The sequence below is a fragment of the Budorcas taxicolor genome, chromosome 4, assembly GCF_023091745.1.
Source record: "Budorcas taxicolor isolate Tak-1 chromosome 4, Takin1.1, whole genome shotgun sequence".
NCBI lineage: Eukaryota > Metazoa > Chordata > Mammalia > Artiodactyla > Bovidae > Budorcas > Budorcas taxicolor.
Window position 1 is genome coordinate 115,033,664 of NC_068913.1, and position 71,370 is coordinate 115,105,033.

The 71,370-nt window shown below is 45.7% G+C and overlaps 3 protein-coding genes across 3 annotated transcripts; 2 read left to right on the forward strand and 1 right to left on the reverse strand.

The window, feature by feature from the left end:
• Positions 1-13,097: 13,097 nt before the first annotated feature.
• On the forward strand, positions 13,098-13,761 carry LOC128046921 (ras-related protein Rab-21-like). The gene is given in 2 exon segments (XM_052639106.1): positions 13,098-13,384; positions 13,386-13,761. Coding segments are annotated over 2 exon segments (663 nt in total).
• A 9,969-nt stretch (positions 13,762-23,730) lies between these two features.
• On the reverse strand, positions 23,731-31,842 carry TMEM176B (transmembrane protein 176B). The gene is made up of 8 exons (XM_052638974.1): positions 31,756-31,842; positions 30,804-30,870; positions 29,136-29,367; positions 26,681-26,791; positions 25,998-26,054; positions 25,537-25,758; positions 24,525-24,644; positions 23,731-24,009 (listed from the first exon to the last, which is right to left on the reverse strand). The coding sequence occupies exons 3-8, from the start codon at positions 29,325-29,327 to the stop codon at positions 23,914-23,916; spliced, it is 798 nt and encodes a 265-aa protein (XP_052494934.1). The 5' UTR covers positions 29,328-29,367; positions 30,804-30,870; positions 31,756-31,842; the 3' UTR covers positions 23,731-23,913.
• Positions 31,843-33,102: 1,260 nt separating this feature from the next.
• On the forward strand, positions 33,103-36,603 carry TMEM176A (transmembrane protein 176A). Its single transcript, XM_052639155.1, has 6 exons — positions 33,103-33,310; positions 33,773-33,883; positions 34,994-35,050; positions 35,214-35,426; positions 35,963-36,073; positions 36,417-36,603. Exons 1-6 carry the CDS (start codon positions 33,116-33,118, stop codon positions 36,456-36,458), a joined length of 729 nt encoding a protein of 242 aa, XP_052495115.1. The 5' UTR covers positions 33,103-33,115; the 3' UTR covers positions 36,459-36,603.
• The last annotated feature ends 34,767 nt before the right edge of the window (positions 36,604-71,370 follow it).

Consider the following 71,370-nt stretch of genomic DNA (forward strand, 5'->3'; position numbering starts at 1 on the left):
ACTGAACTGACCTGAACTGAGAGGACTTAGAAATAAAATTTTTTAAAAAATTTGTAATTTAAAAAATGATAATAGTAAAAATATATCTAGGACTTTCTCTGGAGCTGTTGCAGACAGTGTGGGGTCAGTTCATTTTCCGATAGTTCCTTGATCCGGCTTATACTTCTCAAGATCTATAGGCCCGTTCCAATGTAGTCAGTGCTAACTACAGGGTTTTAATATATTGCACCTGTCACTTCCAAAGCAGTTCCCTCTGTTTATTTTAGCTTCTTCTGTTTGCTGGTCTCTTCAGTGCCTAATTTCCACCCTGACACAAGGGGGCAGTGGTGGTCACTTTTTTAGGCTCACTTGTTCAGTCGTGCTGTGAGGAGGGAGGAACACTGCAAACAAATATCACTGGCTGTGTGGGGAGTGCTCGCAGTGTGTCAGCCCCACTGGGTTTGCCCCCGCTCATGGCGTGGGTACTTTCATGGTCTACACTGCTCAGGCTCTAGGTTGCTCTGCCGGGAACTGTCTGAGGTGGGCCCTGGGTTGCGTGCACTTCCCAGGTCTAAGCCACTCAGGTTCAGGTTCTCAGGTACTCCACAAAGGTGCAGACTCGGTTGGGCCTGCGTTATGTGCCCTTCCCAGGTCCAAGCAGCTCAGGAGACCAGGTTCTTCTCGAGCACAGTCACCCCCAGTTGGGGGAAGCATCTTATCGCCTCCCCTGTCCTAGCCGCTTGGTTTTCTGGGTGTACAAGGGGCGTGACTTCTCAGGTGTGCCCTGTGTCTCTCCTGGGGAGCTGATCTCTGGCTGCGACCCTCCTGGCGGATGTCAACCGTCCAGAATCCCAAGAAGTTTTGGTTAGCAATGAAGCCTCCTTGCAGTTTGGTAGAGGATGCCTCTCTGGGGCCACAGTTGCCCCCTTCTGGCTCTGGCTGCCTTTGTCTGCCTGTCTCCAGCAGGGGATGGGCTGGTCCATAGCCAGCTAGCTCTGCTCAGTCCTTTGTTCTGTGAGCGGGCCTGGCAGTGTCTTAGGTTAGGGGTTTTTGCGGGATGCTATCCCACAGTCTGGGTTGCTATCTCAAGTTACTTCCCTCAGATTGCCCTCAGGACATTCAGGCCCAGTCCTTACCCTAAGCAATGCAGCCCGCACCTCCCTGTCCAGCCCCCGCTTGCTAGTGGCATATGCAAGCATCTGCGCTGCTTCTCCACTGGGAGTTGCCATTAGGCACGTCATCTGTGGGATTTATTTATTTATTTATTTATTTTTCCTCCTGGTTATGTTGCCCTCTGAGATTCCAAGACTCGCCACAGACCCGCTGGTGAGTGTTTCCTGGTGTTTGGAAACTTCTCTCTTTTGTTAAGACTCCCTTCCCGGGACGGATCTCCATCCCTACCTCTTTTGTCTCTCTTCTTATCTTTTATATTTTGTCCTACCTCCTTTTGAAGACAACGGGCTGCCTTTCTGGGTGCCTGATGTCCTCTGCCAGCATTCAGAACTTGTTTTGTGGAATTTGCTCAGCATTCAAATGTTCTTTCAATGAATTTGTGGGGGGAAAAGTGGTCTCCCCATCCTATTCCTCCACCATCTTAGGACCGCCTCATCTTGTCTTTATAAACCTTTCCTTGAAAGCCTGAAAGGAGTTTGGGTCTTTTAATCACAAGCTGCCCCAGTTTCCTTGCTTGGCATCTTGCAGTAAAACTATTCTTTCCTACTTCACCCAAACCCGTGTCTCAAGATTCAGCTCAGTACCCATGTACAGAGACCCAGTTTCAACAACACTATGTTCTTGTATAAAAATATTACACTAGCATAAAAACACACATTCTTCCAAAATTGCTATGTATGTAATTTAATTCAATTGAAATCCCAAAATTTTGAATGTAGAATTAACTAATACTTTCTCAACATTAATATTTATTAACTATTTTCTTTGGATGAAAAATGCCTGCATAATCAAATCAGTCTGGTATTGACATAAAAGACAAATCAGGGGCTTCCCTGGTGGTCCAGTGGCTAAGATACACACTTCCAATACAGGGGGTCTGGATTCAATCTCTGGCCAGGGAACTAGATCCCATAGGCCAAAACAAAGAGTTCATATGCCACACTAAAAGATCCTGCATGCTGCAGCTAAAACCCGGAGGAACCATATAAATAAATATTTTTGTTAAAAAAAGAAAAGACAAACCAGTAAGCAGAATCCCAGTTAATAATGGGATTATTAAGACAAAGGCAGAAAAACAATGATTTATGTAGTAAGTGGTGCTTACTCAAAAGGGTTTCTAACTTGAAGCTGATAAAACTGAGCTCCTACCCCACACTACATAAAAACCCAAGGAAGATTAAATTCTTATCTGTAAATAATAAAATGACAAGAATTGGGTATACTTTCTTAACCAACGCATGAAGCCAGAAGTTATCCAAAATAAGATACCTTTAATATCTTATTATGATATCAAAGTTAAAGACAAAAAAAACAAGATCTGAAAAAAAAATGAAATCTTAAAAATCCATATTATAAAAAAAGCTCACAGAAATCAAGGAAAATGTGCAATAAATGTGTAGATTGTTCAAGAAGAACAACAAATAGCCAATACTTATATGAAAAGACACTCAACTTCACAAATAGTCAAGGAGATAAACATCGAAACAATTTGCACAAATTAAAATGTGTTCTGTATCTACTACTGTGAAGAGTTAATAGCAAGATTAAGAAGGACAAAGGCCATTTTAATGCACTGCGGATAAAATGTAAGCAATTCCAGCCTTTTTCGGAAAGCACTCTGATAATATTTATTGCATTTTTAAATATTTATACTGTTCAGTGAGAAATCCTATTCCAAAGACTCCATCTCACAGAAATAAGAGCTCCAGTTACACAACCCAGGATCGCAGCTTTGTTTCTAGAGACAAAAACACAGGAAGAGAGGTAAAAGTTCATCAGTAGGTTCTTCCCTGGTGGCTCAGAGGTTAAGAATCCACCTGCCAATGCAGGAGACTCGGGTTCAATCCCTGGGTCAGGAAGAGCCCCTGCAGGAGGAAATGGCAGCCTACTCCAGTATCCTTGCCTGGAGAATCCCACAGACAGAGGAGCCCACAGTCCACGGGGTCGCAGAGTTGGACAGAGCTGAGTGACTGAGCATACAGCGCAGCGGCTCCGTGGAAACACTGTGCAGGACGAAAGAGGGCTCCTGGGATGCTTGGGGCTAAATGCACTGACCGCACCAAGTGCCGGAGAGCACATGGAGGACATGGGTGGGATTTAAAATGGCGCCATGGCTTTGGAAAGCACTTGGTTGCTTTCTTAAAAAGTAACCATAGACCATGATCTTTCAGCCATCTCATTCCTAGGTATATACCAAGAGAAAAGGAAGAATGTGTCCATAGAGACCTGTACCTCCTGACTGTTTACAGATGCTTTACCTGTGGTGGTCCAAAACCAGGAACAACCCAAATATCCATCAACAGGTGATCAGATGAAGAAACTGTGGCATATCCACACAATGGAATGTAACCTCTAAATGAAAAGAAATGAGCTACTGATACACAACAACATGGATGAATCTCAAAATCATTAGACTTAGTAAATCAACTAAACTCCAATATAAAATTTAAAATTTAAATAAAGTAAAATTAATTTTTTTGTAAATCAAGTTTACTGAAAATACACCAAAAAACCCTGAATCTAATACATTACAGATCAACTATAAAGGGATAAAGGGAAGTCGCTCAGTCGTGTCCAACTCTTCGCAACCCCGTGGACTGTAGCCTACCAGGTTCCACCACCATGGGATTTTCCAGGCAAGAATACTGGAGTGGGTTGCCATTTCCTTCTCCAGGAGATCTTCCCGACCCAGGGATTGAACCCGGGTCTCCCACATGGTAGGCATTGTAGGCAGATGCTTTACCGTCTGAACCACCAGGGAAGATCCTATAGTGTAAAATAAAAAGTAAAAAAATTTTTTTAAAGTTTACTGAAAACAAAACATAAAACAGCACCTGAAGCTAACACAGCATTGTAAATCAAGTATACTCCAATATAAGATAAAACTTAAATTTAAAAAGTGCTGGGAGCCAGTGTGAGGAACTCCACCCATGGCAAAGGTCATGAGGAAGAAGGCACAGTATACACAAAGGCAGGATCGAGCCTCAGGAAACACCCTGTTCCCGAGCATCTACCCCAAAACCAGAGTCTGCCTACTTTACTGCTTTATGCTCTCACCTATACCTCTGACTTTATGGGGGGCTGTCCCCCACCACCTCTCTCAGAGAAGGAGTCAACCTACAGCTCTGTTCAATAAAAATTCCTGGGCATGACAAGAGTGTTTCAACTTACAAACTCCTCTGAAGGTGCTCTAGCCTGCCTGAACAGGTTCGTCCGGCCACATGTGATTGTTTACAGCCTCCCAACTGTGAGAGGCACGAGATGCTTTAAATTTTCTAAATACAGATTCTTTTGAGAAGTTAGAAATTATTAGTATAGAATCGAATCGCCAGTCTATGTCTGACGCAGGATACAGCATGCTTGGGGCTGGTGCATGGGGATGACCCAAAGAGATGTTATGGGGAGGGAGGTGGGAGGGGAGTTCATGTTTGGGAATTCATGTAAGAATTAAAGATTTTAAAATTTAAAAATAAATTAATTAATTAATTAATTTAATTGCTATCGCTTGCACAAAAAAAAAAAGAAATTATTAGTATAGTGGGTTGGTTAGAAATTATACTGGTGAAGGGTTTTCATTTGTTGGGCCAATATTTGCTGCTAAGTCTCCATATTCCTTGCCTTTATACACATTATTGAATATAACTAGCATATAAGAGAAATAAGTATTACCCTTTGATATTAATCATGATAAAACTTAGGCTAAGTAAATTCCTTTCTTAATTGTAACCCACTACACCCTCACCCTATAGGAATGCAACTTTATCTGGTACCTTTGGAGGGTGGCGCCTAGTTTAAGAAAAAAATCACCCCTGGAAAAAATAAGTTTTCTGGTTGACTGACCGTTATCAGAAAGAAGGGGTCATAAAATGTTAGCAGGCCCCCTGGCCAGAAGATGATGTAAAACCCCTAAGACCTTTTTGTATACATTTATATGAAGCACCTGATTTTGATAAAGGTCAGGACTGCTGACCCCCATGTGACTTTAAAATTTCCATTTGTCTCTATGTGTAACAAAAGGTATATACGCAAACCTGAAAATAAAGAAAATGGATCAGTTTCTGGAAAGACTGATTCCTGTGTTTTGTTCTTTCTTTCCCCTTCTGGCTGAATTCCCATCTGGAGCGTGGGTGCTCGCCAAGCCTGCTAACTTTGCCCTGGCTTCTAAGACCCACGTGAGAGGGAGCCCAAGGCAGGGCACCCTCCGCTATTCAAGTAGGCGTTGGTGGCCTACGTAGGTGGTACAAACCTCTTGTCTCGATGTTTTACTTGTATTCCATGTAAACCAAGTTATTCAGCCTCTTTTTCTCCACTAGTATTTTCCTACTACACTATTTCTTTCTAATCTCCCTCCATATCTTTAATTAAGCAATTAATTCCTAGGACGCTGACTCCATCCCTGCTTCGAATTACCCTGGATCCACCGGGGCTGGACCCTGGTCAAAAAGCAAAATCAGATTTATTGAAAAAAATCATTAGTCTGAGTGAAAGAAGTCAAACAGACAAGATGAATATGGATTGCATGATTCCACTTATACAAAACTCTAGAAAATGTATACTAATCTACATTGACAAAAAGCAAGTCAGGGGTTGCCTGATGATGCAGGGAGAGAAGGCCCAGGAGGGAGAGATTGCCAAGGAGCACAGGGACTCTTTAGGGAGGTAATGCATATTTTCACTACTTTAATCATGTTGTGGGGCTTCCCTGGTGGCTCAGCGGTACAGAATCTGCCTGCAATGCAGGAGACCTGGGTTCAATCCCTTGGTTGGGAAGCTCCCCTGGAGGAGGAAATGGCAACCCGCTCCAGCGTTCTTGCCTGGAGAATCCCATGGACAGACAAGAATGGCAGGCTACAGTCTCTAGAGTCCATGGGGTCGCAAAAAGAGTCAGACATGATTTAGCAACTAAATAACAATCATGGTGTATATATGCCAAAACTCATTGCATCCTTTAAATATGTACAGTTCATTATACATCAATTATACCTCAATAAAGATAAACAAGTACCAAGAAAAATACAAGTGAGCTTCAGTTGTTAAGACACCTGGGAATGGGGAGGTAAGTGAAGATCGATGCTGGCCAAAGGAATAACCAAGAGCTTTAGAAAGAAAAAGAAGAACAATTCTGCACTAAAAATAAAAACAAGTATGAACGTTTCACAATTGAAAATCCCCCAAACTCCCCTCACAAGAAACTTTTTAAAAGCCCCCAACATACCCCAAGATGTTCAGGTTTAATATAGTATCATACTGAGGTGATATCTGTTCATTTCTCTATTGCTAAAGCCTCAATCTGAACCTGCTTAATTACACCATCCAATAATCCTTCTAGTTGGGTACCAGTGATTTCCTCTGACTCTTGGCATCTTCCATAACCAGCCACTAGTCCATGAATGATGAAAAATTCAATACCAGAAATAATCACTAAAAGTTTGCAGATTCTACTTTAACATCCTTCCTGCATTATTTTCTGAAACCAGGTCCTCTGACTGATCAGAAGCTGAGACAACGTGAGTCTCATCTGGTATTAAACACAGCTCTTCACTACAAAAACCAGCAAACACCTTCAGAATAAAACAAATTCTCCAAAGGGAGGAACTATAAGGGGGATATAGATGAAACTAGATCTGATAAAGGTAAATGCTTGTTGAAAGTAGAAAAAGTAGTCTGAGGGATATGGGTGAGGTGTGTTACTCTTGACTATAGCTTTGTGTGCTTGAAAATGTCCTTTGTTGTTGTTGTTGTTCAGTTGCTAAGTCATGTCTGACTCTTTGCGACCCCATGGACTGCAGCTTGCCAGGCTTCCCTGTCCTCCACTATCTTCCAGAGTTTGCACAAGTTCATGTCCATTGAGTTGGTGATGCCATCCAACCATCTCACCCTGTGTTGCCCTCTTCTCCTCCTGCCTTCAATCTTTCCCAGCATCAGGGTCTTTTCCAATGAGTCAGTTCTTCCCATCAGTTGGCCAAAGTATTGGAGCTTCAGCTTCAGCATCAGTCCTTCCAATGAATACTTAGGGTTGATTTCCTTTAGGATTGACTGGTTGGATCTACTTGCAGTCCAAGGGACTCTCAAGAGTCTTATCCAGCACCACAATTCAAAAGCATCAGTTCTTCAGTACTCAGCCTTCTTTCCGGTCCAATTCTTGTATCCATACATGACTACTGAAAAAAGACCATAGTTTTGACTATACAGACCTTTGTCAGCAAGGTGATGTGCTTGCTTTTTAATACGATGTCTAGGTTTGGGATAGCTTTCCTTCCAAGGAGCAAGTGTCTTTTAATTTCATGGCTGTGGTCACCGTCTGCAGTTTGAGAGCCCAAGAAAATAAAATCTGTCACTCCTTCTACTTTTTCGCATTCAATTTGCCATGAAGTGATGGGACCAGATACCATAATCTCAGGTTTTTAATGTATTTTTAGAGTGTGATCCTTAAGTAATGCTCTTTGAAATTATAAATATTTAAAATAAAACAAAATATGTAGATAATAAAGATTAGTCAAAATTGAATGCTTCATTGATATATTGATAATGTTGGTGCACACTAGAGTGATGTGTTTTGAGGACTTATTCATGCATAATTTAAGTACATTCCCTCCAAAGCGTGAATATAAACCAATTCACTCTTAAGGGTGTGATAAATGAGGGGAAGGGTGGCAGTAGAATGTAAAAATCACAGTGGTGCACATGTGACTTCCCCCCTCCTCCCACTACAATATTTATCCCCCCTTCCAAATAACAGCAATGGAGTAAGTACACCTGGGTTCACCCCCTAAAACAACACCCATCCAGGAGGCTTCAAGTTCAGCCCTCTAGGGTCTGGAACTTGGAGACTCCTGGACACCCATTTAAATGTCAGTTACCTTATCCCAGACTCTCAGCCTATTAATTAGAATTCTCTCAAACTGCAAGAGGCTTAAGCAAAAGCTTACCTACTGGGCACATACTCGAATGGTCAAGGAGCAATCTGGCTTCAGACACTGCTGAATTCAGACCTTGAGCAACACCATCAGCAGTGGATTTTTTCCCTCCTCTCAGCTCTGCCTTCCACAGGTTGTCATCAATCTCAAGTCCATGGAGGAGGGGGAGTCTTTGGCAGTTCCAGGAAAACCTCCCATGGGTGCAAGGTGGCTGCTACAGCTCCAACTCTACATCCTTGCAGGTTCAAGTTCAGCAACAAGTTCAAGAGCCTTCTCTGGTAGCCCCCAAGATTTATTCTGATGGGATGGACTTTGGCCATGTGCCCACTCCTGAAACAATCCCCATGGTCTGGGGGAAAAGACCTGCTTCTTAATCTAAGTTTGGGTCACAGGTCATATGCCTAGAACTGAGGATAAAGCCCCACCACGAACACACAGCCAATGAGAAAAAAAGTGGATCCCCGAATGGAAATTTAGGGCTGCTCCTAGAAAACGGGGACTGATGGATGTGGGGACCATCTACTCTTGGGACTGTATGCTAACAGTAGCCCATTGGTTCCAAAAATGGAACAAATGTATTTCAACCAAGAATAGTAGGATAACTCAGAAAGCCTCCAGATGGTTCTCGTGTATATCTTAGTGGAAATGTTCTTCTAATCCCACATTGAGAAACGTTGCCTTACTCAGTTCCCCACAGATATGTCCTGTTGGTCCCAATGCACACAAAACTCTACTCACAGCTGGAAAAAAATAATGCATGCCACTTACTGATTCATCTAACAAATATTTAGAAGTTATCCCCTTATCTCTCTCCAATATCACTCTTGTATACAACAACAAGAGGGTTTGTTTACCATTGCAATTCACTGTTGCTGTTATCATTGCTCAGTCGTTAAGTCACTTTAGACTCTTTGTGACCCCAAGGACTGCAACATGCCAAACTTCCCGGTCCTTCACTATCTCCTGGAATTTGCTCAAACTCATGTCCATTGAGTTGATGATGCCATCCAACCATCCCTGCAATTCATTGTAATACAGACCAAATTGCCCATCAACAAAAGAATGGATGAACAAAATGTGCTGTAGATAGTGGAACACTGTTCATCCTCAAAAAAGGAAGGACATTCTGATATAGGCTACAATATAGGTGAACCTTGAAGACATCATACTAAGTGAAATATGCTGCTGCTGCTGCTGCTGCTGCTGCTGCTGCTGCTGCTGAGTCACTTCAGTCTTGTCCAACTCTGTGGGACCCCATAGATGGCAGCCCACCAGGCTCCGCCGTCCCTGGGATTCTCCAGGCAAGAACACTGGAGTGTGTTGCCATTTCCTTCTCCAATGCATGAAAGTGAAAAGTGAAAGTGAAAGTGAAGTCATGTCTGACTCTTCACAACCCCATGGACTGCAGCCTACCAGGCTCCTCCATCCATGGGATTTTTCCAGGCAAGAGTACTGGAGTGAGGTGCCATTGCCTTCTGCAGGTGAAATATTCTAGACACAAAAGAATAAATATTGCATAATTCCACTTATATAAGGTGCCTCAGTTCAGGTCAATTCAGTTCAGTCGCTCAGTCATGTCCGACTCTTTGTGACCCCATGAACTGCAGCATGCCAGGCCTCCCTGTCCATCACCAACTCCCGGAGTCCACCCATGTCCATCGAGCTGGACAATCTTTCCCTCAATCTTTCCCCGCATCAGGGTCTTTTCAAATGAGTCAGCTCTTCGCATCAGGTGCCTAAAGTATTGGAGTTTCGGCTTCAGCATTAGTCCTTCCAATAAACACCCAAGACTGATCTCCTTTAGAATGGACTGGTTGGATCTCCATGCAGTTCAAGGGACTCTCAAGAGTCTTCTCCAACACCACAGTTCAGAAGCATCAATTCTTCAGCACTCAGCTTTCTTTATAGTCCAACTCTCACATCTGTACATGACCACTGGAAAAACTATCGCTTTGACTAGACAGACCTTTGTTGGCAAAGTAATGTCTCTGCTTTTTAATATGCTCTCTAGGTTGATCATAACTTTCCTTCCAAGGAGTAAGTGTCTTTTAATTTCATGGCAGCAGTCAGCATTTCCAGTGATTTTGGAGCCCAAAAAATAAAGTCTGACACTGTTTCCACTGTTTTGCCATCTATTTCCCATGAAGTGACGGGACTGGATGCCATGATCTTAGTTTTCCGAATGTTGAGCTTTAAGCCAACTTTTTCACTCTCCTCCTTCACTTTCATCAATAGGTTCTTTAGTTCTTCTTCACTTTCTGCCATAAAGGTGGTGTCATCTGCATATCTGAGGTTATTGATATTTCTCCCAGCAATCTTGATTCCAGCTTGTGCTTCCAGCCCAGTGTTTCTCATGATGTACTCTTCATATAAGTTAAATAAGCAGGGTGACAATATACAGCCTTAATGTACTCCTTTTCCAATTTGGAACCAGTCTATTTTTCCATGTCCAGTTCTAACTGTTGCTTCCTGATCTGCATACAGGTTTCTCAAGAGGCAGGTCAGGTGGTCTGGTATTCCCATCTCTCTCAGAATTTTCCACAGTTTATTGTGATCCACACAGTCGAAGGCTTTGGCATAGTCAATAATGCATAAATAGATGTTTTTCTAGAACTCTCTTGCTTTTTCCATGATCAGCCCCAGTGAGTCCAGGGTAATTCAAAGCGGGGACAGAGTCAGCATCCTAGGAATTAATTGCTTAATTAAAGATAAAGAGGGAGATTAAAAAGAAATAGTGTAGTAGGAAAATTAGTAGAGAAAAAGAGGCTGAATAACTTGGTTTACATGGGATACCAATAAAGCTTCGAGACAAGAAGCTTGCACCACCTACGTAGGCCACTGGCGCCCACTTGAATATTGGAGGGTGTCCCGCCTTGTGCTCCCTCTCTCGTGGAACTTAAAAACCAGGGCAAACTTAGCAGGCTTGGCGAGCACCCACACTCCAGATGGGAATTCAGCCAGAAAAATGGAGAACAAGAAAGAACGACACAGGGGAATCAGTCTTTCCAGAAACTGATCCATTTTCTTTATTTTCAGGTTTGCTTATATAGCTTTTGTTACACATAGAGACAAACGGAAATTTCAAAGTTACGCGGGGGTCGGCAGTCCTGACCTTTATCAAAATCAGGTGCTTCATATAAATGTATACAAAAAGGTCTTAGGGGTTTTACATCATCTTCTGGCCATGAGGCCTGCTGACATTTTATGATCCTTTCTTTCGGATAATGGTCAGTCAACCAAAAACTTATTTTCCAGGGGTGATTTTTCTTAAACCAGGCACCACCCTCCTAAGGTACCAGATGAAGTTGCATTCCTATAGGGTGAGGGTATAGTGGGTTACAATTAAGAAAGGAATTTACTTAGCCTAAGGTTAATATGATTAATCTTAAAGGTTAATACTTATTTCTTCTATATACTAGTCATATTCATTATAAAGGCAGGGAATATGGAGATTTAGCAGCAAATATTGGCCCAACAAATGAAAAACCCTTCACCAATATAATTCCTAATCAGCCCACTATACTAATAATTTCCAACTTCCTAAAAGAATCTGCCTTTAGTAAGTCTAAAACATCTCGTGCCTCTCATGGTTGGGAGGCTGTAAACAATCACATGTGGCCAGACAAACCTGTACAGGCAGGCTAGATAAACTTCAGAGGAGTTCGTAAGTTGAAACACTCTTGTCATGCCCAGGAAATTTTATTAACTGGAGCTGTAGGTTAACTCCTTCTCTGAGAGAGGTGAGGGGGGAGAGCCCCCCTGTAAAGTCAGAGGTGTAGGTGCGAGCATAAAACAGTAAAGTGGGCAGACTCTAGTTTTGGGGGTAGATGCTCGGGAACAGGGTGTTTCCTGAGGCTCGATCCCACCTTTGCGTGTGCTGAAGCCTCCTTCCTCATGACCTTTGCCTTGGGCGGAGTTCCTCACGCTGGCTCCCGGCATCTCTGCCTTTTCTAAAACCAGCTTGAACAAGTTCATGGTTCACATATTGCTGAAGCCTGGCATGGAGAATTTTAAGCATTACTTTACTAGCATGTGAGATGAGTGCAATTGTGCGGTAGTTTGAGCATTTTTGGGCATTACCTTTCTTTGGGATTGGAATGAAAACTGACATTTTTCAGTCCTGTGGCCACAGCTGAGTTTTCCAAATTTGCTGGCATATTGAGTGCAGCACTTTCACAGTGTCATCTTTCAGGATTTGATATAGGGTGCCTGCTGCTGCTGCTGCTGCTGCTGCTAAGTCGCTTGAGTCGTGTCCGACTCCATGCGATTCCATAGACGGCAGCCCACCAGTCTCCACCGTCCTTGGGATTCTCCAGGCAAGAACGCTGGGGTGGGTTGCCATTTCCTTCTCCAATGCATGAAAGTGAAAAGTGAAAGGGAATTCACTCTGTTGTGTCCGACTCTTCACGACCCCATGGACTGCAGCCTACCAGGCTCCTCCGTCCATGGGATTTTCCAAGCAAGAGTACTAAGGTGCCTAGAGTAGTCAAATTCATAGAGACTAAAAACAGAATGGTGGTTACTAAGGGCTGGAGAGAGGGGGACATGGGGAGTTAGTATTTAATGGGTACAGAGCTTCCGTTTAGGATAACGAAAATCTCTGGAGATGGATGGTGGTGACGGATGCACAACAATGTGAATGTACTGATGTCAATGAACTTTACACTTTAAAATAGCCAAAATAGTAAATAATAATAATAATTAATTAATAAATAGATGTTATTAAAACAAGACATTATTAGTGAGAGCTGGAAGAGTGAGGAGAAAAAAAACAGCAAAGAGTTCAAATTTGGTGTTTTTCTAACAGAAATAAACTAAATAATGTAGCTAGCTTAAAGAAATAATATGGAGGAGACGCCATTAGAGGGAGGCGGAGAGCGGGCGCTCCTAACCTCTCCCCAGGTTCCTGACGTGGTGCCCGGGGCCCTTCACTATCGGAGGCGGCAGTGGGGACGGCGCCCGGGGCCGGGGGCGCCGGTGCGGAGTGGCTGCGCGGGCCGCGGCTGTGGCGGCGGGGGACGCGACGGGATGGCTGCGGCCGGCGGCGGCGGGGCGGCGGCGGGCCGAGCCCACTCGTTCAAGGTGGTGCTGCTGGGGGAAGGCTGCGTGGGGAAGACGTCGCTGGTGCTGCGCTTCTGCGAGAACAAGTTCAACGACAAGCACATCACCACCCTGCAGGCATCATTCTTAACAAAGAAGTTAAATATTGGTGGGAAGAGAGTAAATCTTGCTATATGGGATACAGCAGGTCAAGAGAGATTCCACGCATTGGGTCCAATTTACTACAGAGATTCAAATGGAGCTATTTTAGTTTATAACAGATGAAGATTCTTTCCAGAAGGTTAAAAACTGGGTGAAAGAATTACGGAAAATGTTGGGAAATGAGATCTGTTTATGTATAGTAGGTAATAAAGTAGACTCGGAGAAGGAGAGACATGTTTCCATTCAAGAAGCAGAATCGTATGCAGAATCTGTGGGAGCAAAACATTATCACACTTCAGCCAAACAGAACAAAGGAATTGAGGAACTCTTTCTTGACCTTTGTAAAAGAATGATAGAAACTGCACAAATGGATGAGAGGGCAAAAGGCAATGGCTCCAGTCAGCCGGGAGCTGCAAGGCGAGGTGTTCAGATCATTGATGATGAACCTCAAGCCCAGAGCGTTGACGGAGGGTGCTGTTCTTCTGGATAACTGTTCACCCCTAAGAAAGTAAAAAAAAAACAAAGTGTGGATCATTGCCCTCAACATGAAGACTGCCATATTCCAAGTCACATTATTTTACCGATGGAGTTACAGAATTAACAGTATTTTAAATTACGTTTATAACTGCAGAGACCTTAAGTGCTAAACCTAGTGGAGTTTGTGACCAGAGAATTGGCATTTTCTACAAATGTTAACAAAGCAATTACCAATGGCCTTTTTACATATTTTTTTCTTTAATAAGAAATAATATGCATGTAGAAAAGACCTACTTAAAGGCTTCATTTATATTCTTTTAAATCAAATCTTTATTTAATAACTTACATATGTTGTTGGAATGGTATACATTTTTGCAGTCCTTTGTATTTTGTGGTAGTTTGAATTGTATCCCTTCTAAATGGCAAAATGTCTTTTGTTTTCTCCTTTTTTTTTTAATTAGCAGATACCTGAAGTACTATTTTTGCAGGGTTTGCACAGGCCCCTAACTGTCTACTACACTTTGATATAATCTTTATACATCCTGTATGCTGAGCTGGTAAAATACAATGTAAATTACATATTAAATATTTTATCTGCTTTTACAAGTGCAAGGTGCAAAAATATATACAATAGTCTCATTGATGACTGTAAAGTGAATTAACATTTGGTGATAATGCCTAAGCTTTTTGACTCTGATATAAAGATCATAGCTCCCCTTCACTTCTGTCTTAACTTGAAAGTGGTGTGTTTAAATTTTCTCATATACTTTACTTGAATTATTGCTGTTGTCATGTTTTTTGCCTCTAAATCCATGTGATGATTGATTGAGCAACAGCATTTGCCTTTGGGTTTGGGGTTGTTTTGTTCTTTTGTGGGGTTTGTTTTTTGGGAGGCAGGGATAAAAGAGATGACTTCTGCCATTTTTGCTTTAGAGTGGTTACCTTAGAAGTATTTGGGTGGAGCATGCTGAGTTTCACTTCTGCAAAGCTTTAGTTTTCTCTTACACTTTATATGAAATGGATTCACTGGTATGAGAAGAGAGGAAGAAGTCCCAGATAGTAGCCACTCACCAAGACTCTTTTATACAGCAGCATGTTAGTGGTAGTTTCTGCTCCGGAGGCAGCAGTTCTAGATCTTTCCTAAGCAAATTGTATTTGTTCATTGCTTGCCAGAGATGAACACGGAAAGTTTTGTTTCATTTTGTAAGCGCTATCCTTCTGAGTTTCTTTGAAGGGAAACATTTCATGTAACGTAGTTATAGCAAACACTGGAAAGATTTATAAAATTATATTCTTGTATACTTTGTAAATGAGTCTCACTAGGTTTTTTTTTTCCTTAAGCATAAGACTAAACTTAAATTTGTTAATTTTAATAAAATCAGGCACAGGAAGAACACAAATTATGTAAATTAATAAAAATTGTTCTTGTTCTAATATATATATTTTTCCATTTCTGTCATACTTGGAAAACTAGTAAATGATATGTCTAAGATAAAAAAAAAAAAAAAAAGAAAGAAATAATATGGAGAAGGAAATGGCAACCCACTCCAGTGTTCTTGCCTGGAGAATCCTAGGGATGGGGGAGCCTGGTGGGCTGCTGTCTATGGGGTCGCAGAGTTAGACACAACTGAAGTGACTTAGCAGAAGCAGCAGCTTAAAGAAATAATATAGATCATCAGTGTCATGACTTAGGAACAAAAGAGCATCAAAAAGGAACAGGAAGATTTGAAAAAGAAGAAAACACCATACCTAGAAAATTTTTAATGAAACTTAAAATTTAATAGAATAGGGAAAGCGGATTATACACAACTGAGACAGAAACTGAGTAACTTGTTGGATAATTGTGAAGAATTTAACCAGCGTGCAACGGGGAGAAAATAAAGAGATGAAAACTGAAAGATACAAACCAGGTTAGGAGATAAGGAAGTTACAGTGAGAGGGTTGAACATGCGGTTAATCAAATTTCAGAAGGAAATATTAGGGAAAATTTCAGAAAGTAGATGTTCAAAGGCATAATTCAGAGAGTTTCCCAGGTTTTACAAACAAGAGTATGACAACATTATATGGCAGCCTAGATGGGAGGGGAGTTTGGGGGAGAATGGATACATGTATATGTATGGCTGAGTCCCTTTGCTGTGCAGCTGAAACTATCACAACGTTGTTAACTGGCTATGGTGGTGGTTTCGTCGCTAAGTCGTGTCTGACTGCTGTGATCCCGTAGACTGTAGCCTGTCAGGCTCCTCTGTCCGTGGGATTCTCCAGGCAAGAATACTGGAGTGAGTTGCCATTTCCTTCTCCAGGGGATCTTCCCAACCCAGAAATCGAACCCAGGTCTCCTGCATTGCAGACAGATGATTTACCAACTGAGCTATGAGGGAAGCCCGAAACGTGTGTATTACCATATGTAAAATAGATGGCCAATGAAAGTTCCATGCATGAAGCAGGGCACTCAAAGCCGGTGCTCTGGGACAACCCAGAGGGATGGGTGGGGAGGGAGGGAGGGGGGTACCGTTCAGGACACATGTACACTCATGGCTGATTCATGTAGATGTATGACAAAAAAACACCACAATATTGTAAAATAATTAGCCTCCAGTTAAAATAAATAATTTTTTTAAAAAAGAAACATTTAAAGAATGTACCTCAAAAAAGAAGAAAAAGGATATCAGGAAGAAAGCCTGAACTAGAAGAAAATGAGGGTTCTTTTTTTGCCTAATAAAAAATCAAGTAAATTTAAACAAACACTGAGTATATATATTTTTTTCATCTAACTTGGGGGGGGGGGGTTAAAGTAAATCAAGATAAAACTAGAATTCAAGATAAGAATATCACCTAACAAAGAGCATTCTAAAGGCAGAGTATTCTTCAGGTAGAAGATAAGGATATTGGTTACCTTTAGAATTTGCTTAGTTAAGTGCTGCTGCTACTGCTGCTCAGTCGCTTCAGTCATGTCTGACTCTGTGCAACCCCATAGACGACAGCCCACCAGGCGCCCCCATCCCAGGGATTCTCCAGGCAAGAACACTGGAGTGGGTTGCCATTTCCTTCTCCATAGTTAAGTGCACATGCTTTAAAAAAAAAAAAAAAAGAAAGAAAGATTTCAAAGAAAACCGCTAGCAAAGCAGAAATCCCCTTGAATGAGGAGTTGGTGGGGAGCTGAAGATGGAAGCAAACTAACCAGTAAATGCTGAAGGAGTTCAGAGTAGCATCTACTGGAGGAAAGGAACACTGGTTCCTAATGTCTGCTTCTTACTTCAGAAAGGAATCTTTTTTTTTTTAACGGAGTTGGTAGTTCGCCATAAAACTTAATTGCAACCATTTTTGTTTGCTTTTCTTCAAATCTGAGGCTCCAGGATCTTGTTTGTGGAGTTTGAGGCAATGCAGCTTTATCCCACCCACTGAAATAGCTCTGAAGGGGCAAGAAATAGTAAATTAACTCTCCTACTGCAGGAAAGCCTTCCTCTCCCTGGCACCTCACAACTGTTTGCTTGGACGTACTTTTCCAGGAAGTCTTTCTCATTGAGCCAGGCAGCTAGTGGAGCAGAAGGTGGGGAAACTCCCAGGTGCTTCCCAAGTTGAGCAAGAATGGACATCACCCACATGACACTGGCAAACAGCCACTGGTCCTCCTCACAGCTGAGAAAATCCCATCCCCTCCCCTGCCTCCTGCTGGAATCACTTGAAGAAATCGCAGTGAGAGGAAGGAGCCACACGCTAGGACAGACGTTCCTAACCCTAACCTTCCTGGTGCAAACGCTTGTCTCCTCTGGGAAGGGACCCTAGCTCTGATGATTGCAGTTTTAAACATGGGGGGAAAATGGGTCTTTTATTTAAGTGCCTTCAGTGGCTTAGCCGTGTCCAACTCTCTGTGACCCCATGGACTGTAGCCCACCAGGCTCCTCTGTCCATGGAATTCTCCAGGCAAAAATACTGGAGAGGGTTGCCATTTCCTATTCCAGGGGATCTTCCTGACTCAGGGGTCGAACCAGTGTCTCCTGCGTTGGCAGGTGGATCTTTACCACTGAGCTGCCTGGGAAGCAAGCCCCTCATATATATATGTGTATGTGTGAGCGCATGCACACGTGCTAAGTTGTTTCAGTCTTGTCCGACTCTGCAACCCTGTGGACTGCAGCCTGCCAGGCTCCCCTGTGCATGAGATTCTCCAGACAAGAATGCTGGAGTGGGCTGCCATGCCCTCCTCCAGGCGATCTTCCCGACCTAGGGATTGAACCCATGTCTCTTATATCTCCTGCATTGGCAGGCAGGTTTTTTACCATTAACAACACCAGGGAAGCATATATACTTATATGTGTGTGTGTGTGTGTGTGTGTATATATACATATATATATATATATATATATATATACATACATACATACATACACACACATATATACAGTTGATTATTAAAGAGCTTTTAAAATACAGAACTCTTTCCGCAAGTAAGGGAACGCTTTGTATTCTAACAAGTGATGTTCAGCTCCAGCTGAAGGGGGTTGGAGGCATCAGAGCCCTCCAGCCTGCACACCAACACTTATATCCCGACAGCCCTGAAGCAAGCTTGGGGTGGATCTAACACCCCATGAAGCAGCTTGGAAACTACTGCCCCTAAACCATCATGAAATGCAGAACTGAGTCTCAGACACCAGGTTGTGGAATCTGGATGCTGGTGCCAAGGTTAAAGGACCAATAGCCAGTGGGGAATCAGGGAGTTGACAAAACACAGTGAAAAGTAGTGATCAGAAAAGAAAAATAGAACTATTTTCTTCCTGTTTACACTCAGAATAGTTAAATCCTTCAGTAAGTACACATTGGCTTGGGACTAATTGCCAGATCGTGGGTCAGGGTTGTGAAGTCAGTTGCGAATATACAGTTTGGTCCCCAAGACTGAGTTGTGCAGACAGACAGATGGCTGCTGGGTTTTCCAAGTAAACAAAAGCAAGGAGAGGGAGGGATGGAACTTGATTTCCTACTGGAAAGAAAAACAAAGATGATGAGACTTCCAAGGCTATTCACAGGGCGAGGAGAGGGAGGGGGGGGGTGTGGGGGGGGGGGGGAAGGATATGGAAGAGAAGAAATGGGGGAGGGGAGGGGGGTCAGATGGAGGAGCAAGCTCCTCCCTCAGAAACTTGGAAACATCAGGGGAAGAAAAAGGAAGCTGCCGGACTCTGACAGTAAGAGATCGATTTGTGCTAGAAAAACAGCAACAAAAGAAACAAACTACGAAGTTGAGGTCTTTACCAGAATGAAATATGAAAACAATTTCTATCTGATCTAGCCATAAAAGGGCTGGTTGAGAAATACTACAGCACAGTGGAAACAGTGTCAGACTTTATTTTTCTGGGCTCCAAAATTACTGCAGATGGTGACTGCAGCCATGAAATTAAAAGACACTTACTCCTTTGAAGAAAAGTTATGAGCAACTTAGATAGCATATTCAAAAGCAGAGACATTACTTTGTGACTAAGGTCCGTCTAGTCAAGGCTATGGTTTTTCCAGTGGTCATGTATGGATGTGAGAGTTGGACTATAAAGAAAGCTGAGTGCCGAAGAATTGATGCTTTTGAAGTGTGGTGTTGGAGAAGACTCTTGAGAGTCCCTTGGACTGCAAGGAGATCCAACCAGTTCATTCTGAAGGAGATCAGCCCTGGGATTTCTTTGGAAAGAATCATGCTAAAGCTGAAACTCCAGTACTTTGGCCACCTCATGCGAAGAGTTGACTCACTGGAAAAGACTCTGATGCTGGGAGGGATTGGGGGCAGGAGGAGAAGGGGACGACAGAGGATGAGATGGCTGAATGGCATCACTAACTCGGACGTGAGTCTGAGTTAACTCTAGGAGTTGGTGATGGATAGGGACGCCTGGTGTGCTGCGATTCATGGGGTTGAAAGAGTCGGACACGACTGAGCGACTGAACTGAACTGAACTGAACTAAGCACCTTAACAGCATCTTCAACCAAGAGAAGAAAGATGCCTTCTCTCATGGGCATCCTTGGTTCTGTCCTGAAGCTCCCACAGTGAGGCCGTGCCTCGCTCATCCCAGCATCTCTGCCCCTGTCAGCACCACGTTGTGAGGCAGGATTGTGCAGTGGGTAGAGGTGGGGGTGCCCAGCCAGTTCTTCTGCTATGAGTCTGCTAAGAGGTATGAATAAAACCTACCTGTCAGATATGTCATCAAGTCACAACCAAAATGCAAGCCCCCTCACTACGCTGGAATCAGAAAAATGTGAGAATCCCTATGCTGTCTTAATTCTCAGACCATGGCATGCCTTTTTACCCCTCAGAAGTGAAACCATGCCCCATAAGGCTGACAGAACTGTTACTCACTCAGTCGTGTCTGACTCTTTGTGACCCCATGGACTGTAACCCGCCAGGCCCCTGTGTCCATGGAATTCTCCAGGCAAGAATACTGGAGTGGCTTGCCATTTCCTTCTCCAGGGGATCTTCCTGACCCAGGGATCGAACCCATATTGCCTGCATTGGCAGGTGGCTTCTTTCACCACTGAGCCCCTGGGAAAGCCCAGGCTGACAGAAACCGGTGATCCACAGAAATCTGGGGCTCATCCTACAGGACAGCAGGTAAGGAAACAACTTATTAAAACCCCCTTCCCTTGAAAGCTGCCTTCACTGACCAAGTTCATCCTAACTGTTTTTGGCCTCTGATGAATGGGTCACTGTAGTAACAATGCTGGTCGCTCAGTCGTGTCCGACTCTTTGTGACCCCACAGACTGTAGCGCACCAGGCTCTTTTGTCCATGGAATTCTTCAGGCAAGAATACTCGAGTGGGTGGCCATTTCCTTCTCCAGGGGATCTTCCCGACCCAGGGATCGAACCCAGGTGCCCTACACGGCAGGACGATTCTTTACCGTCTGAGCCACAAGGGAAGCTTGTAGTAAAAACAGCATAAGTTGTTTTCCAGGACTTGGAGTCAGCCCCTGTCCAGTTCAAGCTGGCTAAGACAGATTGGGACCACCAACCCTAAAACTCAGCCTGCACAGGGGTCCAGTGAATGACCTTTTGACATCAGAAAACTCCACCATCCAGTCATGCTAGTGCCTCCAATTTTGGACATGCATCCCGTGACAAAGCCCATAAATCAGACACGCTGGTACAGAGTGCCAGCTACCTCACCTTTCCCCACTTTGAGTCACCTTTCTCCACACCTAAGACCACCCTGCTTCTCTACCCCACAAAGATTTCAAGCTCCTCGCCTTTGGGAGGCACATTTGAGATTCATTCTCCCAACTCCTCACTTGGCTATCTCATAAATAAATGTCTTCTCTGATGCAAACCTCAGCATCTTGGCATTTGGTGATGCTTGCTGCACATTGGACAAATGAATCCGGTTCCATAACAGAAATGCTTATATCTATATATTTATATTGTACATAGAAAATTTTTAAAGTAAAAAGCTTTTCTGCCGGGAGCCAGCATGAGGAACTCCACCCATGGCAAAGGTCATGAGGAAGGGGGCTTGGCATACGCAAAGGCGTGATCAAGCCTCAGGAAACCCCCTGTTCCTGAGCATCTACCCACAAAACCAGAGTCTGTTTTATGCTCTCACCTACACCTCTGACTTTACGGGGGGCTGTCCCCCATAACCATTTCTCTCGGAGAAGGAATTAACTTGCAGCTCCAGTTAATAAAAATTCCTGGGTGTGACAGGAGTGTTTCAACTTACAAACTCCTCTGAAGGTTCCCTCGCCTGCCTGAGTGGGTTTGTCCGGCCACATATGATTGTTTACAGCCTCCCAACCATGAGAGGCATGAGATGCTTTAAAACTTTCTAAATACAGACTCTTTTGAGAAATTACAAAATTATTAGTATAGTATAGTGGGTTGATTAGCAATTATATTGGTGAAGGGTTTTTTCATTTGTTGTGCCAATAATTACTGCTACTTCCCTGCCCTGGTTGTGACAAGGGTGTCTCAGGTCAAACCTCTCTGCTGACAGACTAGCTTGTGTGACAACCTCTCAACCATTAACAGCACAGAGAGTCTGGAGTATTTGGAAAGTCTTAATTAGCATAGGGCTTTTCTCATTGTTCAGTCAATGATTGCCGCCAGGCCTCCATATCCTTAGGCACCTGGGAATATATTAATCAATGTATTTGGAATATAGAAAAGGAAATATAGTAGTTTTGATGTCAGAAATACTAGACTTTTTGAGTTAATGAATTTTCTCTTTTGTTATAGATCACTGTACTTTGTTATAAATCACTGTGTCCTTGCTATGTAAAAATGTAACCTTATCACTATCTTAAGACTAAATAGATCTTAAGGGGAACATTGGTGAAGGGTTTTCATTTGTTGAGCCAATATTTGCTGCCAAATCTCCATATTCCCTGCCCTTATAATGAATATAACTAGCATATAGGAAAAATAAGTGTTAACCTTTAAGATTAATCATGTTAAACCTTAGACTAAGTAAATTCCTTTCTTGATTGTAACTCCCTACACCCTCACCCTATAGGAATGCAACTTTATTTGGAGGGTGGTGCCTAGTTTAAGAAAAAACACCCTTGGAAAATATAAGTTTTTTGGTTATCAGAAAAAAAGGATCATAAAATGTCAGCAGGCCTCATGGCCAGAAGATGATGTAAAACCCATAAGATCTTTGTATAATTTTATATGAAGCACCTGATTGTGACAAGGGTCAGGTCTGCTGACCCCCACATGACTCTGTATTCATCCCTATGTATAACAAAAAGTATATAAGCAAAACTGAAAAATAAAGAAATGAGATCAGTTTCTGGAAAGACTGATTCCCCCGTGTCCTTTTCTTCCCTTCTGGCTGAATTCCCATCTGGTATGTGGGTACTCACCACGCCTGCTAATTTTGCCTGGGCTTCTAAGATCAGACCGGGGAGGCCTCAGTTCCTCCTCTCCTTCGGGAGAACGGAAAGACACCTGTGGCCTACATAGATGGTGATTGGTATTTCACATAAACCAAGTTACTCAGCCTCCTTTGCTCCACTAATTTTCCTACTACACTGTCCGTTTCTAATCTCTCTCTATATATCTGTAATTAAATGTTTTTTCCTAGGACGCCTACTCCGTCTCCCTTTCGAATTACCCTGGATCCACTGGGGCTGGACCCCAGCACTTATCAGTCATATCATTTACCATGAGAGGCGAATAACAGGTGTATGTGTGTGTGGTGTGTGTGTGTGTAGTGAGGGAACTAACAGTAATTACTGCAAAAAAAGAAGAGAGTAAGAAAGAGATGGAGGAGACAGAGAAAAAGAAAAGAAGGAAGGGAGGGAGGGAGGAAGGAAAGAAAGTAAAAAGACGGAGGGGGAGGAAGAGGAAGGGCAGGAGGAAAGGGAGGGAGGGAGGCAATGATCTCAGTCCATGTCTCACATGGCTCCGTAGAGCCCACAGATCCGTTATAGATGCTTAAAGACAATAGGTAAAAAGATCCTAAGCTTATGATAGCTATTTTCACTTTACATTGAACAGAAGGAAATTGCCAAAAGGAGTTTTTTTTCACTTGGGATATAGAGCAAAACGAAAATTTAGTCTTATTCGGACCCGGTTTCCATATGATACGTCAGTCAGTCAGTTCAGTCACTCAGTCTTGTCTGACTCTTTGCGACCCTATGGACTGCATCACACCAGGCCTCCCTGTCCATCACCAACTCTTGGAGCTCACTCAAACTCATGTCCATTGAGTCAGTGATGCCATCCAGCCATCTCATCCTCTGTCATCCCCTTCTCCTCCCGCCTTCAATCTTTCCCAGCATCAGGGTCTTATTCAAATGAGTCAGTTCTATTCATCAAGTGGCCAAAGTATTGGAGTTTTCACTTCAGCATCAGTCCTTCCAATGAATATTCAGGACTGATTTCCTTTAAGATGGATTGGTTGGATCTCATGCGTAATTCTCATTCAATTTCATGAGTATCGATGCACCAGGTATATTAACAAACAAAGACTACATCTTTTCCACACAAAATCATTCTTTGGGGTTATTTCTGTTTAATCAGCACTAGGGGAAACGTGACAATACCTGTTCGCTGAATGGAAGACCCTGGAGTGGCCACAGTGGGTGAGGGTGGGGAGAAGAAAAGTGAGCACAGGAAGCAAGTCTGTGGGACAGGGTGGTGAGGGGCCCTGGGCGACTTGGAAGGGGCATGCAGGGTCCAGGCAAGGGTCTCTGGCTGCTCACAGTACAATGACAGCCGTGGTCTTCTCCTTGGAGGGGGAGGGGGGCACTGAATTCTCCCCCAGCAGATTCCTCTCTGACCCTTCTTCATCCTGCTGAAAAAAGAAAAACAGGAAGAAAATCAATCCTCGGGAGGCAAAGGATGGGACAGAGTCAGCTCCACTTGGCAATCAGGCAAAGGAAAGAAGGAGGGAAGGAAAAGCTGATGGAAGAAGGGGAGCTAGACAAGATCTAGGCCAGAAAAGAGAGAAAGTGCGGAACTGACAACAAAGAAGCTGGGGAGGCAGATGTTAACCCAGGTCAAAGTGATGGGGTCACCTTCCCCAGACAGCGAAGGGCAGAGCCCAGCACAGGCAAAGGCTGAGTGAGGGGGGCATGACCTCGGCTCAGCCGTGTTCCTGCCCCCCTGTAGTTCCCTAGAGCCACACCAGCCAGACCTGCCCTTTCCCTGCATGATGTGTGTGCTCAGTCGCTTCAGTCGTGTCTGACTCTCTGTGACCCAGTGGACCGGAGCCCACCAGGCTCCTCTGTCTTTGGGATTCTCCAGACAAGAATACTGGAGTGGGCTGCCATTTCCTCCTCCAGGGGATCTTTCTCCCTAACAGCTCACCAGGGCCCGGGAGCTCTGGCCACAGAAGCTTCGAAGACCCATGCCCAGGGAAGCCAAGGACACAATGACCTGCAGAGCACAGATAGCCAGGAGCAGAGCACGGATTCCTAGGAACAAATCCTAAAGATAAAGGAGAAAAAACAGTTACAGTCAGGAGTCAGCTCCTGTGATTCCTCTGTTACTCTCATCTTGCTAGGAGGTATCAGAGTCTGTTCAACTAACTCCTTCTCACCCAGAAGCAGATTGCATTTTCCAACCACAGGGGCAGACAGTCTCCATCCCATTTGCTTGTCTGCAGGGTGACCTTACCACACCCTGTGAAGAGGTGGAGACTATTGCTCAACCCCCTGGAATCTGGAATCAAAGCCTGGGAATGCTTTGATCAACAACATACAATGGAAGTGACACTAGGGCCTGGCAGCTTCCATTGCCTACATCTTAAAATGCTCACAGTGGGATGCTGCCTATTGTAACCCAGTTGCCCAAGCCACACAGAGAAGCCATTGTAGCCTCCCTGGCTGGTACTCCCCAGCTGAGCCCCCTGACATGTGAGTGTGCCATCTTGGCAGTCCAGCCAATCAAACTCCTGGATGACTTCACACCCAACTGACCCATGACTGCAACTGCCTGAGAAAACCCAAGTGAGGACTGCCCATGTAAGCCTAGTCAACCCACAGAATGTGAGACATACTAACCAACTGCAGTGTTAAGTCACTGCATTTGGGGGCCGTGTGTTACCTGGCAGGGGATGAGTGATAGCAGTCACACACCAGGAAAGACAGAAGGGTGGCTCATGATATCCTGTCCCCTCTTTGCTCCTCATCCCCTTTGATTCAGGGAATGATCATGCCCGGAGATCTGAACGGTGTCTTCAATTTAAGTTAAAACCTCCTGAACCAACAAGGTCAGATGAGGTCCACGCTCAGAGGGCCTCCGTGTCTGCCCTCTGGTGCCCCAGTCCCCCAATTTACAGCTATGATGTGTTCTTGGAAGATTGACTCTCCTTTCTCACCATCAGCATTTGCATGTATCTTCTGCAGTTCTCCTCCTCCCACGATGAATAGGAACTTCTTCGCTGGTACCAAGAGGTGGGGGTGACAGGGACTAAGGAATCACACACGGAGCTGATGTCATAGAAGCCATCACCTTCCCAGAGGAAGCTATTCACACAGAAGATGACAGCAGCCACGGCCGTGGCGATGCCAGCCAGAGTGAGCAGACCTGATGCGCAGCCCTAGAAGAGAGAGGTTCAAGAGGCGGTCCCCCTCCATGGATGGCAGAGCCGTGGGGTCCCAGCCTCAAACCAACCTCCTCTTCCCCAGCTTCCTGGCCCAGGATAAAAACCCTTCCTACCCTTCCAGGAAAGATCTTAGGATATTTGAAACCAAAGGAGTGAAGACAGAAAAATAGAGCAGGAAAACAGACATCGTAGGGGGACAGAGGACAAGGTGGGGCAGAGGATGCCTGACTCACCGAGAGTTTGCCCCGGCGCTTCTCGTGGACAATAGCCCCAACGCCTGCTGCAATGGCCTAGGAAGAGAAGACACCAGAAAAGCCCTCCAGTTGACCGTCTCCCATCACACTTCTTCCAACAGGCCCCAGAACAGCCAGTTTGAAGCAGGATCCAAGAGCCATGCAAAAAAACCTAGCAGGCAGACAGGACTCCCTTTACAACTGCCCGACTCTTCCCAGCCACGCCTTCAAGAGGAAAACGGAGGGTGGAAGGGTTTTGCCCACCCCCTAAGGCAGCCTCCTCATCACTGTTGTTCAGTCACTAAGAGGTGTCCGACTCTTTGCGACCCCATGGACTGCAGCAGGCCAGACTTCCCTGTCCTTCACCATCTCCTGAGCTTGCCCAAACTCTTGTCCCATTGAGTCGGTGATGCCATCCAACCATCTCATCCCACCGGCGTCCTCATAACATAAGGCATTTATTTGGTCCCTGGGCCTGTGGTCCCTTCCCCCGATCCCTGACCCAGATCCAAAGGAACTTTCTTTCTCCTTGTCCATGACCACTTGCCTCCCAAGGAGATCACAGCCCTTCCCTCCCATCCAAGTACTAGCCAGGCCTGGCCCTGCTTAACGTCCAAGGTCAGATGAAATCGGGAGTCCTCAGGATGGTATGGCCGCAGACTCATAACCCCTTTCTTACTCACCACAAACCCTGCCCACAAGGCACAGCCCGAGGCACGCAGCCAAATCCAGGGTCCCAAGTAGAGAAGCCCACCGAGGGCACAGCTGATCGCCCCGAGCAACAGCTGGGTCACCTGCAAGAGATGGGGAAAGCCACGCCCCTTCCCATGAGCCTACACGTTCCCGGCGCAGCCACCCAGCTCCCAGCTCCTGGAGAGCACAGCTGATCGCCCCAAGCAACAGCTGGGTCACCTGCAAGAGATGGGGAAAGCCACGCGCCTTGCCATGAGCCCACGCACTCGGGGCGCAGCCCTGGAGATGGCTCCCCTCTCTTGCCCTGCCTTGACTTCTCTGCTTGGATTCTGAAAGTTCTATCCATGAAGCAGTGCATCCTGCTTCTCCCTCACCCCTCTGACTTGACAGCATTTTATCCTTCATTCTTTCCTAAATCCCAGTTTTCCTAAATACCACACCTTGTCATCCCACTTGATGCTTCCTGCTTCTTTTCTCCTCTTTTTCCCATGGGAAGCCCACCATCCTGTCCAGGATGGGCCACAAAGACCTCCTTCCAGAAAGGAGTGTGGTTGGCTGACAGCCTGGGCTTCCCTGGTGGCTTAGACGGTAAGGAATCTGCCGGCAATGCAGGAGACCCAGGTTTAATCCTTGGGTCGGGAAAATCCCCTGGAGAAGGGAATGGCCACCCACTCCAGTATTCTGGCCTGGAGAATCCCATGGACAGAGGAGCCTGGTGGGCTCCAGTCCATGCGGTCACAAAGAGTCAAACACGACTGAGCGACTTGCACACTTCACTAGCTGACAGCCTGCAGTGGTCAGCGTCTTTGGGGTCCCCTCATCTTTCAAGCCGAAGGCACATTCTTTAGGGATAGCTGCCCAGCAAGGACTAAGCAAGGTGGTGGTTCGAGGGCCATTTCCACCTAGAACGGGACTCCTATGGTGGGCAGTCTTTGCTCCCAAGCTCCCTACTGGGCTACTACAGACCTCATCAGGGCTCCATCAAGACCTCCTCTCTCCCCCTGCCCACTCCTGCCCTTTTCACTGCATGATGTTACACCCCAGTAAACCTTTTGCACACCTAGCTCCCCACTGGGTGTCTGTTTCCTGGAGGATCTGACTATCACGGCTTCTTGGACGTCACCACCTACATGGATATCATCAGCTACATGTCCTGCCAGCCTCTCAGATTCATCACATCCAAATGCCAGACCCCATCCCCCACACCGCCAGGGTCTGCCTTGCTGACTTCCAGCGCTCCAGTCTTCTGGTCACTCTCACTCCAAACCTCAGCATCCTCTCAAACTCCTCTCCTCTCTGGTGCCCCAAGTCCACCCACTCCCAAGTGACCCCCCCCCCCCCACCGAAGACTTGGACTCCACTCTCTCCTCCTCATTTTTGCTGTAACCTCGCAGATGCTGACCCTCCATACATCTTACCTGGACACCACCTGGCTGGGAGGCTGCCTGAAACTCAGGTACCTGCCCCGAATCCCTCCATGTCCAATCCTTCCCACCATTGAAGCTGATCCAGGACGAACTCTTCAGCTAGTCACTCAAGGCTCTCAGCAATACTGGTTTATATTTCCAGTCTAATCAGCCAGGAGTCCCATTCTCTTTACTCTGACAGAACCTGCCCTATGCTTTCTGGCTTCTTTGCCTTTGTCCTAGGCATTCTCAAAACCTGAAATTCCTTTCCTCCCATCCTCCACCTCTATCTGTTAAACACATTGCTTCTCCATTCAAGGTCTGGCTCAGATGCCATCCCTTGCAGGAGGCCCTCTGCAGGAGGCCGTCCTGTCTTCCAAGCACATCACCTGTTGTTGTTCAACCACTCAGTCGTGTCCAATTCTTTGCAGCCCCATGGACTGCAGCACACCAGGCTTCCCTGTCCATCACCAACTCCCAGAGCTTGCTTACAAGCTCATGTCCATTGAATCAGTGATACCAAACAACCATCTCATCTTCTGCCACCCTCTTCTCCTTTTGCCTTTGATCTTTCCCAGCATCAGGGTCTTTACCGATGAGGTGGCTCTTCGCATCAGGTGGCCACCTGATCTACCTTTGCCTCTAGGCGTTTGTGCAGTTGCCTGACCCTTCTGAGGAATGCTGAGCACCTTGAGGTGATCATCGAGGGATTCTGGCTTCAGCCTTCCCCGCAACGTGCCTATCATATCGCCTGGCATCTGTAGGCCCTCCGTCCACATGGGTTCGAAAGCCTCCAGCGATCCTTCCACCTGCTCACCCCTACCTCTGGCTGGGGCTGCTCATACTGCACCAGAGAAACAATCCCTTACTTCTTTCCATCTCAATCTCTGTGTCGAAACTTCCAAACAAGCAGGGATACAAGTTGTGAGTTTTCATGGGGATTTTACTCACTTCCTTTTCTCACATCATATTGGAGAAGGAGTGTTACCTGCCTCTGCGTCACCGTGCTAACCCATCTCTCCAGCCAGCCCACTCTTACCCCTAGTGCCAGCTGTCCATAGCCTATCCTGGCCTTGGCAGGACGGTGAGACAGGCGCTCCACCAGGGAACTCCCAGCTTTTAGCAGTTGTGCCAAAGCGGATTCCTGGTGGATGTGGATGTCAATGTGGGTGGGCTGGGAGAGCGTAGAGCCCACATCAACTCCATTCACAGTCAGCGTGTTCTGGGCCATCCTTCCTGCTGGGGAGATGTACAGGAGTGAGGTCTGAGAGCTGAGGAAGAAGAAAAGGAATACACAGCATGAGTGCAGGGTAAGAAAATAGTCTCCATGTCAAGTCCCGGCATGTGAGATCTCAGTTCTCTGACCAGGGATCAAACCCATGCCCCAGCCTAGAAAGTTCAGAGTCTTAACCACTGAACCACCAGGGAAGTCCCCGATCTTAATTTGGAATACAAATCTGAATCATTTGTAGAGTTTTCATCACATGTATCCTGGGATCTCTTCCCCAAATGGTCAGATACAGTTTGTCTGGGGTTTGGGATTAACAAAGAAAGGAATATGAATTATTTTAGCAGCATGGTGTGTATATTTACACATAATACTTTTATATGGTAAAAAAAAAAATCAAAAGATAAGTAAGTGTATACTGCTAAAATCCTCTCTCCTATTATAATTATACCAATTATATATCTTTCTCTCATAGCCAGCTAGTTACCTTCCAGGCAGAAAAATATTACCATTTTCTAATATGCTTCCTGTGACTGTTCCAATCCACTTCTATGACTATTCCAATACTGTTAATTCTCCCATTATGACTGTGGTTGACTTTCTTTTCATGTTTAAGACCCTTTTTCCTCTTCTTTTCTGAGCTTCCCTTTCATATCCTATGACTGCCCTGTTTTATTGTTTTGTTTTGGTCTTTACAGGAGTTCTTTGTGTGTTTGAAAAATTACCATCTGTGACATGACTTGCAGATAGGGCTTTAATATTTGTAATTTATTTTTGACTTAGCTTGTATTTTTATATAATCAAAATTTTCAGTCATTTTTTCATGATTTCTGGGTTACATAGCATACTTAAAAAGGACTTTGCCATGTCCAGATCATAAAATAATAATTCTTCCCTGTTTTCTTCTAAGTGCTTTTATGTTTTCAGTTTTCACATTTAAATGTTGATCTATCTGGAACTTACCTTGTAAGCTGGGGAAAAATGGACCCAAATTGTTTTTTTTTTTTAAGATGTTAAACTTTTGAAAATATATCCTGTTTATGGAATGCATCATCCTTCTCCCATTGATTTAAAATGCTCCCTGGAGCAAAAGTGAAATTCCCATAGGAAACCAAGTCTGTTTTACTCTTTAACTGGCCCATTGGTGGATCTGATGAGTCATGCACCATGACCATAAGTTTTAATTATAAATACAGAGTTTCATATTTAGCTGAGCTATTTCATTGACCCCCTCACCATGTTACTTTTCTCTTTGATGGCCACTTTTGCTAGATTACTTCTCCTTGCGTATTTTGGAATCAACTTGCCTTGTTCCAAAAGAAATCCCCTAGAAGCAATTCTCATGGTCATCCTAATGATCACTGTTTAAATCATAGCATTATTAATAACGATTCTAATAACATCAGCGAGGATGATAAATTTAAAGTCTTCCCATCTGTATTGTATAAGCTTCTCAGAGCAGCTTCCTGCTTCACCTACCTGGCCTCCTGTGAAGGATACAAGTCGGGTGTCTGATGATTCTGCAGATGTGCAAGGAGGTTCAGACCTGTTCACAGACCCATCCCAGGAAGCCCAGTCAGAATTCCAGCCAGATCATCCTTGGGCTCCAGGGACGAGCATCATATTAAGGCCCAGAAAGTGGCTTAGGCTCCAGCTGCCTCCAAGTCTTCTGGGTACCACCTCTTTCCCCCCACCCCCCATGTCCTCTGGGTACCACCTCTTCCCCCCTCCACCCCCCCCCAAGTCCTCTGGGTACTGCTATCTCTCCCCTCCACCCTCCTCCAAGCCTCTGGGTACCAGTACTTCCCCCCTACCCCCTCCAAGTCCTCTGGGTACCACCACTTCCCCCCTCCACACCCCACTCCCAACTCCAGTCCCCAGATCAGCCTAGATTCCTGCTCTTCCTCTGAGCCAGGCCAGCCCCATGAAGGTTCCCTTTCACGCCACCCTGACTTCAGGCTAAGGAGCTCTTCCTTGCAGCCCTGGACCCTGCTCTCTGCCCGGCTCCTCCCTATTCCCCCTCAAGCTGGAGAGAACCGGCCAGAGCCCATGCTATACTCTGGGCCCTCCACCTTCCACCTTTCCTACCAAAAGACCTCTCACCACAAACCCTCCTTAGCCTCAGCCGCCTCACCCCTGGAATAGAGGCATGAGGCACTAGGGAGGAACAGCCGCCCATTTGATGTGGCCAGACATGGGCTCCCGGCCCTCCCCAGGCATTTTTCTAGGGTCCCTTCCTCTCGCTAATGTATCCCTTCCTTCCAAGCAGGTCCTAGGGGAACCAGAAACCGGGCAGAATGGCATCCTGTGAGACAGGATGGGGGCTTTGGGGACTGGTCTTGGAGCCTCCTAGAGAGAGTTGGGGGGTGGGGTCTGGCAGTGAGTGTCTCCTGGAAGGGGGGATCATCTAGGCTGTAAAGGCTCTTCTCACCTGCTGTCCTGTGGGAGCCAGCGGCCGAGCCGGGCAGAGCTGGGAGGAGCTGCCCAGAGCTGAGACCCACTGGGGGGTGGGAGAGAGCAGAAGGAGGGATGGAGTGATGAGGACCTGACCTTCAGCATCTTGACTTCCCAGAAAGAAGCTGGGCCAAAGGGGCCCCTCTAGGGGGGTTTGGTCTTGAGTAGACAGTCAGGCTGGCCAGAGAAGGCAGAGAACACACACACACACACACACTCTGGCATGTCCATACCTACTCAGACAGCACACACACTGGGGGAATTCTTGATCAGAAAGCCCCTGCCCTAGTGGGGACGGGAGACAGAATGGCCTCTTAGGGTTTCCCAAGGCTGGTCAGCTCTTCCATCTCCCAGGCCACCCACCTGGCCCTTGCGCTCTCCCAGACACCAGAGCCCAGCTTTCCCCAGAAGCTGGAAAACCTTGGAGGGGCCCTATGCTCCAGCTGGGAAGTTGCCTCATCCTTCCCTGCTGGCACTCCACCAAGTGCCTCCCGCTTCTGCCTGCTCGGGTCTCCCCAGCCCTGCCCACCATTCTCCACTGCCGGTCCCTAAGGAGAGCAGGTAAGGCAGGTCCATAGCCTGGGGGGACCCTTTCCCCCAAGACCCTTCTCAGAGGAGGCCCCACCCTGCCGCCACAGGCCCTCCAGAACTTGCTGGGCAGGGAGAGAGGGAGGGACCAACCTCCCCTGCAGAGGAGGGGCCTCCAGGAAGGTACAGGTGTGGGGGGCCAGGTGCACTGATGCCAAATAGTTCCCACCTTTGGTCTCCATCTCCACCCATGGCTTCATCCTTCATCCTGGGTTGGTGGGGTGGGGAGGGCAGTTAGAACAGGACTGAGGAGCCATTGGTGAGGAGAGAAGTATTTAGGGGTTGCTGGAGGGTCCCCAGACTCAGCTAGGGAACAGCTGCTTCTGGAGAAGTTCAGCAGGCAGCCAGGACTCGGTTCTGCCCAGCAGCCAGAGGGCTCCGAAGGGGAAGAGGCAGAGAGAGGAGCCAGGGGCGGGGGTACTGGGGTGCCACAAGCCTGCTGGGGGCAGAGGGGAGAAGTGAGAACTCTGGGCCATGGCCTGGTCCAGCCCCCAAGGTGGTGGGAGGAGGATGAAGGGAAGGTCTGGGGTGAAGGGGAGGCCCCATGAACCAAGCAGTGGCCCCAGCCTCGGGAGACTCAAGCATCCTTCATGAGATGCCCCCTCAAGACAGGTCCTGGGTGCTGCTCTGTGACCCAGGGTGGTGTGGGGGGGTCTCCGCCAGCTCCTGTGGAATCCGTGCCAACCTCCTCCTGCCCACTCTTCGCCCCCGACACTCCCTTCCTCCCTGCCAGGCAGGTGTCCAGAGGCATGGAGACAGTGGACCACAGGGAGGCGGCCCCCAGGGCTCCCCAGCCTGTCTGCATCCAGCTGCACTTCCACCACGAGTCGGGTCTGGCCAAGCTCCTGCTAGGCGGGTGCTCCCTGCTGCAGCCTCTCCTCCTGCCCAGGCCCCACGCCACCTCCCAGGCCCTGGGCCGCCACAGGCTGCTGGTGACCTCCTGGGTGAGTAAGGCTGCCAGCCGCGAGGGGCGTGGACAGGTGCCCAGGCTCCCCAGACCTGGAAGGGGAAGCCCCTCTCCCCTCGCTATGCAAGCTCCGTGCCAGCCTCACTCCGAACAGGATGCTAAGCCAGTCTTATCTTCTAAGCGGAGATCAAGTTCCTGCTTTTCCCCCCACTTACCTCTCAGTGAGAGCTGTAGGTAGGGTAGGTTATGGGCTGAAGGGTGCAAAGGAGCCCCTGACCATTTAAAGTCCCAGCTGGGAGAGCCCTGAGTTCATCCTCTCCCTCCCCTCCCCTTGTCTCCCCTCCTCTCCTCTGCCTTCCCTTCCCCCCTCTTTTTCTCTCTCTTTCATGAGGTTCTAACTGTTAATACCTGGAGTGGCAGGTCTCCCCAAAACTACCCTGAGACTTAGGCACAGAGGGTTGCTCCCGGGATTCGTGTGCTTAGGTTTCTCATCTTTCAGGTGATGCAGATGGTGCTGGGGGTGCTGAGCGGGGTCCTGGGAGGATTCCTCTACATCTTCTCCTCCACCACCCTGAGGAATTCGGGAGCTCCCATCTGGACGGGGGCTGTGGTGAGTGGGGCGGGAGGACAGCGGGAAGAATGGACCCGAGGAGAGAGAGGCCGCTACCATCGACCCAGCAAAATGTGGACTGTTAGCACCCGAACACAACCCCGGCTCCTCCAGGCCTATGCCCTGCTTCTACTGACAGCAACCAGCTGAGCCAAGGGCTGGGAGGGACATGGTCACCGGTCAGGTCTCCCAGGCCGCTGCCCAGGGCCTCTCCCACCACTTCTCCCACCTTCAGCAGATCAGCTGAGGATCTTAGGTGGGCTCATCTCTAGACTCTGGCACTGCTTTGAGATGGGGGAGGCAGGATGAGCCGGAGGATGTGCAAGCCAGGGGCACCTCCTGCTGGCTTCACATGGTCCTCTGCGGGTCCTGCACACCGGGCTCTCGGGGGAGGGGAACCCTGGACCACAGTAGTGATGTCAGCAGAAGGAGGTATGCCACCTGCAGCAGGAGATGGGGGGGCGGGTCATGGCAGGACCGAGGCACCCCGTATCCTGCCCACACACAGAACAACAGCAAAGCGCACATATGAAGAGAGGAGCCAAAAGTAACCATCCTCATCCACCCCATGGCAAAAACACACTGAGATGAGCTACAGCGTTGCCAGACAGGACCCTGATCCACTTTCCTCCAGGATTGACCAGGCTTCCTGTCCTGGAAGGCCTGCTGGGCGGTAGGCTGAGCTGTTGGAATGGGCGCCCATGCCCACCCAGAGACGGCTGACCCTCATCCTGTACCGAGAGCTCCTCCAACAACCTGGACCTTCCACCCCACCACCCTGGAGCTTTTGTAAAGCCCCTGGTGCTGCCTCGAAAGAGAGAGTTTGGAGGGGAAAGGAGGGCTCACTCCTGACTTGACCATGAGCATTTCTCTGATGTCTCCTAAGTAGAGGGTCCTACAGCCTCAGGAGTTTTAATTCAGGCCTCAATACTCTCCCCGTAATCTTACAGACCACAGACCTCAGGCCTGTGCAGAGTGCTGTGGGGAAGGGCCAGCTAGACGACTGCGGGAGTCATGGAGGAAAAAGGAAGCAGGCAGCTGGGGGGGGGAGGCAGGGGATGGGGGAGTTGGGGGTTCTGCACAAACCCTGCAGCTTCAACCTCTCCCCAGGCTGTGCTGGCTGGAGCTGTCGCCTTCATTTACGAGAAACGAGGTGGCATCTACTGGGTGAGTTGGGGAAGGGCAAGGGTGAACAGCAGGCCCAGAAGCTGGAGGCCTTCCCAAGCCTCTGGCTCCATCACATGCCCCTCCCCAACTCCCACCCCTGGCCCCAGGGTGGGTGCCAGAGAAACTGAGTCTCCAAGGTCTCTCTGTGTCTGCTCCTCACCAGGCCCTGCTGAGGACCCTGCTCGCCCTGGCAGCCTTCTCCACGGCCACTGCTGCCATCATAATCGGGGCTGGAAGATTCTATGAGTACCACTTTATTTTCTATAAGGGCATCTGTAATGTCTCCCCCTCCTGGAGGCCCACAGGGGCCCCCAGCCCCCTGAGTCCAGACCTCGGGAGGCTGCAACAGTGCACCGCCTACGTGAACATGCTGAAGGTACCTGGGCAGGGACACACAGCAGCAGGTGGGGGATGGGGTGGGGGCAATCCGACCCTGGACGGGAGGGAGGCCATCCATCAAAGAGGGTGTGACCTGTTCTGCCCTGAGAAACAGACATGGCAGTGAACAAAACACAAGCAGTCCCTGCAGTTTGTGGGCAGTTACAGATCCATGGGAAATACAAATGTCGAACTCAGAATAAATGAGCCAATAGAGCTAGTATTGCACATATGGGACGGGGTGCGTAGGGGTTCAATGCCCGTTTAGGTCTCGGAGTTGTCAGGGAAAACAGATCACTGCCCAAGCCTGTCCCTTTCTGATAAGGAAACCGACGTGCTCTCTCCATGCTACAGCCACAGACCCCCCAACACAGGGCTCCTTCTTCATCCCACCTCTCCAACCCTGGAAGCTACAGACATGGGGAATGGGAAGAATGGGGTGGAGAGTGACCCTGTGCCATGCGGAAGGGGGACACAGACTCCACGTGGCAACAGTCACTCTGGGGGCTCACGGCTTTGGTCCTCTGTCCCCAGGCCCTGTTCATAAGCATCAATGCCATGCTGTTAGGGGTCTGGATTCTACTGCTTCTGGCGTCTCTGCTGCCCCTGTGTCTGTGCTGCTGGAGAAGATACAGACGTAAGGAGGTGAGTCCCTAAAGCTTGTGTGGTGAGGGCAGCAAGGGAACAGGAATGGAGAGTGGGTGGTTTAGGGAGGAGAAAAGGGTCCTTACAGAGAGTCTCAATGGGCATGATTCCTGTCTTTCTACCCCCATGGTGGCCCAGCCCAGAGAGCTCCTATCCCTGACTAAGTGGTACCCAGTCCAAAGACCCTATGGAGCCAGGGACGTGCAGGTCCATGGTGGGACCTGGGGCTCTTTGCACGAGGCTGATGTCAGATCCGATTGACTCCAGAACTGAGCTGCTCTGGAGGAGAGCGTTTATACTGTCTCTCCCCCGTGGGCTGTCTCACCCTCTCCTTTTCCCTTAGAAAAGAGACCTTCCCTTGGAAGAAACTGCCGGAAGTGAGTGAGATCCAGCCCTGCCTCTCTGGAGGACTCATGCCTGGAGCTCCCACCTGGACTGGGTGTCCAAGCATCTGCCTCGTGGGAGAAGAGCCAGGCCAGGAAGAGAGGCTCTGTCTGCCCCAGTGATCCTCCCGCATGGCCACAGCCGCCGCCTGCTCCACCGTCTCAGCTGTTCTTGCCTATTTCCGGCTCGCCTTCACCACCTGCCTGCCTCATGCCCCTCTTGAGTACTGATGATAATAAACTCCTGTATTGTTGCTCCCAGCTTCTTGCCTAGGGTATTTCTCTTGGTTGGAGGACGACAGAGGAGAATGAGCCAACAGCAAAGCTAGGAAGATCCTCCCACTCCTAACCCCTCTCTGGGGCTAGAGTACCCATCCCTGAAAACAGAGTCTCTTTAAGGCTGGTACTGGGAACTCTAGGTTCAAATAACCAGGGATGGATAAAAGGAATGGAGACTCTGAGCCCGGCTACTCACAATTCAGAGTTAAGAGGGTAAATCCTTGACCATTTGAGAGTTGGACGTTTTTTAATTTTGACTGTTTGGAAATATTAAGAATTAGATAAGATAACACTGAGATGCAATCATTTCAGAAATCTTTTTTTTATAAAGCTAGAGCATCCAACAGTGTGACGAAATACAAACCTTGGATACTTGTCCCACGAAAAAAAAAGGCGGGGGGGAGGCTTCCCTCACAGCTCAGTCGGTAAAGAATCTGCCTGCAATGCAGGAGACCAGGGTTCTATTCCAGGATCAGGGAGATCCTCTGGAGAAGGAAATGGCAATCCACTCTAGTTTTCTTGCCTGGAGAATCCCATGGATAGAGGAGCCTGGTGGGCTACAGTCCATGGGGTTGCAAGAGTTGGACATGACTTAGCAACTAAATCACTACCACCCACGAAAAAAGATACGTATAACTTCTGGATAAAATAGGAGTCATGTGTTTTTAAATTCATGGCCAACCTGAATAAGCCTTAATAGAAGCAGGAGCATGAATTCAGAGAACTGAGTCTTGAAACCAGCATCTGCCCATTCGGAGTCCCACCGCCACCCACACACTCAGTGCTTCGCTTGAAGGAACGAACTCCACATTGAGTTGTACTCCCCGCTGAGTTTTATTAGAGCAAAAGGATACACAGCAGTGTCAACAAGAGGAAAGTATTCTCAGAGAAAGGAAGCACGACAAATACAAAACAAAGTAAATAAAAAGAAATTATCATCTAAACACATCAAAGTAAATTTTTAAAAAACAAAGAGAATGTCTTAAATCTGTCAAATGGCATTAACTAAAAAGAAATTGCAACATTACATGACTCCCTCTTGTCTGCTGCTGCTAAGTCGCTTCAGTCGTGTCCTACTCTGTGCGACCCCATAGACGGCAGCCCACCAGGCTCCTCCATCCCTAGGATTCTCCAGGCGAGGATACTGGAGTGGGTTGCCATTTCCTTCTCCAATGCAAGCGTGCAGGCTAAGTCACTTCAGTCATGTCCAACTCTGTGTGATCCTATGGACAGCAGCCCACAAAGCTCCTCTGTCCATGGGACTCTCTAAGCAACAGTCCTGGAGTCTAGTTGAGAAAAGAGCTAAAGATATTGATTATATTTAACCTTTGTCATACATGATGTTCAACATTGCAAATTTTTAGAGAAATATAAATCAAAACTACAATGAGATATCACCTCACAGTAGTCAGAACAGATACCATCAAAAAGTCTACAAATAATAAGGTTTGGAGAGGGTGAGGAGAAAAAGGAACCCTCCGACACTGTTGGTGGGTATGTAAGTTGGTCCAGCCACTATGGAAAATAGTATGGAGTTTTCTTAAAAAACTAAAAATAGAGCTGCCATATGACCCAGCAATCCCACTGCTGGATATATATCTGGAGAAAATTCTAATTCAAAATGATACATGTCAATAAAAAAGAAAAGCTACAGACATGCAAAATGATAAATGCACCCCAATATTCATAGCACTGTTTATAATAGCCAACACATGGAAGCAACCTAAATGTTCATTGACAGATGAATGGGTAAAGAAGATGTTGTATTTATACATATATATATAATATTTTATTTATGTTTATATATATACATACATATATATATATACTACTGCTGCTGCTAAGTCGCTTCAGTCATGTCAGACTCTGCACAACCCCATAGATGGCAGCCCACCAGGCTCCCCCATCCCTGGGATTCTCCAGGCAAGAACACTGGAGTGGGTTGCCATTTCCTTCTCCAATGCATGAAAGTGAAAATTGAAAGTGAAGTCGCTCAGTTGTGTCCAACTCTTAGCGACCCCATGGACTGCAGCCCACCAGGCTCCTCCGTCCATGGGATTTTCCAGGCAAGAGTACTGGAGTGGGGTGCTATTGCCTTCTTCATATATATGTCTGTGAATCTGTTTCTGTTTCATAAATAAGTTCATTTGAGTTTTTTAGATTTCACATATAAGTGATATCATATGATATTCTATTTCTCAGCCTGACTGACTTCACTTAATTTAATAATCTCTAAGTCCATCCATGTTGCTGCAAATGGCATTATTTCATTTAGTTCATTATTTCATTAGTTCATGGATGGACCTAGAGATTATCATATTAAGTGAAGTCAGTCAGACTGAGAAATATATCATATGATATCACTTATATGTGAAATGTAAAACACCCAAATGAACTTATTTACAAAACAGAAACAGATTCACAGACATAGAAAATAAACTTCGTTATCAAAGGGGAAAGAGGGTGGAGAGGGATAAATTATGAGTTTAGGATTAGCAGATACAAACTACTATATATAATATGGATAAATAGCCAGGTCCTGCTATAAAGCACCTGGAATTATATTCAATATCTTGTCATAAACTATATATGTATATATATGAGTCTGCTTGCTGTACACAAGAAACTAACACAACATTGTAAATCAACTAGAGTTTGATAAAAATAAAATAGACCAAAAAAAAGAACAGAAACAATCTTACAATTTTAACTTTCAGTTTGGAGAAAAAAATCAATCAGTGAAGCAAAAAATAGAAAATGACTATAAATTAAATTATATGAGGAACTGTGATAAATATGAATGGGCAAAATAGTCCGTTTGAAGCACATGGATTGTGGTTTCTTTTTTAATTCACCCATATACTATTTACAAGGAGCATATCAAAAACAAGGGTATGGAAAGATTGCAAGTAAGAGGATGGGGGAAAAGAATTAACAATTGAACTGACACAGTGCCATTAAAATCAGACTTTCAGGCAAAGAGCATTCCTAGAGATAAAGAGGTCACTTGTGGCCATTGTACAGTCAGGCTCTCCTTCCTTCTCACATTGCACTAGTTCCCTCCTGGAATCAGGACCCCGTACCTTGCACTGGAGGAGCTGTCTTGTGGCTAAAAACTAAAGGCAAACAAAAATCTTGAAAAAAGCCAGACAAAAATGACCTATTACCTATAGAGAATCCAAATGACCCTTCTCATCAGAAACCATGATGGCAAGCCAGTTCAGTTCAGTTCAGTCACTCAGTTGTGTCCGACTCTTTGCGACCCCATGAATGGCAGCACACCAGGCCTCCCTGTCCATCACCAACTCCCGGAGTTCACTCAGACTCACGCCCATCGAGTCAGTGATGCCATCCAGCCATCTCATCTTCTGTCATCCCCTTCTCCTCCTGCCCCCAATCCCTTCCAGCATCAAAGTCTTTTCCAATGAGTCAACTCTTCGCATGACGTGGCCAAAGTACTGGAGTTTCAGCTTTAGCATCATTCCTTCCAAAGAAATCCCAGGGCTGATCTCCTTCAGAATGGACTGGTTGGATCTCCTTGCAGTCCAAGGGACTCTTGAGAGTCTTCTCCAACGCCACACTTCAAAAGCATCAATTCTTCGGCGCTCAGCCTTCTTCACAGTCCAACTCTCACATCCATATATGACCACTGGAAAAACCATAGCCTTGACTAGACGGACCTTAGTCAGCAAAGTAATGTCTCTGCTTTTGAATATGCTGTCTAGGTTGCTCATAACTTTTCTTCCAAGGAGTAAGCGTCTTTTAATTTCATGGCTGCAATCACCATCTGCAGTGATTTTGGAAAGTGGCACAATATTTTTAAATTTTATATTTGTATTTATATTTGGGTTTCCCTCGTGGCTTAGATGGTGAAGAATCTGCCTGCAATGCAGGAGACCCAGATTCGATCCCTCAGTTGGGAAGACTCCCTGGAGAAGGGAATGGCAACCCACTCCAGTATTCTTGCCTGGAGAATTCCATGGACAGAGACGCCTGGTGGGCTACAGTCGATGGGGTCACAAAGAGTTGGACACGAATGAGCAACTAACACACAATTATATTTAACATATGAACAATGTTGTGCATCAACATTTCGTTGTGAGTAAAAAAGAAGCCAGCACACAGGAGTTTGGCAGGGGGTGAGGGGGTGGTGATGATGGTATGGTCTTTGTCCTGGTCTTTGTCCTGATCATGGTACTGGTTACATGAATGTATTAAAATACAAAGACCCGCACACAGAAAAGCAAAGATCAGTTTTATTCTCATGATAATTCATAATGATAAGGAGACAAATTTGTGGTTATTTGTCCATCCTTATCTCAGCATCTCCAACTCATTTACAGATGTGTATACATTCACTCACCAAGAGCCAGACATCCTCAAGTGTAAAGTCAGGTGGGACTTAGGAAGCATCACTTTGAACATATCTAGTGGAGGTGACGGAATTCCAATCCTAAAAGATGATGCTGCACTCATATGACAGCAAATATGGAAAACTCAGCAGTGGCCACAGGACTGGAACAGGTCAGTTTTCATTCCAGTCCCACAGAAAGACAATGCCAAAGAATGTTCCAAACTACCACACAATTGCACTCATCTCACACACTAGCAAATTAATGCTCAAAATTCTCCAAGCCAGGCTTCAGCAATACGTGAACTGTGAACTTCCAGATGTTCAAGCTGGTTTTAGAAAAGGCAGAGGAACCAGAGATCAAATTGTCAACATCCATTGGATCATAAAAAAAGCGAGTGAGCTCCAGAAAAACATCTACTTCTGCCTCGTTGACTATGCAAAAGCCTTTGAGTGTGTGGATCACAATAAACTGTGGAAAATTCTTCAAGAGATGGAAATACCAGACCATCTTACCTGCCTCATGAGAAACCTGTATGCAGGTCAAGAAGAAACAGTTAGAACTGGACATGAAACAATGGACCGGTTCAAAATTGGGAAAATAGTACTTCAAAGTTGCATGTTGTCACCCTGCTTATTTAACTTCTATGCAGAGTACATCATGAGAAACACTGGGCTGGGATGGAGCACAAGGTGGAAACAAGATTGCCAAAAGAAATGTCAATAACCTCAGACATGCAGATGACACTACCCTTATGGCAGAAAGTGAAGAACTAAAGAGCCTCTTGATGAAAGTGAAAGAGGAGAGCGAAAAAGTTGGCTTAAAGCTCAACATTCAGAAAACGAAAATCATGGCATCTGATCCCATCACTTCATGTGAAATAGATGGAGAAACAGTGAAAACAGTGTCAGACTTTATTTTGGGGGGCTCAAAAATCACTGCAGATGGTGACTGCAGCCATGAAATTAAAAGACATTGCTCCTTGGAAGAAAAACTATGACCAACCTAGACAGCATATTAAAAAGCAGAAACATCACTCTGCCAACAAAGGTCCATCTAGTCAAAGCTATGGTTTTTCCTGTGGTCATGTATGGATGTGAGGGTTGGGCTATAAAGAAAGCTGAGCGCCAAAGAATGGATGCTTTTGAGCTGTGGTGTTGGAGAAGACTTTTGAGAGTCCCTTGGACTGCAAGGAGCTCCAACCAGTCCATTCTAAAGTTCAGTCCTGAATACTCATCGGAAGGACTCATGCTGTACCTGAAGCTCCAATACTTTGACCACCTGATGTGAAGAACTGATTCATTTGTTTTTGTTTTTGTTTTTGTTTTCTTAAAAAGAGACTTTTTATTTTTATTATTTTTTTAGAAGAACTTTTTTTTTTTTACTTTACAACATTGTATTGGTTTTGCATACATTGACATGAATCTGCCACGGGTGTACATGTGTTCCCCATCCTGAACCCCCCTCCCACCTCCCTCCCCATACCATCCCTCTGGGTCATCCCAGTGCACCAGCCCTGAGCACCCTGTATCATGTGTCAAACCTGGACTGGCAATTCGTTTCACATATGATAATATACATGTTTTAATGCCATTCTCCCAAACCACCCCACCCTCGCCCTCTCCCATAGAGTCCAAAAGACTGTTCTATACATCTGTGTCTCTTTGCTGTCTCACATATAGGGTTATCATTACCATCTTTCTAAATTCCATATATATGCATTAATATACTGTATTGAGAGCCCGCTCCCTAAGGGCTGGCGGCTGCGAGAGCCGGCTCCCTAAGCGCGGCCGAGAGGAGCTACCCACGTCCGAGGACAGGGGCAGCGACCTAGAGTGACAGGCTGCGACAGCGCAGGAACGGCCGAGAGGAGACACCCTGCATCCGAGGTCAGGGCGGCGACCAGGAGGAGCTACCCTGCGACCGAGGCCAGTGGCAGCCGGGAGAAGTCACCTCACGCCCGAGGCCAGGGGTGGTGACCCTGAGGAGCAACCCCGAGCCCGAGCCCGAGGCCAGGGGAGGCAGCTGGAAGGAGCCATGCACACCCAAGGACAAGGCCCGCAGCTGGGAGGAACGGTGGCTGCACAGGCGCAGGAGAGCCTACAGGAGCTATACCACGTTGAAGGTCAGGAACAGTGGCGGTAAGGAGATACCCCTCATCCAAGGTAAGGAGCAGCGGCTGTGCTTTGCTGGAGCAGCCGTGAAGAGATACCCCCACGTCCAAGGTAACAGAAACCCAAGTAAGATGGTAGGTGTTCCAAGGGGCATCAGAGGGCAGACACAATGAAACCATACTCACAGAAAACTAGTCAGTCTAATCACACTAGGACCACAGCCTTGTCTAACTCAATGAAACCAAGCCATGCCTGCAGGGCAACCCAAGATGGGTGGGTCATGGTGGAGAGGTGTGACAGAATGTGGTCCACTGGAAAAGAGAATGGCAAGCCACTTCAATATTCTTGCCTTGAGAACCCCATGAACAGTATGAAAAGGCAAAATGATAGGATACCAAAAGAGGAACTCCCCAGGTCGGTAGGTGCCCAATATGCTACTGGAGATCAGAGGAGAAATAATTCCAGAAAGAATGAAGGGATGGAGCCAAAGCAAAAACAATACCCAGTTGTGGATGTGACTGGTGATAGAAGCAAAATCCGATGCTGTAAAGAGCAATATTGCATAGGAACTGGAATGTCAGGTCCATGATGGAAGTGGTCAAACAAGAGATGGCAAGGGTGAACGTCGACATTCTAGGAATCAGCAAACTAAAATGGACTGGAATGGGTGAATTTAACTCAGATGACCATTATATCTACTACTGCGGGCAGGAATCCCTCAGAAGAAATGGAGTAGCCATCATGGTCAACAAGAGTCCGAAATGCAGTAATTGGATGCAATCTCAAAAATGACAGAATGATCTCTGTCCGTCTCCAAGGCAAACCATTCAATATCACAGTTATCCAAGTCTATGACCCAACCAGTAACGCTGAAGAAGCTGAAGTTGAACGGTTTCATGAAGACCTACAAGACCTTTTAGAACTAACACCCCAAAAAAGACATCCTTTTCATTATAGGGGACTGGAATGCAAAAGTAGGAAGTCAAGAAACACCTGGAGGAACAGGCAAATTTGGCCTTGGAATGCGGAATGAAGCAGGGCAAAGACTAATAGAGTTTTGCCAAGAAAATGCACTGGTCATAGCAAACACCCTCTTCCAACAACACAGGAGAAGACTACACATGGACATCACCAGATGGTCAACACCGAAATCAGATTGATTATATTCTTTGCAGCCAAAGATGGAGAAGATCTATATAGTCAACAAAAAGAAGACCAGGAGCTGACTGTGGCTCAGATCATGAACTCCTTATTACCAAATTCAGACTCAAATTGAAGAAAGACCATTCAGGTATGACCTCAATCAAATCCCTTATGATTATACAGTGGAAGTGAGAAATAGATTTAAGGGCCTAGATCTGATAGATAAAGTGCCTGATGAACTATGGAATGAGGTTCGTGACATTGTACAGGAGACAGGGATCAAGACCATCACCATGGAAAAGAAATGCAAAAAAGCAAAATGGCTGTCTGGGGAGGGCTTACAAATAGCTGTGAAAAGAAGAGAGGTGAAAAGCAAAGGAGAAAAGGAAAGATATAAGCATCTGAATGCAGAGTTCCAAAGAATAGCAAGAAGAGATAAGAAAGCCTTCTTCAGTGATCAATGCAAAGAAATAGAGGAAAAGAACAGAATGGGAAAGACTAGAGATCTCTTCAAGAAAATTAGAGATACCAAGGGAACATTTCATGCAAAGATGGGCTCGATAAATGACGGAAATGGTATGGACCTAACAGAAGCAGAAGATATTAAGAAAAGGTGGCAAGAATACACGGAAGAACTGTACAAAAAAGATCTTCACGACCCAGATAGTCATGATGATGTGATCACTCATCTAGAACCAGACATCTTGGATGTGAAGTCAAGTGGGCCTTAGAAAGCATCACTACAAACAAAGCTAGTGGGGGTGAAGGAATTCCAGTTGAGCTGTTTCAAATCCTGAAAGATGATGCTGTGAAAGTGCTGCACTCAATATGCCAGCAAATTTGGAAAACTCAGCAGTGGCCACAGGACTGGAAAAGGTCAGTTCTCATTTCAATCCCAAAGAAAGGCAATGCCAAAGAATGCTCAAACTATCGCATAATTGCACTCATCTCACATGCTAGCAAAGTAATGCTCAAAATTCTCCAAGCCAGGCTTCAGCAATACGTGAACCGTGAACTCCCTGATGTTCAAGCGGGTTTTAGAAAAGGCAGACGAACCAGAGATCAAATTGCCAACATCTGCTGGATCATGGAAAAAGCAAGAGAGTTCCAGAAAAACATCTATTTATGCTTTATTGACTATACCAAAGCCTTTAACTGTGTGGATCACAATAAACTGTGGACAATTCTGAAAGAGATGGGAATACCAGACCACCTAACCTGCCTCTTGAGAAATCTGTATGCAGGACAGGAAGCAACAGTGAGAACTGGACATGGAACAACAGACTGGTTCCAAATAGGAAAAGGAGTATGTCAAGGCTGTATATTGTCACCCTGCTTATTTAACTTCTATGCAGAGTACATCATGAAAAACGCTGGACTGGAAGAAACACAAGCTGGAATCAAGATTGCCAGGAGAAATATCAATAACCTCAGATATGCAGATGACACCACCCTTATGGCAGAAAGTGAAGAGGAACTAAAAAGCTTCTTGATAAAAGTGAAAGAAGAGAGTAAAAAAGTTGGCTTAAAGCTCAACATTCAGAAAACAAAGATCATGGCATCCGATCCCATCACTTCATGGGAAATAGATGGGGAAACAGTGTCAGACTTTATTTTTGGGGGCTCCAAAATCGCTGCAGATGGTGACTGCAGCCATGAAATTAAAAGACGCTTACTCCTTGGAAGAAAAGTTATGACCAACCTAGATAGCATATTCAAAAGCAGAGACATTACTTTACTGACTAAGGTCTGTCTAGTCAAGGCTATGGTTTTTCCTGTGGTCATGTATGGATGTGAGAGTTGGACTGTGAAGAAGGCTGAGCGCCAAAGAATTGATGCTTTTGAACTGTGGTGTTGGAGAAGACTCTTGAGAGTCCCTTGGACTGCAAGGAGATCCAACCAGTCCATTCTAAAGGAGATCAGTCCTGGGTGTTCTTTGGAATGAATGATGCTAAAGCTGAAACTTCAGTACTTGGCCACCTCATGAGAAGAGTTGACTCATTGGATAAAACTTGATGCTGGGAGGGATTGGGGGCAGGAGGAGAAGGGGATGACAGAGGATGAGATGGCTGGATGGCATCACGGACTCGATGGACGTGAGTCTGAGTGAACTCCAGGATATGGTGATGAACAGGGAGGCCTGGCGTGCTACAATTCATGGGGTCGCAAAGAGTTGGACACGTTGAGTGACTGAACTGAACTGAACTGATACTGTATTGGTGTTTTTGTTTCTGGCTTACTTCACTCTGTATAATAGGCTCCAGTTTCATCCACCTCATTAGAACAGATTCAAATGTATTTTTTTAATGGCTGTAATACTCCATTAGTTAGAACTAGACATGGAACAACAGAGTGGATCCAAATAGGAAAAGGAGTATGACAAGGCTGTATATTGTCACCCTGCTTATTTAACTTACATGCAGAGTACATCATGAGGAATGCTGGACTGGAAGAAACACAAGCTGGAATCAATTGCCGGGAAAAATATCAATAACCTCAGATATGCAGATGACACCACCCTTATGACAGAAAGTGAAGAGGAACTAAAAAGCCTCTTGATGAAAGTGAACGAGGAGAGCGAAAAAGTTGGCCTAAAGCTCAACATTCAGAAAGCGAAGATCATGGCATCTGGTCCCATCACTTCATGGGAAATAGATGGGAAAACAGCGGAAACAGTGTCAGACTTTATTTTGGGGGGCTCCAAAATCACTGCAGATGGTGATTGCAGCCATGAAATTAAGAGACACTTACCCCTTGGAAGAAAAGTTATGACCCACCTAGATAGTATATTCAAAAGCAGAGACATTACTTTGCCGACTAAGGTCTGTCTAGTCAAGGCTATGGTTTTTCCTGTGGTCATGTATGGATGTGAGAGTTGGACTGTGAAGAAAGCTGAGTGCCGAAGAATTGATGCTTTTGAAGTGTGGTGTTGGAGAAGACTCTTGAGAGTCCCTTGGACTGCAAGGAGATCCAACCAGTCCATTCTGAAGGAGATCAGCCCTGAGTGTTCTTTGGAAGGAATGATGCTAAAGCTGAAACTCCAATAGTTTGGCCACCTCATGTGAAGAATTGACTCATTGGAAAAGACTTTGATGCTGGGAGGGATTTGGGGCAGGAGGAGAAGGGGACGACCCAGGATGAGATGGCTGGATGGCATCACGGACTCGATGGTCGTGAGTCTGGGTCAACTCCGGGAGTTGGTGATGGACAGGGAGGCCTGGTGTGCTGCCATTCATGAGATCGCAAAGAGTCAGACACAACTGAGCGACTGAACTGAACTGAACTGACCACAGCTTTCTTATCCATTTGTCTGCTGATGGACATCTAGGTTGCTTCCATGTACTGGCTATTATAAACAGTGCTGCAGTGAACATTGGGCTACACATGTCTCTTTCAATTCTGGTTTCCTCGGTGTGTATGCCCAGCAGGGGGATTGCTGTGTCATATGGCAGTTCTATTTCCAGTTTTTAAGGAATCTCTACACTGTTCTCCATAGTGGCTGTACTAGTTTGCATTTCCACCAACAGTGTCAGAGAGTTCCCTTTTCTCCACACCCTCTCCAGCATTTATTACTTGTAGACTTTTGGATACCAGCCATTCTGACTGGCGTGAAATGGTACCTCACTGTGGTTTTGATTTGCATTTCTCTGATAATGAGTGATGCTGAGCATCTTTTCGTGTGTTTATTAGCCATCTGTATGTCTTCTCTGGAGAGACGTCTGTTTAGTTCATTGGCCCATTTTTTGATTGGGTCGTTTATTTTTCTGGAATTGAGCTGCAGGAGTTGCTTGTATATTTTTGAGATTAGTTCTTTGTCAGTTGCTTCATTTGCTATTATTTTCTCCCATTCTGAAGGCTGTCTTTTCACTTTGTTTATAGTTTCCTTTGTTGTGCAAAACCTTTTAATTTTAATTAGGTCCCATTGGTTTATTTTTGCTTTTATTTCCAATATTCTGGGAGGTGATCATAGAGGATCCTGCTGTGATTTATGTCGGAGAGTGTTTTGCCTATGTTCTCCCTAGGAGTTTTATAGTTTCTGGTCTTATGTTTAGATCTTTAATCCATTTTGAGTTTATTTTTGTGTGTGGTTTTAGAAAGTGTTCTAGTTTCACTCTTTTACAAGTAGTTGACCAGTTTTCCCAGCACCACTTATTAAAGAGATTGTCTTTTCTCCATTGTATACTCTTGCCTCTTGTCGAAGATAAGGTGTCCATAGGTGCATGAATTTATCTCTGGGCTTTCTATTTTGTTCCATTGACCTATATTTCTGTCTTTGTGCCAGTACCATACTGTCTTGATGACTGTGGCTTTGTAGTAGAGCCTGAAGTCAGGCAGGTTGATTCCTCCAGTTCCATTCTTCTTTCTCAAGATTGCTTTGGCTAGTCAAGGTTTTTTGTGTTTCCATACAAATTGTGAAATTATTTATTCTAGCTCTGTGAAAAATACCATTGGTAGCTTAATAAGGATTGCATTGAATCTATAGATTGCTTTGGACAGTATACTCATTTTCACTACATTGATTCTTCTGATTCATGAACATGGTATATTTCTCCATCTATTAGTGTGCTCTTTGATTTCTTTCATCAGTGTTTTAAAGTTTTCTATATATAGGTCTTTTGTTTCTTTAGGTAGATATATCCCTAAGTATTTTATTCTTTTTGTTGCAATGGTGAATGAAATTGTTTCCTTAATTTCTTTCTATTTTCTCATTATTAATGTATAGGAATGCAAGGGATTTCTGTGTGTTGATTTCATATCCTGCAACTTTACTATATTCATTGATTAGCTCCAGTAATGGTATTTTCTGGTATTTTCTGGTAGTGTCTTTAGAGCTTTCTATATAGAGAATCATGTCATCTGCAAACAGTGAGAGTTTTACTTCTTCTTTTCCAATCTGGATTCCTTTTATTTCTTTTTCTGCTCTTATTGCTGTGGCTAAAACTTCCAAAACTATGTTGAATAGTAGTGGTGAGAGTGGGCACCCTTCTCTTGTTCCTGACTTTAGGGGAAATGCTTTCAATTTTTCACCATTGAGGATAATGTTTGCTGTGGGTTTATCATATATAGCTTTTATTATGTTGAGGTATGTTTCTTCTATTCCTGCTTTCTGTAGGGTTTTTATCATAAATGGACGTTGAATTTTGTCAAAGGCTTTCTCTGTATCTATTGAGATAATCGTATGGCTTTTATTTTTCAATTTGTTAATATGGTGTGTTACATTGATTGATTTGTGGATATTGAAGATCCTTGCATCCCTAGGACAAAGCCCACTTGGTCATGATGTATGATCTTTTTAGAGTCCCTTGGACTGCAAGGAGATCCAACCAGTCCATTCTGAAGGAGATCAACCCTGGGATTTCTTTGGAAGGAATGATGCTAAAGCTGAAACTCCAATACTTTGGCCACCTCATGCGAAGAGTTGACTCATTGGAAAAGACTTTGATGCTAGGAGGGATCGGGGGCAGGAGGAGAAGGGGACAACAGAGGATGAGATGGCTGGATGGCATCACCGACTCGATTGACGTGAGTTTGAGTGAACTCTGAGAGTTGGTGATGGACAGGGAGGCCTGGTGTGCTGCGATTCATGGGATCGCAAAGAGTCAGACACGACTGAGCGACTGAACTGAACTGAACTGATGATCTTTTTAATGTGTTGTTGGATTCTGATTGCTAGAATTGTTAAGGATTTTTGCATCTATGTTCATCAGTTATATTGGCCTGTAGTTTTCTTTTTTTGTGCCATCTTTGTCAGGTTTAGGGATTAGGGTGATGGTGGCCTCATAGAATGAGTTTGGAAGTTTACCTTCCTCTGCAATTTCCTGGAAGAGTTTGAGTACGATAGGTGTTAGCTCTTCTCTACATTTTTGGTAGAATTCAGCTGTGAAGCCGTCTGGACCTGGGCTTTTGTTCGCTGGAAGATTTCCAATTACAGTTTCCATTTCTGTGCTTGTGATGGGTCTGTTAAGATTTTCTATTTCTTCCTGGTTCAGTTTTGGAAAGTTGTACTTTTCTAAGAATTTGTCCATTTCTTCCAAGTTGTCCATTTTATTATATTCTTGTATTTCTGTGTTGTCTGTTGTGATCTCTCCGTTTTCATTTCTAATTTTATTGATTTGATTCTTCTCCCTTTGTTTTGTGATGAGTCTGGCTAATGGTTTATCAATTTTATTTATCCTCTCAAAGAACTAGCTTTTGGTTTTGTTGATTTTTGCTTTCATCTCTTTCGTTTCTTTTCCATGTATTTCTGCCCTAATTTTTAAGATTTCTTTCCTTCTACCCTGGGGTTCTTCATTTCTTCCTTTTCTAGTTGCTTTAGGTGTAGAGTTAGGTTATTTATTTGATTTTTTTTCTTGTTTCTTGAGGTATGCCTGTATTGCTATTAACCTTCCCCTTAGCACTGATTTACAGCATCCCACAGGTTTCGGGTTGTTGTGTTTTCATTTTCACTCATTTCTATGCATATTTTTATTTCTTTTTTTATTTCTTCTATGATTTGTTGGTTATTCAGCGCATGTTGTTCAGCCTCCATATGTGGGAATTTTTAAGTTTTTTTCCTGTAATTGGGATCTAATCTTCCTGCATTGTGGTCAGAAAATGCTTGGAATGATTTCAATTTTTTTGAATTTACCAAGGCTAGATTTATGGTCCAGGATGTGATCTATCCTGGAGAAGGTTCTGTGTGCACTTAAGAAAAAGGTGAAATTCATTCTTTGGGGGTGAAATGTCCTATAGATAACAATTAGATCTAATTGGTCTATTGTATCATTTAAAGTTTATGTTTCCTTGTTAATTTTCTATTTAGTTGATCTATCCATAGGTGTGAGTGTGGTATTAAACTCTCCCACTATTATTGTGTTATTGTTAATTTCCCCTTTCATACTTGTTAATATTTGTCTTACATATTGTGGTGGTCCTATATTGGGTGCATATATATCTATAATTGTTATATCTTCTTGGATTGATGCTTTGATCATTATGCAGTATCCTTCTTTGTCTCTTTTCACAGCCTTTATTTTATAGTCTCTTTTATCTGATATGAGTATTGCTACTCCTGCTTTCTTTTAGAATAACTTTTTCCAGCCCTTCATTTTCAATCTGTATGTGTCCCTTGTTTTGAGGTGGGTCTCCTGTAGACAACATATATAGGGGTCTTGCTTTTGTATCCATTCAGCCAGTCTTTGTCTTTTGGTTGGGGCATTCAACCCATTTACCTTTAAGGTGGCTCAGAGGGTAAAGCGTCTGCCTGCAATGCAGGAGACCTGCGTTCAATCCCTGGGTCAGGAAGATCCCTTGGAGAAGGAAATGGCAACCCACTCCAGTATTCTTGCCTGGAAAATCCCATGGACTGAGGAGCCTGGTAGGCTATAGACCATTGAGTTGCAAAGAGTTGGACACGACTGAGTGACTTCACTTTATGATCCCGTTGCCATTTACTTTATTGTTTTGGGTTTGAGTTTATACACACTTTTGTGTTTCCTGTCTAGAGAAGATCCTTTAGCATTTGTTGGAGAGCTGGTTTGGTGGTGCTGAATTCTCTCAGCTTTTGCTTGTCTGTAAAGCTTTTGATTTCTCCTTCATATTTGAATGAGATCCTTGTTGGGTACAGTAATCTGGGCTGTAGGTTATTTTCTTTCACCACTTTAAGTATGTCCTGCCATCCCCTCCTGGCCTGAAGAGTTCCTATTGAAAGATCAGCTGTTATCCTATAGGAATCCCCTTGTGTGTTATTTGTTGTTTTCCCCTTGCTGCTTTTAATATCTGTCCTTTGTGTTTGATCTTTGTTAGTTTGATTAATATGTGTCTTGGGGTGTTTTGCCTTGGGTTTATTCTGTTTGGGACTCTCTGGGTTTCTTGGACTTGGGTGATTATTTCCTTCCCCATTTTAGGGAAGTTTTCAACTATTATCTCCTTAAGTATTTTCTCATGGTCTTTCTTTTTGTCTTCTTTTTCTCGGACACCTATAATTAGAATGTTGAAGTGTTTAACACTGTCCCAGAGGTCTCTGAGAATGTCCTCATTTCTTGTAATTTGTTTTTCTTTTTTCTGGGTGCCTGATGTCCTCTACCAGCATTCAGAAGTTGTTTTGTGGAATTTATTCAGCGTTCAAGTGTTCTTTTGATGAATTTATAGGGGAGAAAGTGGTCTCCCCATCCTATTCCTCTGCCATCTGAAGACCACCTCGAACTGATTCATTTGAAAAGACCCTGATGCTGGGAAAGACTGAAGGCTGGAGAAGAAGGGGACAACAGAGGATGAGATGGTTGGATGGCATCACCAACTCAATGGACATGAGTTTGAGCAAACTGCAGGAGTTAGTGAAGGACAGGGAAGCCTAGTGTGCTGCATTCCATGGGGTCACAAAGAGTCAGACAGGACTGAGCAACTGAACTTAACTGAATATATTCATTCCCCTCCCCACCCCCACCCCCCGCCTCAAAACAGGAACCTGTTTAATGCAAGCCTGTGACTTTAGCTGTATTTTCAAATAAACAATATGCTTTTGAAAAAAAATTTTAAACAAAAGTCAGGGCTGCCAAGATCTGATTTCCTACAGAGAAGGAAACCAAAGACCCAGGATTCTCTGAAGGTATTTGGAAGGAAGGGAGAGCAACCAAGGGGGATGGAAGAGGACCTGGGGTGGGGGTGGGGAAACCTTGGGAAGGGGTCGGTCCCAGAGACTCAGACCCGCCAGATGGAATAAACAAAGAAGACTGTCACATTCGGACAGTAAAAGACTGCTTCTGAGCAGAAGGGCAAACTGAGTTGACTTTCATTTATCTGAATGAAGAGTGGAAAGAATTTACATTCAGTGGAGCCTTAAAAGGACTGAATTTAGAAACACTGTAGAAGAGAAATTCATACCATCTTTAGCTTGAGAAAGAAAGTAATCCTCCAGGGTCTCTATCTTGGATTTACTCTGCAAATATTTCTTATGACAATGTGTTTTTTTAACTTAGTGATTAACAAGTTCAAAAATAGAATTAGAACAAGATGGAATTTAAATTCAAATGCCTGCTTCCTGCCTGCTTCCTTGGGCCTCCCAGGTGGTGCTAGTGGTAAAGAACCCGCCTGCTAATATAGGAGACGAGATGTAAGAGATGCAGGTTCGATCTCTGGGTCGGGAAGATCTCCTGGAGGGGGACATGGCAACCCACTCCAGTATTCTTGCCTGGAGAGTCCCAAGGACAGAGGAGCCTGGTGGGCTACAGCCCATAGGGTCCCAAAAAGTTGGACATAACTGAAACAACTTAGCACACACGAACATCTGCTTCCTACCAGAATTCCCTGACAAGCCTGCTTGATGTAACTGACCCCGCCACCTAGTGGCTACAAACAGTGTTCTTCAGAAGAAACTGGAAAAGAAAAAATTAATTTTTTTCACACAATTCTTTAAAAATTGCCAATGCATTATTGACCAAACATCTACTAATACTTCCCATGTCGCAGACACTGTGGATCCTGGGAAGGGAATTGTAAATAGTGGGACAGTCCTCTGCCTCGCCAAAACCCAAGTGACCTTGAGGAATAAGGGCCAAAGGCCATGCTATCCTCCCCCTCCCCCTGCAAGCATGCCCCCACCACCCGCTCGGCTTGAGTCAATTGATTAGATTGATTAGATTGATTAGACTCATTCAATGACATTCCCCCAGAACCAGAATTACAATGCAGATGGGAGAGTTCCTACTGCTCCACTGTCTCCAGCCAGCTGTCTCCTTACCCCACCTCATGTGCTCCAGGGACACACAGTTCAGGAACCAGAGATCATGGTTCTGGGCTGGAGTCAGCCCCCCCTCCCAGCCTACCCAGCCTGGAGCATCCAAGAGGTGTTAGCCTGACCTGCCCAACCCTGGCACAGTGGGACGCGCATCTGCCCATCCACTGGGAAGACCTTACACGCTCACAAGAGTAGTGGGGAAACAGTCCATGAAAAATCTCTTGTTAGAAACAGACTCCCCAGTAGAGGGTCCCCAGAAATGGCTTCTCCCTCCCCCCCACCCAGCCAAATCTGGTGTTGCAGAGGAACCTGGCTGCAGTGGAAGCAGTGTGACCCAGACCCCAAGGTGGACACCTCGAGAGCTCAGCTCCAGCCTCTAACACATTCTGGATACCCTAAGCACAAAAGACAAGAAGGATTTCTTGAACAGGACCCCAAAAGCACCATCCATAAAAGAAAAGACTGGTACATTTGACTGCATTAAAATTAGAAAGTTCTGACCCTCAAAAATAAAGAAAACTTAGATAAGCCTTATAACATGATAAAACGTTTGTCGGCATGCATAATTAACAAAGGACCAGTATCCAGAATGTATCACATTGAACCATATGAAACTGTCACTTTGGGTAGGTCAAAAATGGTCAAATACCAGCTCCTTCAAATGATTCAAGCTAACGTGTGTGTGCATGCTCAGTTGCTTTAGGTGTGTCCGACTCTTTGTGACCCCATGGACTGTAGCCCACCAGGCTCCTCTGTCCATGGGATTTTCCAGGTAAGAGTACTGGAGTGGGTTGCCATTTCCTCCTTCAGGAGATCTTCCTGATCCAGGGATCAAAGCCTGGTCTCTTCCATCTCCTGCATTGTACTGCAAATTTGAAAGTCACTAAAACAGTAAATCTTAAGAGTTTTCATCAGGAGAAAAAATTTTTTACCCAACTCAATCTAATTCCTAGGGCGATGCCAGTTCACTTTGCCTATGCAGAATAGAGTGAGACTTTCCTGTCACTCCATTCCCAGGGAAAGACAACTGCAGGATGGCAGGTGACATCGAATTCCTTTAGGACTTCCAACTCTTTAGATTAGTCTTGCCCGTGATTCTGGGCATGATGTTTTCTGCCTGGAGGAACATGGGATGAATTTGGATGCTGAGAACAGAAAATATGGAAACTAATTAGGTTCTGCCCTAGAGACTTATGAGCCTTTTTCCTAACAGCACGTGGCCAGATCTGAAGACAAAAATAGAGAGGTGCTTCAAGTTTACTCTTCCAGTTTACTCAAGTGAGCAAAAATTATACTCACTTCTGACCTCTGTGAGCAATAGAAACTCGTTCCAGCTTTCCGATGTTTTCAGAAGAGAACAGTGGCTCACCATGGAAAGGCCTTACCATCAGCTGAGACCATCCAGGAGAGACTGGATGTCGTATGTCTCCATGACCCCAGTGACTTTGCAGGGGCAGGCCCAGGAGTGGGTCGACTCCCATCCCCTACCCCAGCCTCACAGTCCCTTCCTTTTTTTTAATTTACTTTTTGACTGTGCTGAGTGTTCATTGCTATGTGGACTCTCTCTAGTTTTGGAGATCAGGGGCTACTCTCTAGTTCTGGCATGCAGGCATCTCATTGCAATGACTTCTCTTGTTGCAGAGTACGGGCTCTAGGGTGCATGGGCTTCAGCAATTTTGACACGTGGGCTCAGTAGTTGCGGTGCACACACTCCTCGGCATATGGGATCTTCCTGGACCAGGAATCAAACTGGTTTTCCCTTGCATTGCAAAGTGGACTCTTAACCACTAGACCACCAGGGAAGCTCCTGAACAGTCCTTTCTTTAAATTCTCTTCCTTGCACCCCCCCTCCCCCCCCCCCCCCACCCATGAGAATGCCATCTGTCTCCCAACAGGGCCCTATCTGACACACTGAGTTTTCCTTCTCTTCAGCTCTACTCTTCTCTGACCCTGCCATCATCTTCATCCGCTGTCCAAACATAGACTCTGCCATGTGATGGTTATGAGCTAAGCACTTGGGGAGCAGGGGCAGAAGTCAGAGGACAGTCCCCCCATGTCTGAGACCATGAGGAGTAGGCTGGCTGGATCAGTGTCAGGCAGGGCCATGGCCTGGGAAGGAAGATGGTCAAGGGGGCCTCACAGAGTCTAAAGGCAGCGAGGATAAGGCGGGGAGATGGGGTGGAAATGCTCCTAGCAGAGGGTGGTTCACAGAGAAGAGGGAGGGGACCACAGGGAGCTGAGTGCTGCAGGGACTGAGGTGGGGGCGATCACTGCCATGGGAACGGGAGACCCAACAAAGCCCTTGTACCCCAGCTGGGGGTCTCTAGAGGACTTGGACAAGACTGGAATGGAGGCAAGGGCCCTTCCATGCGGAAAGGTTGTCTGGCAAAGACAGATCAGAGGAGGCAAGCTTGGGAGCAGGGAGGCACACCTACTGCAGGAGTCTAGGTGACATGTACGTGGCTCAGTGGGAAAGAATCCGCCTGCCAATGCAGCAGACTCAAGTTCGATCCCTGGGTCAGAAAGGTTCCCCTGGAGAGAAATGGCAACCCACTCCAGTATTCTTGCCTGGGAAATCCCAAGGACAGAGGAGCCTGGTGGGCTGCAGTCCACGGGGTTGTAGAGAGTCAGATTCAATTTAGGGACTAAACAACAACAAGGGAAACAGCAGGAAGAGTAAAGAGCAGTCGATGAATGGGGGAGCTGCTCGGGAACAGAACTGGCCAGTGGGCTGTGGGGCAGGGAGTACTGAGAGGTCAAGAAGCCCAGGGCTGGCAGCCCATCAGACACCCAGCTGGAGTGGAAGGGGCATTCCCATGAGAAGGGAGCCATAGGTCTGGAGCTCCAAATAGTCTGGACTAAAAATCTATTTTTTTCTTTTCTGGCCTCATTGAGCCACTTGTGGGATCTTAGTTCCCAACCAGGGATTGAACGCAGACCCTCAGCAGTGAAAGCGCAGAGTCCTAACCACCAGACCATCAGGGACTTGCCTTAACAATCATCTTAAAGACACAGGAGGGATGGCATGGCTTCTCTACAGCTAAGTTGCACGTAGAGAAGCAGACCCGTGATCAGTAATTATAAGGCTGAACACTTCTTTAGCATTGGCTACATGCCCGGCACTATACCAAGTATGTTATGGAAATGAATACCTTTACCTCACTTATTATAATCCTCACAGCAACCCTCTGAGGCACTGACTAGTGTTATCCTCATTTTGCAAACAGGAAACTAAGGCTCAGAGAAGGTATATAACTCGTCAAAGGGCACACAGCCAGAAAAACATCATAACAAATAGTTGCATCCAGAAAGTCCGACTCCTGACCCGGGACTTTTTGTTAATCATTTCACTGAATGAGCACCTCAGCTGCTCGATCTACACTCGAGCTTTATGTTTTTTTCTTCATGTTGTTTACACCCAAGAACCTGTTCTTAAAGATAAAATGAGAATTCACTGCCCTTTGTCTGCCAGCTCTGAGCTCTTCAGAACAATCTGTATGTGTTCCTGAGAGAGCCTGGACTTTGCCCCCACCCACTAAAGAGAAAGCAAACCGGGAGAAGCAATGCTTTGACTAACGCAGAATTATCTCCTAACTCTATTCCAGATGATTTGCATTTCAAATCAAGTCACCAGCAGTTTGGAAAATTCAGTCTGGGGATATGGCTTTCGAATTGAGAGGTGAAAATGAGAATCCAGGTCTGAAGATTCCCATTTCAAACATTTTATTGGCTCCTCCTTGTCTCCGGGATAAAGTCCACATCTGGCCTCCGCCCACCTCTTTGGCATTTTTACTGGCTGTGCCAACTGCTCCCTCAACAAGACAAACAACATCGCTGTGTAAAGTAGCTGTCTGCCCCCAAACATGACCAAGGGAGCTTCTGCCTTTCCCCCTAACATCTTACTGCAAACATTTTCAAACATAACACGTAGAAAATCCATGCAATTCTCCAGGCAAGAATACTGGAGTGGGTTGCCATTTCCTTCTCCAGGGGATCTCTGTGACCCAGGGATCGAACCTACATATCCTATATTGCAGGCAGATTCTTTACCATCTGAGCCACCAGGGAAGCCCACAGAGAAGCAGGCAGGGGGGGCGGGGGGGAGGTGGGTAATTAACATGCATCCATTACCTAGACTCTACAGTTATCATTTTGCCAATATGTACTTGATCACATCACATACCTGTCTATCTCTCCCTCTCTTTATGCATTTTGTTTTTAATGCATTTTATGGCAAGCCGTAGATGTCCGTTCCCATTGCCCTAGACACTTCAGCACACTTGACCTATCATGAACTAGGACTCCGTATCTGTTTTCAGTTCTTCCCGCCTCTTTGAGGTAGAAGAGCCAAGACCTTGCTTCTTTGAGCAAGTTTTCAGAGCCCCAAGGCTGAGAGGCTCTTTCTGCTCTGAGTGCTCACAAATCTCCAAAGCCTTGAAGGCTACAAAAAACACTGGTACATAGGCTCCTACAGTTCTCGAGAAGCCTTGGACTGTGTCCACAGCAAAGTCAGCCTGCTAACAGTCCTGAGTGCCCATGCGGGGCAGAGCCACCCAGCTCCTGCCCTGAGAAGCCAGCACCTTCCTGGGTGGGTGGGGGGGGGGGGGGGGGGGGGAGGGGAGGGGAGAGAGGGACAGGGAACTCCTCCAACTTCCAGGAGTATGCAGCCTTGTCACGTGTGGACCACCAGGCCATCCTTCTGGTTGAGGGGTGGTTGAACCACTGAAGAGGGTCCTTCCTCATCCAGAACGGGATCCAGAGTTGTCAGAGGAAGCCTCCAGGGCGTGGAATCTGGGTTTATCCTGGACAGATTCCAATAGCTTGACACCAGATTTAAATACCTGTTATGTGCAAAAGTCTTTACCAAAGAAGTTAATTTCTCCAACTTAGTTTCTACCTTCCAGGATAAGTTAAAATGTTATCGAGGTGGTAAAAGATTATCCTGGAGATGCTCTATTTGTTTGAAGATTTTTTTAAGTCTATGTGAGCAAGTGTCTGCATCCTAGCAGTGGGTCTTTTTTCCCATACACCCATCCTGGCCTGGACACAAAAGTCCCTTTCCTGAGACACACGTGGAAGGACTGCCCACACAAATAAAGAGGCTCAGCTTATACCTCTGTAAGGAGGGTGCCCACCTGCCCTGCCCCTTGCAGGACTGAATACCAGGGAACAGGGATGGCTGCAGGTTTGGGATCCGGAGAGTGCTAGGTCACTTCAGTCACGTCCAACTCTGCCGGGGTCCAGCCCCGGTGGATCCAGGGTAATTCGAAGCAGGGATGGAGTCAGCGTCCTAGCAATTGCTTAATTAAAGATATAGAGGGAGATTAGAAAGAAATAGCGTAGTAGGAAAATTAGTGAAGCAAAAGAGGCTGAATAACTTGGTTTACATGGGATACCAATAAAACTCCAAGACAAGGAGTTTGCTGAGTATCCACGCTCCAGATGGGAACTCAGCCAGAAGGGGAAAGAAAGAATGAAACACAGGAATCAGTCTTTCCAGAAACTGATCCGACTTCTTTATTTTTTAGGTTTGCTCATATACCTTTTGTTACACATAGAGACAAATGGAAATTTTAAAGTCACGCGGGGGTCAGCAGTCCTGACCTTTATCAAAATCAGGTGTTTCACATAAAAGTATACATAAAGGTCTTAGGGGTTTTACATCATCTTCTGGCCATGAGGCCTGCTGACATTTTATGATCCTTTCTTTCTGATAACGGTCAGTTAACCAGAAAACATTTTTTCCAAGGGTGTTTTTTCTTAAACCAGGCGCCACCCTCTGAAGGTACCAGATAAAGTTGCATTCCTATAGGGCGAGGGTGTAGTGGGTTACAACTAAGAAAGGAATTTATTTAACCCAAGGTTAACATGATTAATCTTAAAGGTTAATACTTTTTCTCCTATATGCTAGTTATATTCATTATAAGGGCAGGGAATATGGAGATTTAGCAGTGTTATGCCCAAGTCGCAAAATCTCCCAATGACCACCAGGGAGCCGATATCCGATGCAAAAGCAAGAGAGTTTTTATTACCAAGCTCGAGCTGGGGCTCCCACCGTTACCGACGCAGCGGCTGAGAGGAGCCCCGAACTCTGGGTTACATTGCTTATATAGGGTATTCTTGCACGAAAAATTCGAAAAACGGGAGTTTCTGGGTTGGGAGACGTCTAATTGGTTACCTTCTGTGGAAGGGTTAGGTGTTGGGTTCTGATTGGTTCCCATTTCCCAGGCTTAATTCAAATTTCCTGGGTAGGTCGTAAGTCCTGAACGTAAAGTCGGGAGATCCTGATCTGGGATCTGATTGGCTCGCAGGTGGTGGGGTGAGGTCAGGGGATTTCCAAAGACTCTTTCCTCAGAACTCTAAAATGGAGTCTTTTTTAACAAAATGGGGTGGCTTAGGTTCTTCAGCAGCAAACATCAGCCCAACAAATGAAAACCCTTCTCCAATGTTTCCCTTAAGATCTATTTAGTCTTAAGATAGTGATAAAGTTACATTTTTACATAGCAAGGACACAGTGATTTATAACAAAGTACAGTGATCTATAACAAAAGAGAAAATCATTAACTCAAAAAGTCTAGTATTGCTAACATCAAAAACTACCATATTTCCTTTTCTATATTCCAAATGCATTAACATATTCCCAGGTGCCTAAGGATATGGAGGCCTGGCAGCAATCATTGACTCAACAATGAGAAAAGCCCTATGCTAATTAAGATTTTCAAAATACTCCAAACTCTCTGTGCTGTTTATGGTTGAGAGGTAGTAAACAATCATGTGCATAGTGGCAGGAATGTGGATAATCCTGTCACACAAGCTAGTCTGCCAGCAGAGAGGTTTGACCTGAGACACCCTTGTCACACCCAGGAATTTTTATTGACTGGAGCTTCAAGTTTACTCCTTCTCCGAGAGAAGCGGTGGGGAACAGCCCCCCATAAAGTCAGAGGTGTAGGTGAGAGCATGAAACAGTAAAGTAGGCAGACTCTGGTTTGAGGGGTAGATGCTCGGGAACAGGGGGTTTCCTGAGGCTCTAGCCCACCTTTGCGTATGCCAAAGCCTCCTTCCTCATGACCTTTGCCACGGGTGGAGTTCCTCATGCTGGCTCCTGGCACAACTCTGTGCAACAACATGGACTGTAGCCCGCCAGGCTCTCTGTCCATGGGATTCTCCAGGCAAGAATACTGGAGTGGGTTGCCATGCCTTCTTCCAGGGGATCTTCCCGACCCAGGGATGGAACCCATGTCTCTTAATGTCTCCTGCATTGTTGAGCAGATTCTTCACCTGGGAAGACCTTGGGAGGCAGAGAGACCCCGGTGCAAATCCCAGTTCTGCCACTGACCTGCGGCGTGTCCTCAGGGACAAGGCCTGTTTGCAGGGCCACCTCTGGGGTTACTTGAGGCCTTGCACAGAGTCTCTGGCACAACGGCACCTGGGCCTGGGTGAGTGGTGGGCCTGATGGAGGTATTCACTCCTTAGTGAAACCCAGAAGCTTTCACAGTAACATGGAAGAGAACTCCCTCACTGCAGAGAGGAGCTGGGCAGCAGCCCCAGTTTGCCCCGCTGAGTGTCACCCCTCTGGGTCCCCAGACTGCACCTTCTTTTAATGAGCATGCCCGGCCTCACCCTCAAAATCTGTGCAACAAAACTCTACCAAGCAGAGAACAAATCAAAGGGATAGCAAGGATGGAGCACGGCGTGGGGGGACTGGGCCTGTGGATCCAGCAGAGCCAGGGCTGGAGAAGCCTTTCTCGCTGTGTCCTCTCCCCATCCCTGCCCTGAGAGCTTGATTTTCTGTCTGTTAATCCGAGCTCTGCTGGGACCCCGTTCATCCCTCCAGTGAGGTGGATAATGTATGATAATAGATGTTTCTTTATCTTGCTGTTTATACAATCCTACATCTTCCAGCGGGAAAATGGAGGAGAGGAGAAGCAGCAGCCAGGGAGCAGCTTCAGTCGGGGAGGAGCCTGTCGAGGGCGTCTGCATTTCGGGTGCTGGCTGCAGACTGGAGTGTGGTTCCCAATAGCCCTGGGGGACTTCCTGTGGCTTCCAGCACTAATGTCAGCGGCTCAGAGCGGCCTCTCCGATCTTGCTCCTTCAGCCCCCAATCTCCCTCCAGACCCAGGGGCTGTCAACATTGCACGTGGGCTTCCCCGAGGGGCTCAGAGGTAAAGAATCCACCTGCAATTCAGGAAATGCAGCAGAAGTCGCAAGTTTGATCCCTGGGTCTGGAAGATGCCCTGGAAAAGGAAATGGCAACCCACTCCAGTATTCTTGCCTGGAAAAGCCCCTGAACAGAGCAACCTAGTGGGATATAGTCCATGGGGTCACAAAGAGTTGGACATGACCTAGCAACTGAGCAGCAGCATTTGCTTTAAGAGAAATAAGCCTTTGTCCAGCACTCCAGCAAATGGGGAGTTGTATATGAAGAATGAGACTGAGACTTCCTTGGTGGTCCAATGGTTGAGACTCTAAGCTTCCAATGCAGAGGGCGTAGGCTAGAAGCAGCACAGCCAAAAAATAAAATTCAAAAAAATAAAGAGAGAGAGAAAGAGACGTAAGAAGAATGGAACTAAAAGAGCATTGATCAGTGTAAGAAATGGGCTTCCCAGATGGTATTAGTGGTAATGAGTCTGCCTGCAATGCAGGAAACATGGATTTCATCACCGGGTCAGGAAGATTCCCTGGAGTAGGAAATGGCAAACCACTCCAATATTTTTGCCTAGAAAATTCCATGGACGGAGGAGCCTGGCAGGCTACCGTTCATGGAGTCAAAAAGAGTCAGACGCAACTGAGCACACAATAGTAAGAAATAGGAGTCAGCATGGGTTAAGCCTAAAGCCAGACATCTGAGATTTTGGCCTCAATTAACTGTTACATTTTTACTGCTGTCACCAGTCTTTCTGGAGCTTCTCCTGATCCCTGACGTGGATCCCTCTGCAATTCAGCCTCATGCCTCTGTCTTATCAACTCTGTTCGTCTATTGATACCATCAACGGGCTAGCCTGACTGCCCTGCACCCTGTGTCCCTGTCCTACCCTTCCTTGGCCTCCTAAAGTGAAGTCGCCCAGCTGTGTCCAACTCTTTGCCACCTCATGGACTGTAACCTACCAGGCTCCTCCGTCCGTGGGGTTTTCCAGGCAAGTATACTGGAGTGGGTTGCATTTCCTTCTCCAGGAGATCTTCCTGACCCAGGGATTGAACCCAGGTCTCCAGTGTTGTAGGCAGACGCTTTACGGTCTGAGCCACCAGGGAAATCTAGCCTTCTAAAGCCAGGTCTAAATCTTGTCCTTATACAGATCAGAGCAGCTACAGAAATTGCAGAGTCCGATATAAAATGAAAATGCAGGATCCCTTTTCAGAAGTTAAGAACTTCAAGACAGCTCTTGCTGCAGAGCATTAAATGGAGGGCGGGGCACCCCTGAGTGTGGGGCCTAGGAGACCACACAGGCTGCATGCCACTGAAGCCCAAGCTGATTCACACCACACTCAGCTGTCCTTGCTCCAAAGAACCCACCCTAGACTCCATCAGTGTGGTCATATTTATAGTAACCTGGCTGAAGGGTAACATCAGAGGGAAAAGTTTCTGCACAGCAGAAGAAACAATCAACAAAATAAAAAGGCAACTTATAGAACAGGAGTTGCAAAAGCTGTAGTTTTCCCAGTGGTCATGGATGGATGTGAGAGTTGGACCATAAAGAAGGCTAAGCACTGAAGAATTGATGCTTTCGAACTGTGGTGTTGGAGAAGACTCTTGAAAGTCCTGTGAACAGCAAGAAAATCAAACCAGTTAAGCCTAAAGGAAATCAGCTCTGAATATGCATCAGAAGGACTGATGCTGAAGCCGAAGCTCCAATACTTTGGTCACCTGATGCGAAGAGCTGATTCATTAGAAAAGACCCTGATGCTGGGAAAGATTGAGGGCAAGAGGAGAAGGGGACGACAGAGGATGAGATGGTTGGATAGCATCACTGACTCAATGGACATGAGTTTGAGCAAACTCCAGGAGATGGTGAAGGACAGGAAAGCCTGAAGTGCTGCAGTCCATGGGGTCGCAAAGGGTCGGACACGACTGAGCAACTGAACAACATGTTTCTCCAGCTGAAGATCTCCCGATAGTTTTCTTCATATCTTTCTTTTAATTGTAGCATATCCTTGAAGGTTGAGGCATGGATGACAGTCCACCTTACAGTCAGGCTTCCAAGAATAATCTATTCATGAGAATAATAATGGGTTAACAGCATGTATTTCCATTTTCCTGTCCAGGGATCATGACCAATATGGTATTATCCCTCCCCTGTGCAGTGACATCAGCAGGTATGGGAGGACCACCAGCCAGCTTCACCCAGAATTTACCTCCAATTGCTTGTATTTCATTTGTGGACCCAATCCTTCCATCACCTCTAACTGTTGTAAGTAAGGTGGAGAGTTCTCCTTTTTGTACTTTGCCAGTTACACAGGGAAGAATCAGCAGTCGGGCAGTTTGATCATGTTTGTTAATAAACAGTTATCCTTTCCCTCATTTTGTAAAATTGTTTGGATTTCTCCTTGGTAGTCTGGGTCTATAACTCCCCCACAGACACAGATCCCATTTAAAGCTAGACTAGAGCATTCCTCGATTAATCCAAAGTGTCTGGGAGATATTGATACCAATACCAGGTGAAATAGAACATATCAATCTTTTAGTAAGTTTGTGTTCAGATTACTAAGGCAGGTGGCACAATGGTAAAGAATTCCACTGCAATGCAAGAGACTCAGGTTCCATCCCTGGGTCGGGAAGATCCCCTGCCGTAGGAAGGAGTAACCCACTCCAGTATTCTTGCCTGGAAAATCCCGTGGACAGAGGAGCCTGGTGGACGACAGTCCATGGGGCTGCAGAGAGTCGAACACGACTGAGCGACTGAGCACCTGAACACAACATAGTTAAGGAAATACCTTGATCCAGAGGTCACCTGTATGTTGCTTTTTCTCCCACATGGCCACATTTTGGGTGTGCTCACAAAGTCAAACCTTTTATGTTGCTGGAGTCTAGATCGACTTTTACTGCTTGGATTCAGGTTTGCTCATCTGTAACAGAGTTATAGAATTTCATAGAATTTGATCACTCTGAGCATCTACATGAAAGACTGAAGCATTAGTAGTCTGAAGTGAAAGTGAAGTCGCTCAGTCGTGTCTGACTCTTTGCGACCCCATGGACTATAGCCTAACACGCTCCTCCATTCATGGGATTTTCCAGGCAAGAGTATTAGAGTGGGTTGCCATTTCCTTTTCCAGAGGATCTTCCTGACCCAGGGATTGAACTGGGGACTCCCACATTGTAGGCAGACACATTACCATCTGAGCCACCCAGGAAGTCTGAACAATTTCCCAAATGTCAGACCAAAATTCCTTTCCGCACAGCTCCTTGGAGTGAATTTGCCAGTTATCCTTTACACATAGGGGAAGTCAAGAGGCCAGTCCATTGGCTACCAACCAAGAATCTGTGTATTTATGACATTCAGTTAAATTCTCTTGTTTTAGAGCCTGATATACTACATATGACTCAGCAAATTGGCAACTTTTACCTTCCCTAGTAATTGTCAGCAGTTTAGCAGTGACATTATATGCCACCACTTTCTAATAGCAAGCAGATTCTATTTCCAACAGTTGATCCACCAGTGAACCAAGCATGGTGTTTTCCTTGTGCAGTTAAAGAGTCAAAGGGATTTCCCCATTTTATAGGCAACTCAGTTATCTCATTTTAGTTCCCTGATTGCTAAGATGTCGATATTCACTCTTGCCATCTCCTGCTTGCCTGCATGCAATTCACCTTGATTCATGGACCTAACACTCCAGGTCACTATACAATGTGGTTCTTTACAGCATGAGACTTTACTTTCACCACCAGACACATCCACATCTGAGTGCTGTTTTTGCTTTGGCCAAGCCTCTTCATTGTTTCAACAGCTGTTTCTCTGCTCTTCCCCAGTAGCATACTGGACACATCCCAATCTGGCAGCTCATCTCCTGGTGTCATATGTTTTTACCTTTTCATACCCTTCATGGGGCTCTCAAGGCAAGAATACTGGAGTGGTTTGCCATTCCCTTCTCCGTGGATGATGTTCTGTCAGAACTCTCCACTATGACCTGTCCATCTTGGGTGACTCTGCATGGTGTGGCTCATAGCTTCACTGATTAAGAAGAGGTGGCAAGAATACACAGAAGAACTATATGATAAAGGCCTTAATGACCCAGATAACCACAATGGTATGGTCACTTACCTAGAGCCAGACATCTTGGAGTGTGAAGTCAAGTAAGCTTTAAGAAGCATTATGAGGAACAGAGCTAGTGGAGGTGATAGAATTCCAGCTGACTTATTTCAAATACTAGAAGATGATGCTGTTAAAGTGCTGCACTCAATATGTCAGCAAATTTGGAAAAATCAGCAATGGCCACAGGACTGGAAAAGGTTAGTTTTCATTTCAATCCCAAAGAAAGGCAATGCCATAGAATGCTCAAACTACCGTGCAATTGTGCTCATTTCACATGCTAGTAAGGTAATGCTCAAAATCTTTCAAGCTAGGCTTCAGCAGTACTGGAACTGAGAACTTCCAGATGTACAAGCTGGATTTAGAAAAGGCAGAGGAACCAGAGATCAAATTGCCAACACCCATTAGGTCATAGAAAAAGCAAGGGAATTTCAGAAAAACATATACTTCTGCTTCATTGACTATGCTAAAGCCTTTGACTGTGTGGATCACAACAAATTGTGGCAACTCTTCAAGAGATGGGAATACCAGACCACCTTACCTGCCTCCTGAGAAACCTGTATACAGGTCAAGAAGTAACAGTTAGAACTGGACATGGAATAATGGACTAGTTAAAACTGGGACAGGAGTATGTCAAGGCTGTACATTGTCACTCTGCTTATTTAACTTACATGAAGATTACATCATGTGAAATGCCGGGCTGAATGAAGCACAAGCTGGAATCAAGACTGCCAGGAGACATATCAACAACCTCAGATATGCAGATGATACCACTCTAATGGCAGAAAGAAAATAGGAACTAAAGAGCCTCTTGATGAGGGTGAAAGAGGAGAATGAAAAAGCTGGCTTAAAAATTCAACATTCAAAAAATGAAAATCATGGCATCCAATCCCATCAGTTCAAGGCAAAAAGAAGGGTAAAGTGGAACTGGTGACAGATTTTATTTTCTTGGACTCCAAAGTCACTTCGAATGGTGACTGCAGCCATAAAATTAAAAGACAGTTGCTTCTTAGAAGAAAAGCTATGAGTAAACTAGACAGTGTATTAAAAAGCAAAGACATCACTCTGCTGACAAAGGTCTGCATAGTCAGAGCTATGGTTTTTCCAGTAGTTAAGTATGGATGTGAAAATTGGACCATAAAGAAGGCTGAGGGCCAAAGAATTGATGCTTTCAAATTGTGGTGCTGGAAAAGACTTTCGAGAGTCCCTTGGACTGCAAGGAGATCAAACCAGTCCATCCTCCCCTTGGTCGCTCAGTCGGTAAAGATTCTGCCTGCAATGCAGGAGACCCAGGTTCAGTCCCTGGGTTGGGAAGATCCCCTGGAGAAGGAAATGGCAACCCACTCCAGTATTCTTGCCTGGAGAATTCCATGAACAGAGGACATTGGTGGGCTATAGTCCCTGGGGTCACAAAGAATCAGACATAACTGTGTGACTAACACTGGACAGCAAGAAGATCAAACCAGTCAGTCTTACAGGAAATCAATCCTGAATATTCATTAGAAAGACTGATGCTGAAGTTGAAGCTCCAGTACACTGGCTACCTGATGCAAAGAGCCAACTCATTAGAAAAGACCCTGATGCTGAGAGAGATAGGGGGCAAGAGAAGGGAGTGACAGAGGATGAGATAGTGGGATAGCATCACTGACTCAACGGACATGAGTTTGAGCAAACTCTGGGAGATAGTGAAGGACAGGGAAGCATGGTGTGCTGCAGTCCATGGGGTTGCAAAAAGTCAGAGATGACTTAGCTGAACAACAACAACAGCAAAAAGACTTGTCACAACTTTCCTTCCAAGGAGCAAGTGTCTTTTAATTTCGTGGTTGCAGTCACCGTCTGCAGTGATTTGGGAGACCAAATAGTGCCAGGACTCCCGATGAAAACAGTAGACTTTTCTCTTTATGAACCAGTCTTCCTAACCAAGGATTAGGTTCTGCTGGTTCTGTGGAAACACCCCGGGTTATCTCACATGATGGCTGATGTGTTGACTCCTCTGAAAACAAACTATCAAGAGTGAGCAAGGGGAAAGCTGTGAGCTGTGAGCTCTGGCCCACTAATCACAGACACCAAATCCAGTCTCACCTGTCACGCTGCCCCTCCCCAAGACCAGACATCCTGTTCCTACAACATTGTCATTCCCAAAGCCATTGCTTCTGCCCCTTTAAGGGGAAGGGCAGCCCAGAACTTAGAGGATCTTTGCTCAAGTGTTATCTGTAGCTGTCACCAATCATTAACACCAAGAGGGGAGGAACTGCACCTCAGAAGTCAAGGTCACATACAGGAAGGACCAGCAGGCAGAGACTGCAGGGAACTGGGGGAAAGTGGTGAAAAGGAAAACTTAGTCTCTCAGTCGTATCCGACTCATTGCAACCCCATGGACTGTGGCTTACCAGAATGCTCTGTCCGTGGAATTCTCCAGGCAAGGATACTGGAGTGGATTGCCATTCCCTTCTCCAGGGGATCTTGCTGACCCAGGGATTGAACCTGTATCTCCTGCACTGACAGCAGATTCTTTACTGTTGATCCACCCAGGAAGCCCCTGTTCTGTGCTACTCTGCAAGATTATTATCTTTCTATGGACATTTTGTGTACTCCTTCAAATAAAAATGTGAAATGCACACTCGTTCACCCTTCCTCCTTGCCCACACAAAAGTAAGTGGTAGCCTCACCATTCTTCACCCTCCAGGAGCAAGCCCTGCAGTGGTACCTGCTCCCAAGGCTGTTTCTGCCATGATGTGCCCATGTACTGGGGACAGCATTCCAGAAGCCCTCAAAGATCAGCGTTCCCTCCCACAAGCCTATTTCCCTACATCTCCCAACACGTGGCATCCTCTATGCCATGTGGCTTTCTCATTCTTGCCAGCAATGGGTACAAACCTACATCTCGTTGTTGAATAATTTGCACTGCTCTAATAACTACTGCTGTGGAAAATTCTGAAAGAGATGGGAATACCAGACCACCTGACCTGCCTCTTCAGAAATCTGTATGCAGCTCAAGAAGCAACAGTTAGAACTGGACATGGAACAACAGACTGGTTCCAAATAGGAAAAGGAGTATGTCAAGGCTGTATATTGTCACCCTGCTTATTTAACTTATATGCAGAGGACATCATGAGAAATGCTGGGCTGGAAGAAACACAAACTGGAATCAAGATTGCCGGGAGAAATATCAATAACCTCGGATATGCAAATGACACCACCCTTATGGCAGAAAGTGAAGAGGAGCTAAAAAGCCTCTTGATGAAAGTGAAAGAGGAGAGCGAAAAAGTTGGCCTAAAGCTCAACATTCAGAAAACAAAGATCATGGCATCCGGTCCCATCACTTCATGGGAAATAGATGGGAAAACAGTGGAAACAGTGTCAGACTTTATTTTGGGGGGCTCCAAAATCGCTGCAGATGGTGACTGCAGCCATGAAATTAAAAGACGCTTACTCCTTGGAAGGAAAGTTATGACCAACCTAGATAGTATATTCAAAAGCAGAGACATTACTTTGCCGACTAAGTTCCGTCTAGTCAAGGCTATGGTTTTTCCTGTGGTCATGTATGGATGTGAGAGTCGGACTATGAAGAAGGCTGAGCGCCGAAGAATTGATGCTTTTGAACTGTGGTGTTGGAGAAGACTCTTGAGAGTCCCTTGGACTGCAAGGAGATCCAACCAGTCCATTCTGACGATCAACCCTGGGATTTCTTTGGAAGTAATGATGCTAAAGCTGAAACTTCAGTACTTTGGCCACCTCATGCGAAGAGTTGACTCATTGAAAAAGACTCTGATGCTGGGAGGGATTTGGGGCAGGAGGAGAAGGGGACGACCATGGATGAGATGGCTGAATGGCATCACGGACTCGATGGACCTGAGTCTGAGTGAACTCCGGGAGTTGGTGATGGACAGGGAGGCCTGGCGTGCTGCGATTCATGGGGTTGCAAAGAGTTGGACATGACTGAGCGACTGAACTGAACTGAACTGAATAACTACCACTATTGGAGAAGGAAATGGCAACTCACTTCGAGATTCTTGCCTGGAGAATCCCATGGACAGAGGAGCCTGGTGGGCTACAGTCCATGGGGTCACAAGAATCAGACACGACTTAGCAACTAAACCAGCAATAACTGCTACGTATGGGAAGCTTATCACATGCCCTTGAGATTCTTCACTCATGTGAAGAAATAGGAATGATTTCCTATTTCTCGCTGATTTTTTAGTTTTGTGTGTGTTTCTAGATAGTAGTGCCTCTCATTATTTTTAAAAACAGCTTTTTGAGATATCATTCACATACTATACAATTCACCTACAAAGTGAATAATTCAATGGGTTTTAGTATATTCACAAATATGTGCAGCCCTCACCACAGTCAATTTTAGAGCATTTTCATCACTTCTAAAAGAAATCCCATACCTACTAGGTAGCACCATTTACACAACCTGTGCTCCCCAGCCTGAAGCAACTGCTTCTGTAGTTGCTTTTGTCTCTATAGATTTGCCTATCTGGATAGTCAATTTTGTTGTTGTTCACTCACCCAGTCATATCCAACTCTTTGTAACCCCATGAACTGCAGCATGCCAGGCCTCTCGGCCCCTCACTATCTCCTGAAGTTTGCCCAAGTTCATGTCCATTGCATCCATCCAGCCATCTCATCTCTAACACCCTCTTTTCCTTCTGCTCTCAATCTTTCCCAGCATCAAGGACTTTTCCAATGAGTTAGCTGTTCCCATCAGATGACCAAAATACTAGAGTTTCAACTTTAGCATCAGTCCTTCCAATGAGTATTCAGGGCTGATTTCCCTTAAGATTGACTGGTTTGATCTCCTTGTAGTCCAAGAGACTCCCAGGAGTCTTCTCCAGCACCACAGTTCGAAGGCATTAATTCTTTGGCACTCTGCCTTCTTTACGGTCCAGCTTTCACAACCATACATGACCACCAGGAAGAGCATAGCCTCGACACTACAAACCTTTGTCAGCAGAGTGATGTATCTGCTTTTCAACACACTGTCTAGGTTTGTCTTCTGATTTCATGGCTGCAGTCACCATCCACAGTGATTTTAAAGCCCAAGAAGAGGAAATCTGTCACTA

Excerpts from the sequence above, each read along its gene's own strand:
- TMEM176A (XM_052639155.1), top strand. The coding sequence starts at position 33,116 with ATGGAGACAGTGGACCACAGGGAGGCGGCCCCCAGGGCTCCCCAGCCT. Across the intron at positions 33,311-33,772 it reads GGCTGCTGGTGACCTCCTGG|GTGATGCAGATGGTGCTGGG; the intron begins GTGAGTAAGGCT and ends CTCATCTTTCAG. Across the intron at positions 33,884-34,993 it reads CCATCTGGACGGGGGCTGTG|GCTGTGCTGGCTGGAGCTGT; the intron begins GTGAGTGGGGCG and ends ACCTCTCCCCAG.
- TMEM176B (XM_052638974.1), bottom strand. The coding sequence starts at position 29,327 with ATGGCCCAGAACACGCTGACTGTGAATGGAGTTGATGTGGGCTCTACG. Across the intron at positions 25,759-25,997 it reads AGCGCCGGGGCAAACTCTCG|GGCTGCGCATCAGGTCTGCT; the intron begins GTGAGTCAGGCA and ends TCTCTCTTCTAG. Across the intron at positions 24,010-24,524 it reads GCCAGAGCTCCCGGGCCCTG|CAGGATGAAGAAGGGTCAGA; the intron begins GTGAGCTGTTAG and ends TTCTTTTTTCAG.